This window comes from Carettochelys insculpta, chromosome 11 (genome assembly GCF_033958435.1).
Source record: "Carettochelys insculpta isolate YL-2023 chromosome 11, ASM3395843v1, whole genome shotgun sequence".
NCBI lineage: Eukaryota > Metazoa > Chordata > Testudines > Carettochelyidae > Carettochelys > Carettochelys insculpta.
This window is the reverse complement of record NC_134147.1, coordinates 42,768,975-42,841,063: the sequence shown is the minus strand read 5'-3', so window position 1 is coordinate 42,841,063 and position 72,089 is coordinate 42,768,975. Positions and strand designations below refer to the sequence as shown.

At 44.7% G+C, this 72,089-nt stretch overlaps 1 protein-coding gene across 1 annotated transcript; it reads left to right on the top strand.

Annotated features, from left to right (window-relative positions):
- The first annotated feature begins 21,832 nt into the window (after positions 1-21,832).
- Positions 21,833-62,326, top strand: LOC142018953 (monocarboxylate transporter 2-like). The gene is made up of 5 exons (XM_075005226.1): positions 21,833-21,849; positions 24,898-25,157; positions 44,873-45,016; positions 54,142-55,008; positions 60,477-62,326. The coding sequence occupies exons 2-5, from the start codon at positions 24,941-24,943 to the stop codon at positions 60,773-60,775; spliced, it is 1,527 nt and encodes a 508-aa protein (XP_074861327.1). The 5' UTR covers positions 21,833-21,849; positions 24,898-24,940; the 3' UTR covers positions 60,776-62,326.
- Positions 62,327-72,089: the final 9,763 nt, after the last annotated feature.

Below are 72,089 nucleotides of genomic sequence, written 5' to 3'. Positions count from 1 at the left end.
ACAGCTCCTAGAAACCAGCTCCCAAGGTAAGTCATCTCTGTAACCGTGGTACAGTGTGAGGTCCTGGGCTTCCCTTTTCCTCCAAGTCCACACTCATGCATCTCTGAGCAGCCAAGCTCACCTGGGCTGCGTCTACACGTGTACGCTACTTCGAAGTAGCGGCAGTAACTTCGAAATAGCGCCCGTCACGTCTACACGTGTTGGGCGCTATTTCGAAGTTGAAATCGACGTTAGGCGGCGAGACGTCGAAGTCGCTAACCCCATGAGCGGATGGGAATAGCGCCCTACTTCGACGTTCAACATCGAAGTAGGGACGTGTAGACGATCCGCGTCCCGCAACATCGAAATAGCGGGGTCCTCCATGGCGGCCATCAGCTGGGGGGTTGAGAGATACTCTCTCTCCAGCCCTTGCGGGGCTCTGTGGTCACCGTGGGCAGCAGCCCTTAGCCCAGGGCTTCTGGCTGCTGCTGCTGCAGCTGGGGGTCCGTGCTGCATATACAGGGTCTGCAACTAGTTGTTGGCTCTGTGTATCTTGCACTGTTTAATGAAAGTGTGTCTGGGAGGGGCCCTTTAAGGGAGCGACTTGCTGTTGAGTCCGCCCCGTGACCCTGTCTGCAGCTGTGCCTGGCTCCCTTATTTCGATGTGTGCTACTTTGGCGTGTAGACATTCCCTCGCTGTGCCTATTTCGATGTTGGGCTGAGCAACGTCGAAGTTGAACATCGACGTTGCCAGCCCTGGAGGACGTGTAGACGTTATTCATCGAAATAGCCTATTTCGATGTCGCAACATCGAAATAAGCTATTTCGAAGTTGGGTGCACGTGTAGACGTAGCCCTGGTGTGCTGAGCCACATTGGGTCCTGTTTTCAAGACCCAAAATCCCAGGGGTGCTCATTATTTACTCAGAGAGATCTTTTGAGGCGAGTCTTTAAAGCTATTGAATGAAAGCAGGGAAGGGTCTGGGGAAGGTTCTTGGGAGAATCTCTGGATTGGAGCGGGGGAGCTGTGTGAGAATAGGAGTACAGCATTCCCATTAAGGCCCCTTGTTCTGTAATTCCATGACATTGTCAGATGACAGCCCCCCCCCCAGTCTCTTTGCTGCCCAAACTTTACAGATGATCTGAGAACTTCAAACTTCGGGGTTCCGCCCCCCTGTCCCAGCCACCACAGGAAGTGATGCCCAAGTGCTACCCCTCCAAGTCTCAGTTGATCCATCTCCCCACTTCCAAATTGTACCATTCTGATCCCTGAGACCCTTAAACTCTGGGGCATTTATTTATAGCACTGTCAAACTTCAGGGAACCGCATCCCTTACTCCTCAGCCTGATGTCTGAGCCCCTTCCCTGTGGATGTGCTCCTGTAACCCATTCCCAGGTCATTTCCAAGCATTTCCTCTTATGCTTCCCATCCTAGAGTTTCTCTGTCCCCAAGAGCCAGCCGCCCCTCCCCTCTGAGTTGGCAGGTGCTGGGATAGTCCAGAGAACCTCCATGGGTAAGCATCACAACCCAGTCTTCTCAAGGACCTTCACCAGCACCTTCTTCTCTCCTGAATCCCTCTCCCTGAGTCGAGACCTGCCACAGAGCCCCTGGCTCTGTAAACAAAGCATGATATCAATCCCATCAGGGTCCTAGCATTCCACTCTTTCAGAGGCTGTCTTTCTACACTACCAGAGGCATGGCCTGCTGGTGAGTGAAAGACTATCTTTTTTGAGATACTCGCATGAATCTTCCCGATAAGCGTAGGAGAGCCACTTCACAGGAGACTGAAATGGAAGTGCAGCGTGTGACTAAGCAGTGGCATGCAACACTTGTGTCTAAAGCTGCGAGAGGGGAAGTGCTGTTGGGACACTGATTTGCGTTCTGGAACAGGGTCACAGAGTAGAAAGTCAGACAGGTGGTCCCACCTCTCATGGGAGCCAGGTCATGTGGTCTGACCTTCACAGGCCACCACCAGCACCCACACACTGAACCCAGCAATGAGAATCAGATTGAAGTACTAGGGACGGAGGTGCTCCAATATCAAACGGCCACCGTGGTGATGGCCCAACTGCTGCAGAGGAAGGTGGAAACACCCCCAACGTCAGGCCCATTGACCCTGACCCCGACGCCCATTAGGATTAGTTAGCACATGGTGAGGAAGAACTAGCGAGCCAAGCACTGGATAGAGGGACTGCTCATTGCAACCTCACAACACTGGGCCGTCCTTCTGTGATGGCCTCCTTAATAACCATGAGAAGTCCTGTGGCACCTTATAGACTAACAGATATTTTGGAGCATAAGCTTTCGTGGGCAAAGACCACAAAATCCATCTGACGAAGCGGGTCTTTGCCCACGAAAGCTTATGCTCCAAAATATCTGTTAGTGTATAAGGTGCCACAGGGCTTCTCGTTGTTTTTGTGGATACAGACTAACCCAGCTATTCCTCTGATCCTAAATAACCAGCTCTTGTTGGTTCAGTCACAGTCTGAAGTAAAGTCATCCATCGCACGCAGGAACAGCTGAGCCCTACCAGTAGTAGTGGTATTTATTGTCCAGTAACAGAGCCCTGCACAGATATAAACATCCACCGGCAGATGGGGATACGCGCTGGCATCTGTTGAGCTGCAGGGCTCTACTCCCGTGAGACACTGTGGCTAACAGAGAAGAGTGTGGTCTCACCTCTCATAGGAGCCAGCATGCTGCTCTGTCAGCCCTCACTGTAACTCAGCAGCAGGCCCAGTGATGGGGGGAGGCAAAGGGAGCAACTGGGAATTCTAAAGGGTCTGTGGCTCCTGGCTGCTGCCACTACAACTACAGCAGTGGTGGGAGCCTCAGGCCCTTTAAATTGCCATTGAAGTCCTGGGCAGCATGGTCTGGGTGGATCTGAGGGGAAGAAGGATTCTTTCGAAGATGGGGTTTACTTTCAAAAGAGCCACGTCTACACTGGTTTTCTGCTTTTGAAAGAAGCTCTTTCCAAATAAGGATATGCAAATGAGGTGCCAGATATGCAAATGTGCACCTCATTTGCATTTTCAATTTCTCTCTTGCATACCTCTTATGAAAGAGAAATGTAAGTGTAGACACAGCTGAAGAGTAAGCGAGATAGCTGTTTTGACTGATTCTCCAACCAGACCCAACTTCCCACAAACACAAAGTGGTCCTACAGCTCCAATCCTCCTTTCTTCTGATGATAGGCTGCCAGTCTCACATCAACAAACCTGCAGTCCTCCCTACCTTTTATCCTAAACCTCACGCCTCTCAAACAGAAGCCAACTTGCACATGCTAGATATCAGAAAGGCGACAGCCTTCTATATAGACAGGGCATTGTCATTTAGAAAATCTCAAAAGCTGTTCTTCTCTATTGCTGAAAGATCAAAGGGATTGCATCATTCAGCCCAACGTATATTGAGACTCATCTGCATGCATAGCACAACATTATTCTATCTGAAATAAACCTCTTCCGTTAACACTGAGAGCTCCCTCTATGAGATCAGTAGTGACGTCGACAGCCTTCCCAAAGGGAATGCCGTTACAGCACATATGTCATGCAGCCACGTGGTCCTCTAGCCACATGCTCATGACACACTATGCACCATAGTCTCACGGGCTATGTCTACATTTGCCCCCTTCTTTGAAGGAGGCATGTTAATCAGGGTGATGGGAGATTACTAATGAAGCGCTGCCATACATACTCTTTGGAGAGTAAAGGCACTTAAAAGTAGTGTGGGCACTTCAAACTGCCTGCAGCTACACGTCAAGCCGGCACTTGGAAGTCCGACACTTCGAAGTTGCCACGGGGGAGAATTTGCCTAATGAAGTGCTGCATATGCACTGCAGCACTTCTTTAGTAATTGCCCATCACTCTGATTACCATGCCCCCCTTTGAAGAAGGGGGTAAGTGTAGACACAGCCATGCAGACAAATATATGGCAGTAGGTTAAGCAGTATTGTCTTCAGTAGGTGCACTGAACTGAAACCCACCATCCAGTTGGGGGGCACTGCTTTACAGTCACATAATGTGGAGCACCCTCAGGGCCAGCACTCGAAGAAGAAAGAGAAGTTATTCACTTTGTGTAGTAATGATGGTTCCTCGGGATGTGTGGCCCCTTGGGCGCTTGTAGCCAGACAAAGGTCTCCCCCTTACAAGCCAGCTTGCTGCCCCTCCTGAGGTGCCTCACAAGCACACAGGGCACGGAACAGCTACTGACAGGACAGTCTTTGATGGCTGTCACTGAGGCCCAGATGTGCTGGCTCATCGTGACCCTGAGAAACAGAAAGTACAGATAAAAGTCTAACTGGCCAACTGTCAATAAGGGGGCCTCAGGAAATTACCCTGGCTGGCATTGATGGAGTGATGCACCCACACAAACCATCCCAGAAGAGAAATCTCCGCCCTTGTAAAAGAATATCCTGTACTCCCAAAATTGCTTATCTCCTGTCTTACAAGTGCAAATTAAGTAAGAATTGCCCTTGTAAAAAACTGGCGTCACAAAAGACAGACCAGTACGATCTGACACCATAGATAAGAAAGAGAATACGTGACCCAAGGGGTATAAAGATGGACCCAGCAGCACTCTGAGTGCATTCCCACCAACTACCTGCTGGTCAGGTCAAGTGATTGCCTCCCGAGGTCTGCAACTGGGGACACCCAACCTCGTATTTGTCCTTCCGTGGAATTGAGTGACCGATGCTGGCTTGGCTACGCTGGTATCGAGAGACGCAAGGAGGGTAAGATGTACCCACATTAAGGTCTCCTTTTGGTGTACACAGATAAAGAATTAGAGCTCTATAGATAGATGTTGTTGTATTAAGATATCGTTATATTAGAGTGAAACAGATATCTTTGTATTGGATTGTAACGTAACCTGTTAACACCTGTACTCTGCTAGCATATAACAAGTAGACAATAGCCTGTTGTAACTGCACACTCATAAACTGTAGCTTAATAAACTTGTAACTAGTTAAGATCTGAGCCTGACTGCTGTCACTCTTTGTCACTGCAACACAGCCGGCACAATAAAAGAACTTTAACCGTTTGGTTACCACAGCCTGGCCATAGGTGAAAGCGCTAGGAGCCTAGCGTAGAGTCGTGCCGCCTCCACGGGGCAGACGCCTGGGGCGCCCATCAGCCAATCCTGGTTGCCCGCTGCGACGGGACAGTGTGTCCTAGCAGTTGAAGTCTCAGGTGTGGAAAGGCTCTTAGTGCTACCATTGGGGCACCCATCAGCCAATTTTGGTTGCCCGCTGCAACGGAGCTCCCTGCTGTAGCAGTAAAAGGCTCGGGTGTTTAGGACCCTGGGGCATCCATCAGCCTGACCTAGGCTGCCCGCTGTGAAGGAGCCCTGCACTCTAGGAGTTAAAGACTCGGATGGTAACAAGGGCATAGTTGGTACCTCACCGCACATTACCTGGCCACCGGCTAACAGAATTGGCATAGTCGGCAGGATTGTGACACAGGCTGTGCTGCAGAAACAAAATGAAACCAGTCACGATAAACAACATGGATTTCCCCAACATAGAGAAGGAATTCACCTGGGAAGGATGGGGTGACCCTAAGTGGGACAAGGAAATGTTGGAAAAGAACTGGGGACAATCAGAGGAATTATGGTTGCAGTTCTATAAGCAGAGAACTGCTTGTAAACTAAAAGGGAAAAAAGAATATTGGAGCAGTTGCATCTCGCTGTGAGCAACAGCTTCTTGGACAAGAGCTGATTATAAGACCTTGAAGAAACTGCTCAACTCTGAAAGCTTTAGTTCAAGTTCTTAACTCTTTGTAGTACAAAGTGTAGTGGTGTATGTGTATATGTCATGGAGTCTTGTTTACATTAATTGTTTTGCTAATGTGTTTGTGTCACAATCTGATAACTTGCCCTTGCAGCAACAAAGAGCTGTTTTGGTTTTCTGCTACCAAATGTCTGGCAATTAGAATCTGTACTAATCTGTATTCCTTGTCTTTTATGTTTGAGGCTTCTTAGTTTTTGTGACTGGTCTGGGGTAATGTTGTTTGTTTGTCTGTCTGTTTGTCCTGCTGGTGCATCCATAAGGAGGGGACGCCTTCTGATAGGGACACCTTCCAATATAGGAAAAACAGTAAGTTTAAGTATAAAAGTTCTAAATCCCTTTAGTAATACTTAAAATGGTAATATCCAATAAAATGTCATTTTGGAAAATAAGCATGTGATTTGAGGGAAAGAGTAAGTGAGTAAGTCCTTAACTCTGAAGTGTCTGAAGAAAATTGAGTGAGTAGCTTGCAGAGTTTAGAAAGAACTGAGCATATTTGTAAATGGAGTATTCCAAGATGTAACCTGCCACCCCAAAAGGGGGCAGAAAAGTATTCTTTTGTCTTTCAGAAACACAGAAAAGCTGGTAGTTACTGAAGAACAACCTAAACATCATGAATCTCCTTTTAAAATGAAGAATGTGGTTTTGTAATTTATGTTTGTGCTTATCTTATTAATAGCATTATTAAATTGTCTATATTGGTAAGTTAAAATACACATGGGCTCACAAATTAAAACAAAAATGGTCTGTATATTGCTGCCTTATTAAATGCCTTGGCTAACACAGCAGCTAAAGCTGCAGACCTTTCCCCTCTTAGGCCACTTCACTGTTTCCCATTTTTACAGATTCCCAGTCTCCTATTGCAACCCTCATTGATACTGCACTATTCCAAGATCAGGCCCTAAATTCAGAAGAAACTATCTGGAGACTGGATGAATGCCTTTTGCATCCTGAACACCTTTGGCGCTCCCCGGACGGCCGCCTGATTGCGCCCAAGGTCCTTCTCCCTTATCTTGCTCGCATGCACCACAGTCTGACTCATGTAAGCGAAGCAGGGGGATGATTACTGCTGTTCAAACAGAATTGGTTTGCTTCCAAATTCTCCAAAGTGGCCCAAACAACTGTCTGGCTTGCCCTGTCTGCCAAGCCCACAATGTGGGCAAACCTGTAAAGACAGTTCTGGCAACCAGATCTCTGCCTTTAAGACTGTTCCTGCAGTTATAAATGAACTTCATTAGGCTACCCAAATGTAAATCTTTTAAAAATGTGCTGGTTATTGTTTGTTTGTTCTCGGGGTGGGTAGAGGAATGTCCATGCCAGAAAGCTGATACCACACAGAACTCCCCCTTAATTAAGGAATCCCTATGGAAGGTGGGAATGCCTCGTGAGTACCACCATGCCACCCAGCAACCCCTAAGTATAGGACTTGTGTCAGCCCACCAAAAGAATAACACCTCGGCTGCACAGCTAAATAAACTGGCAGACGCAGCAGCCCACATCTCTGAGACCCAAGTAGATTGGGAACGTTTGTACCTATGGCTACATGAGACTCTGGGGCACACAGGGAGTGATGAGCTGGTGCGGCAAGCACATATCGTGGGGGTGGCCTATCACCCACCAACAGGCCAGAGACCTGGTGCAAGCCTGTACTATCTGTGCTAAAACCCGAAAACACATAGCTGAAGGACAGCGGTTTGCGAGGCTAAGAGATGGGAAAACACTATGGGCAACCTGGCAGGTTGATTACATTGGCCCACTACCTACTACCAGGCAAAGGTGTAAGTACCTCCTGACTGGAATGGAAGTTGTTTCAGGAATTGGTTTTGCATACCCAACTTGATTGGCAACAGGACTGTCCCCAATTATGGGACTAAACCGCTTAACAGCAATTGTCCCAGCACCCCAAGAAATTCAATCTGAAAATGGCTCACATTTTAAAAACAAGCTTGTAAAAGAGTGGGCCCTCCATCACGGAGTTCAGTGGACCTTTCACCTCCCATATCGACCCCAGTCTAATGGCATGGTCGAACGCTGGAATGGGCTGTTAAAAAAAAAATCACCTAAAGCCCACCGATGGTACATGGGGAGACAAATTGGATACAGTGGTGCAACGGCTAAACAACTGGCAGACCCCTACGGGCAGCCCAATCAGCAAGGGATTCTTCTCTACAGGGAAAGTTCCCTCAACCTCAACTGCACCACTTAAGAATTCCAAATATGCTCCTGAAGATACTGTTGTAATCAAACATCCCAGCCTGGGAACACGTACATGTGCCCTACATGCCTATAAAGGGGGGGGAGGTGTGTGTGGACTACTTTAGACTCTGAAAGGGAACCAATAACCATTACTGAGGCTTGGATCACATCCAAGACTGGCTGACCTTGTGTTTCCTCTCCAGAAAAAGAAGGAACCACCTGGAATACCCACCTTCCCGGGAGGAAGCAAGGCAATGGCCACCTGTAACATCAGTGCACACCAAAGAACTTTAATGTACATAATACATGCATGCTGCTTGATGCCATATTAATACTAATAGACTCTTAGTAATTGCTATAGGCCTAGTTGTGTTGTAGCTACCTTCAACCCAGGTGACAGCATGGCACCTCAACTACTCGTCATCTTCCTGACTACCTCGCTGACCTCTGCCACACCTAAGCATCCCCTCAGGAATGCCATCCAGTCCATTGTCTACACCGCTGGTGCCACGGATTGCTGGATGTGTACCCTGCTGAACTCCTCTACCAAACTGGGAATTGATTTTGTCCCTCTGGACCTGAATGATTGGTGGAACAAGAGCGACATCTTCCGGTGGGGACCAATCTGGTTTGATGACAGTGACGTCCACTACCATAACCCTCGAAATGACTCTGGGGGGAGGTACTGGGGAAAACGTAAACAATGGCAACTCACGGTGTGGGGTCAACCAGTAGAATGTGTAACAGGAGTCTCTAGGGAAATGTACCCTATTTGCTTTAAAAGCAAGAAGGGCAGTGGGCCTCACTTAGGTCGTTTGGAAGATCACCAGTGCACCCATATTGTAGACTTTCATAAGAAATTAGGAACCTGGGACACCTATTCTGAACAGGATAGTAACACACACACGGGATCCTTGAATTGCTGGGGAAATATTATTGTTTCCCTCGGCCATAGGCTCCTATTTGGCTTTGGTAATGCTACCATTGTGCCCCTGGATCTGAGCCAGTACCCTGAAAGCAAGGCCTGGTAAATGTCTCTGGGCAGATAGAAATAGCCCTTAACCACACTGCCAATGCCTTAGGCCTGCTCAATGAGCAAGTGCAGTGAATAGCCCACTTTGCCCTGCAAAACCAAATAGCCTTGGATGCAGTCCTGGCCCAACAAGGAGGAGTTTGTGCTGTAATTAACCAATCTTGCTGCTTTTAGGTAAACACTCAGGACAGATTAAACAGGATGTATCTGCCACCAAAGATGCAGTTAACATCTTACATGCTGTAACTAAGAATGGAAAGATCTCATGGTTAAAATGGCTAGCTCAACAATTAGGATTTTCTCTCACTCCATTTCTGCACTCCATTGTAACCACTATTCTAATCATTCTTATTGTAGTAGTAGTTTTCTGCATGACGTTATGTATTGTTAAATGACTGATTAATGTGGCTATCTCCTCCACGCAAATCCAACACATGGAGCTGGAAAGTGATCCAAACCAGTTCCGCGATTCCCCATACACTAATCAGATCACTGGGTACTTTTAGATTTCTCCAAGGAGGGCAAGAGGTGCTGGCATCACCACCACCTTGCGTTCTGGGATGTAGTGTGATGCATCGGGGGGGGATGTAGCCAGACAAAAGTCTCCCCCTTACAAGCCAGCTTGCTGCCCCTCCTGAGGTGCCTCACAAGCACACAGGGCACGGAACAGCTGCTGACAGCACAGTCTTTGATGTCTCTCACTGAGGCCCAGATGTGCTGGCTCATCGTGACCCTGAGAAACAGAAAGTACAGATAAAAGGTTAACTGGCCAACTGTCAATAAGGGGGCCTCAGGAAATTACCCTTGGCTGGCATTGATGGAGTGATGCACCCACACAAACCATCCCAGAAGAGAAATCTTTGCCCTTGTAAAAGAATGTCCTGTACTCCCAAAATTGCTTATCTCCTGGTTTACAAGTGCAAATTAAGTAAGAATTGCCCTTGTAAAAACTGGCGTCATAAAAGATAGACCAGTACGATCTGACACCATAGATAAGAAAGAGAATATGTCACCCAAGGGGTATAAATATGGGCCCAGCAGCACTCTGACTCTGAGTGCATTCCCACCAACTACCTGCTGGTCCAGTCAGGTGATTGCTTCCCGAGGTCTGCAACTGGGGACACCCAACCTCGTACTCGTCTTTCCACAGAATTGAGTGACCGATCCTCGCTTGGCTATGCTGGTATCAAGAGATGCAAGGAGGGTAAGATGTACCCACATTAAGGTCTCCTTTTGGTGTACACAGATAAAGAATTAGAGCTCTATAGATAGATGTTGTTGTATTAAGATATCGTTATATTAGAGTGAAACAGATATCTTTGTATTGGATTGTAACGTAACCTGTTAACACCTGTACTCTGCTAGCATATAACAAGTAGACAATAGCCTTTTGTAACCGCACACTCATAAACTGTAGCTTAATAAACTTGTAACTAGTTAAGATCTGAGCCTGACTGCTGTCCCTCTTTGTCACTGCAACACAGCCGGCACAATAAAAGAACTTTAACCGTTTGGTTACCACAGCCTGGCCATAGGTGAAAGTGCTAAGAGCTTAGCGTAGAGTCATGCCACCTCCATGGGGCAGACTCCTGGGGTGCCCGTCAGCCAATCCTGGTTGCCCGCTGCGACGGGACAGTGTGTCCTAGCAGTTGAAGTCTCGGGTGTGGAAAGGCTCTTAGTGCTACCATTGGGGCACCCGTCAGCCAATTTTGGTTGCCCACTGCGATGGAGCTCCCTGCTGTAGCAGTAAAAGGCTCGGGTGTTTAGGACCCTGGGGCATCCGTCAGCCTGGACCAGGCTGCCCGCTGCGAAGGAGCCCTGCGCTCTAGCAGTTAAAGACTCGGATGGTAACAAGGGCACAGTTGGTACCTCACCGCACATTACCTGGCCACTGGCCAACAACGCTCCATGTTCTACTCTCCTCCCCCATTCTTGGTGCAATATGTTTAGTTAGGGCATCAATGAAGTGAGTGCAGTGGGGCTGTGCGCATTATCCCTAGTGGCTATCTCACTGGGTGCTGCTAAGAAAATCTCCGTGCTGTGGAGCTGGGTGACCCCAACACCTGGCATCCATGGGAACACGCATCCCAAACTACCATCGTTACTGCACAAAGTGAGTCACTTCTCTGTGTCATTAGTATACAAGCAGAGTGATGGCCTGGTTGATCAGAGAGGTGCTTTATATTTTAAAATGAAGTATGTTGCTCCAAGCCCACTATAATGCTGATATGGAATTTAAGACACTGATCTGTGAAACTCTGGGATTTATTACATATGAATTACCAGTTTTATATGCACTTCGATTGCACTGAGTACACAAGCCCATAAGGTGGGGGGGCTTAAATGTGAAGCTGCTAATTTTAGGTGTTGTACCTTCTTTTTCAGGACTTCCTGAGACGTGCTTTCTCATCTGAAATCTAAGCTAGCTATGCCTCCTCCTGCTAATACAGACCTCGGCTATATCCCTCCGGATGGTGGATGGGGATGGGCAGTGGTATTTGGAGCTTCAATCTCTGTTGGATTTGCGTATTCCTTCCCAAAAGCTTTCACAGTCTATTTCAAAGAACTCCGGATGATTTTTAACGTATCCTACAGTCAGATTGCATGGGTGACTTCCATCATGTGTGCCACCACCTATGGGGGAGGTGAGTGAAACTAAAGTGCTGGCTTTCCTGGGGTCAGGAAGGGAATATCTCTATTTCAAAACTGGGTGGAAAAATGGCATCTTCTAAAATGGTTTTGGTAGGCTTAAATGGAAACTCTGGTTTTCTAAAGGCTATCCATTATGTTGTTAAAGGGTAACCATGACACTTTAGAAAGTGTTCCTAAACTTTTACATTAGAAAATATTTTGGTGATGAAATCAACATACAAAGGACATTGCCAGTTCACCTGGCTTTGTTCCAAGTCTTGTTATATTTGGAATGAGAGCTTGGCCTCAATGAAGCCAATTAGCATTCAAAGCCAGAATGTCACCCATGGTGTTTATCCTTAAGGTCCTGGACTACCATGATTGTATGAAACTCTCAGCTTTCATTTTAGCAAAAAGTAAACTGCTAGCCCTCTGGGTTGCAGAGAAACTCTTGAAAACATGACCTCTCTACAACCTCAGGAACCAGAAGGCAAGTTGTTTTAATCTTGTCATTTTTTTTAAAGCCAATGTTATGATGTTGATGCTCTGATTCATGATTTTCGAGCACTTTGTGTTAATACTGCATATAAGAGGAACAAAAAATATTTGCATATGAAAGTGTTTGTAAGATTCTGTTTGAATCAGTGTAAAATGACAGCATTTAGGACTTCTGTTTTAGGGGGTTACTTCATTTCAGCGATTTTCTATCAATTTTTGTTTTACATTGATGTCAAAAAATTGATACTGGAAGCATTCTTTCTGTCTATGCTGAAATAAACATGTAGAAGGTACACTGCTCATTATAGTAGCATATAAGCTGAATAATTTCTTTGTAATGTTCCCTAGTACACTTTGATATAGTATTGTCATAAACAGCACTGTTAATGTGTACCACATTACCTCTAATGTGCACCATCAGGCTCTACATGGTCTAAGTAATAACGTATTAGTGCACATTAGAAAAACTCCACCATGAAGCCTCTAGGGGTTCCATGCCAGTCCCAAGCCTGGATGGAGGAGGGCTGGTCAGATGAGTGGTGATGCGGTGACCATGAAACAATAATGCGAATGAAATCTGATGCCGGTATGACTAAATGATAAAAGGTGCTCGCTAGGACGTCACCTGGGTAAACAAGGTCCGTGACACCAATCGAGTGATCGGGGTTGGGTTGGTAAGTTGGCTCAGGATAATGGATGGTTCGAATACGAGAGGCAGACCCCACAGATGGGTAGATGATATAGTAGATTGGTGCACAGCTAGTCTACAGAAACTAAGCCACTCTGCACTGGACATGGAAAGATGGAAGGAAATAGTGAGAGAGTCATCTGACACCGATGGGCGCTGAGCCCACGGTTATTTATGATGATGCACATCAGAAAACACACTTTCTTAGTCCTCCCTCACCTATTTGCCAGGTCCTGGGGATGGATGATATGGATGGGTTACTTGGTGATTACCTGATCTGTTCATTCCCCCTGAAGCCCCTGGCAATGGCCACTATCAGAAGACAGGCTACTGGTATAGATGGCCCACTGGTCTAATCCAGTATACCTGTTTTTATGTATGATTGCTTCTTGTAGACAAATACTTACATGGAAGTTAACCATTTCAGTGTTTTTCAGGTGTCCATTATATAAACCATGGATTTCATTAGTTTACATTTTGCATCAAGACTTACCAGGGTTTATTGGTTATAACCTAAAATCCAAAGGTTGACATATTTTTAATGACAGAAATTTGTCTTCCTCAAACATTTTGAAGGGACAAAATAGATAATATTCTTTAATACAAGATGTTAATTAAATAAAGTATCTCTGCAGCTTAGGAAATATTTTACAGGCACATCACATAAGTGATGATTATTGCAAACTAATGGGAAAGTAACCTTACTCCTCAGACTCAGATGATTTACTGATTGTTCTCAGTGGGGTATTTGCTTTCTGCACTGAAGGCTGATGTCCATCGACCACTTAGCTGTGACTATCTGTACACACCTTACCACTAATCACCTGTAGGAAGGTTTCAGAGAGGTACCTGTGTTCATCTCTTTCAGCAAAACTAAGGAGTCCGGTAGCACCTTACTCACACCTTACACACATGCCAGTGCTTCAAAGTTTGACACTTCAAAGTTTCCGTGGGGGACAATTAGCCTAATGAAGTGATGCATATTCACCGCAGCACTGCAGTAGTAATCTCCCATCACCCTGATTACCATGACCCCTTCGAAGTTAGGGGCAAGTGTAGACAAGGCCAAGGTGTGTTTAGCTAGGCATTGTCTTCACTGCTACAAACGGCATTGCTTTTCCCTTAGCGCAGCTGACCTGTAGAAGCTGTTTTGAGGTAAAAACACATGAGGACAAGGCACTTTATATTTCACTGTCAGGTAAACTAGGCAAGTTCAGTACTAGAATTCTGACTTAGTTTATCTCACAATAAAGCTAAAATGGCTAATCTCACCTCACGTATAGTGACACCACAGTGCTCTGAGTTCACTGTTTTTAATCTCAGAATAGTTCATGTGTGTTCACTACTATCAGGAGGTAAAAACATACAGTAGAAGTTGAGTTATCTGGAATTTGGATATCTGGCATGCTCAGTTACCTGGCACCTGCTCTACAGGTAGCCACCCAGACGGCGCCAGCTCTCTAGCCGGTAGCAACAGGCCCGGGAGCCAGCTGCTTGGCTGGGTGGGGCTGGGGCCAGTGTCCCTGCTCCAATATCCAGCATATTTGATTATCTGGCTCCCCCCATTCCCTGGAGGTGCAGATAATAAGCTTTTACTGTAGCTCTTCTTAGCAGTGGAAACAAGGCTTCAGTCTGGGAGTAGAAAACCATGGAATGGGAATGACGGATATCATAGATCACAGAATTTCAGCCAGACGGGACCATTAAGATTGTTCTAGTCTAACTTCTTCCACAGACACTCACCCATCCATTCCTGTCATAGACCTCTCTGGTCTGGCTGAGTTACGGATGCCCTCAAATCAAGATTTAAACACTTCATGTGACAGAGAATGTCTATGTCCAGTGGTCTCAATAAACAAGCCGCCTTACATTCGGTTCAAACAACTAAGCCCTGTTCCATCTCTGTCCACAGAAAGACTGCAACACCCACTAACTAACCTTCTGCACAAGCCAGACATCTGGCTGTATCAGAGGGGTAGCCATGTTAGTCTGTATCTGCAGAAAACAACAAGAAGTCCTGTGGCACCTTAGAGACTAATAGATTTGGCCTTGTGTCTGCATAATTTTGAATACGGCCAGATTTTCCCCCCAGTCAAGACAGAATTAAATACAGGGGGTGAGATTTTCTAAACTGCAAAGGGAATTTAGCTAAATGTCTTCTATGAAAACGAAGAGCTATGTGCCCTGAACTGCTTTGAAAACTTCAGTCATGTTACTTCCCTCTTCTAAGGTAACTGTTTTCTACGTGTCACAGAGTAGGATCCAAAGTAGGATTAAAAGACAAGCAACACTACTGCAATGCAGTAGGTAGGGAAAAATTCCCAACTGAAAACATTCTGGCTGTTAGATTTAAAGGACTCATATCTGTTGTTTTATCTGCCTAACCTGCTATTCATGTTATTAGAGAGACTAGATGGATAGGTAATATTACTTCAACCACCACGTGTCTCTAATATCCTGGGATCAACATAGCTATCATAATTATTCTGATTGAAATATATTCTATAAAATCTCACTGCCATGTCCAGTGTCTGGTTTACACGGAGGAATTCTCTCCAACCATGATGATGTAGGTACCAGTCTGTTGTTGCCACGCAGACCTGAGCCTAGAGCTCTTTCAGCATTTCCCTGGGTAGCAAATGAATTATCTCTTGTTGTGTAAATTCCTTCTGCAGCCTGGTCTCTTTTCTGCTATTAATACTGGAGCTTAGGTTCTGTTTTGGTTTCTTCTTGCGCCCTTGCTCAATGGACAGGGACACGAGCTGGAGAAGATTGTCGTAGTCCTATGCACTGGCTGTGACTTTATCACTTTATACCAATATGGTAGAACCCTCTTTCAGGGCCAGCTGTTGCCCCTGCCAATTCTGCATGAAGCATGTGAGGGTGGAAATGTACTGGTCTTGGTACCCTTGACCTGCACCAGCGGCCTAAGCAGCAGGGAGCCTGTGGCCCATCTCTATACTGAAATTAGACATCTCTGGCTCGACCTGCCAGCTGACTTGGGGTCAAGGGACTCACGTTGTGCAGCTATTTAGTTAAGATACAGTCATTCACACTTGGCCTAGAGCTAAGGGTCTGGGACTGTGAGATGGGAAGGTCCCAGGGCTTGGCCTGGAACTGGACTCCAAACTTCTGCATCACAATTAAACAGCCCCTTGCCCTGAGGCTCATTAGCCCGAGTCAGCTGGCAGAGACCAAACCGCAGGTATCTCAATGCAGCGTGGATATACACTTTGTGGATCTGTACCCCAGTGCCATGCAGCCTTGCTTTGTGTCAGCTAGTCCTATACACCTGAAGAGACAGCAAGGTGGATTTCAAGAGGGGGAGGTCTAGGATTTCCAGCAAAATACTAACTGTGCTCTCTAGGTTAGTTGTACCCCTCCCACGTCATCTATGCATCCTTAATTCCCAGGCAGCTTCAAGCCCATATGTCTAATATGGACAGCTGGTAGCTCTTTCTCACACTCTGCCTCTTCCTTGCTGTATTGATATATCTTGGTCCTCTCCACACCATGGAAGGGAGAGAAGGATCTGACCCTAAAGCATTTCCTACTAATGGGGCTTAAAACAAACCTACCTGTACCTTGATTCCCCTTCCCCTGTGCTGTCTCTGTCTTCCCCAGACATTAGCCTCCAAATGAGAAAGATTCATAAAATAACCAGCTGTGTACTTCACAGTTCCAAAGAGCACATTTTGGATTCCCAAGATCTGTTCTTAGGCCTTTATCAAAACACCCAACATGGGTTTTGGATTGCTTCTGATACTCTTATTTGCATAAACTCTCCATGCTTTTCCATCTCGGCAGCTCCCTCTTCCTGACTCAGACCCTAACTATCTTCTGAATTAGTTTACTTCAGTTAGGTCTGCACTAGACATTGAAGTCAATTGTGGATACACAATTCTAGCTACAGCAATTGTGTGGCTAGAGTCCACTTATCTACATTCGACTTAGCTCACTGTCCTCACAGAGGGAAGTTGACGGGAGAAACTCTCCCGTTGACCTCCCTTACTCTTTGCAATATCAAGGAATATAGGAGTTGACTGCCAACCCCACATAGTTTGATTTCACACATCCTTACTAGGCACACGAAATTGAACCCCAGAAGATCAACCCTGACTAGGTCAATCATCTTCTGTGTAGTGAAGACGTGCCCTTCGTGGATGGCAAAGGTAGCATTAAGGGGACGTCATGTCCCATATTGCCACATAGTTGGCTTTATTGGTTAGGTTTCTTTTTCTTGCCTATGTCAGTGAGTGTGGATGCCATTTCAGATTTGGGATCGTTGTTCTTTCCTTGTAGCTCTCGTGAATGTCCAGGACCTTGGTTTACACCTATCATTTCCATTTGCATTATTTAATTACTGCTCTGCTAATGAGAAGGGCCAAAAGTGATGACAGTGAGAATCAGCTGCCAAGCCCCTGAAGTATCTTCAGTGATAGTGTGTCTGATCCATGGGAAGGCTTCCCCCACCCACACATTGCTCACAGACTATTGCAAAGCAGTTGATAGAACCTGGTGTGTCTGGCCCAATTTCATTGGAAAATGTGAGTATTCCAGCGTATTGGGCCTGAATTTTGGAGTAAGAGAACTGTTTGTTTGCTGTTGGATTTCTCTATGAAATGTCTATTGAGTTTTGCTTTATGGTGAATCAGAGCAATTGAATATGTTACAGAACTTCACCCTGTCAGGTCTAATATCCAAGTGATGAGTTGACCCCTGTGAAACTGAAATTCAGCCCATCAAGGGAACAGCCGTAATGAGCTGTTGACCCTGATAGTTGAGAAATCTGGTGACAGTGGAAGTTTTTGCCCTTCCAAAAATCTCTGCTTGACCTAAAGGAGTAATACAGGTGTTGTGGTACAACCTGTGGTCAGATTCAGGGCACGTCTAATGGCGGCCTCTTCGTTTGCAGTCTGCTTCTCACAAGATCACATAATGAGGAACTGAATAAGCAAGGGTTTATTGAATTAAAATTCCTAACATGCAACTATTCATGCTAAAAAATCCCTAGCGGCTGGAGGTTTGTGGCTAAATGCTCTTGAAGACATTTTGTGTTAGCTTTGTTCAGTCATAGTGATGAGGAAGTTCAAAGTCCTGGTCCACAGAGGACAAAGCTAATACTGTCCTGAATCTTGCTGTGGGTATTGGGAGAAACTACTGATATGTCTTCAAGCTTGAATATCACGATGACTTCTGTTTAGATCTAGTGTAAAAGATGTTATGGAATTAAAAACTGTTGTTGGACAATAATTCATAGTAATATGTACTGATCCCTTGAGCAAATTTAAGAACATTGTAAGAACTCTAAACACATGTCCACTTTCAAATGTACCAGCTAATTTCTTTCCCCAAATGAGCTCTTGGGAAATTATTGGAATTGTTGTACATGGAAAAAGATCTGGATTCCATTTATGGAACATTTTATCTTACATGCCATCTGAACTAGAGTGTGTCAGCCTTGAACTGAAGTTGATATCTCAGATACAAGTTATTATCAGTACAGAGTTTCATTATGCTATCTTGTGTATTGGCTCCATGAAGCTAAACCAATTAAAATAAAAAAAAAACCTGAATAAAGTTATGAAAGGATAATAAATTGTTTCTATGGAGATCAGTGAGTAAAGAAGTTGGACTGCTTCAGGGGGTTTAAAATCTATCAATGGTAATCTTGTAATCATCAGATAGCATTCAACCCTCATAAGAATTCAGCTGCACATGAAAGTCCTGACTTAAATTCTGGTCTAAGGAAACATTGATTTTATTGATTCATATTAGTTCTTGCACCACTGATTGGTTGGGGTTTCCCTTTGGACTTTAATAACCATGCTTCCTATGAAACGCATGGATGGCTTTCCTCTCTGTGACTTTACCACTGTAATTAAAAGAAAACGAAAGTTTTTTTTGATCAGTTAGCGATATTATAAGTGTGCCATACTCAGGCCAAAAGAAGTCTTTGTAAATGGAATTTTTGTCTGTTTCAAAAAATTAAACAATTGTAAATCTGCTGGCATGCATCAACACAATGCACATTAGGTGGATTAATAATTAATGGAATATTAATCCAAGTCTAACCACCTCATGACAGGACATAACAAGCCTCTTTAGATGTCTCAAGTTGAGCACCTAAAATAGATACTCAGCTTCAGACACCTAAAGATATCTGATTTCCAAAGGTGACAATCGTACGTCTTTAAATCACATCCCTTTTGAAAATCATATTCCCCAGGCTCTCTTGAACAGGCGGGCTATAACCGAGATGGCTTTAGAGCTGGCCTGTGATAATTTATCAAGGTGGTGTGGTGGCCTGGTTATTGGCATAAAACAAAAATGCAGTCTTGTAGCACCTTAAAGACTAACAATGTAATTTATCAGGTGATGGGCTTTTGTGGGGCAGGCCCACTTCTTTAGATCAGCATGTTTACTATGTAAGCATATTGGGTTACCTCAGTATAAGGATGGCTGGGAACACCAGGAAGGAAAAGTTGAAGCCTCCCTTCAGCCAACCCAAGATCTATGAAGGGATGATGCCTGACCCATTGGCTCTGTGGACTCTGGCTTGATCTCCAGCTGTCAGGGCTGATTATGAACGGAAGAACCTAAGCCCCAGAACACAGGAAAACAGAGTAGAGCAGACTGCAAACGGAACTTTTTAGAGTGTTACTTGTTCATGGGAACCCACTAAGATCCCCAGCTAAGAAGTTAGGCCTATCTAGTTTACCGTCAGGATGTGGTGTAGTACCTGCACAATTGATGTAAGAAATTACTTAAGTGAACACCTTTCTTGCTGTAAAAAAAGTTTCTCTACTACTAAAAATTCCATAAACACTATGTACCTAGTGCGCTATGACTATGAGAACAAGTCACAGAGCAGGCATAGTTCTAGCCCTTAGAAAGGAGACCTTGCCTATATTATCTAAGAAACCACAATACTGTGATATGTGAGCATGTTCCCGCACAGCATAATCAACCATTACATTATGTCAAAAAAACCCCCACAACATGATGGCATTCCACAAGCCCTGCAGGTGATTTTGGGTTCTGGTTACCCTGATGAACATTATATGGTCCCAGAATTCCTGAGAGCAGAGATTGGTTTGAGTCACCAAGTTCAGACTGATAACTGTATTTGCAGGTCTCCAGATTCAAATTAAACCAAAACTCGTCTTCAAACCAGAGACATTTTAATCTGTTGCACAGAGGGACTAATGGCAAAATTCAGAGTTGCATGTGAATCTCCACAAAGTTTGGAGAGATTCAGAAACAGCTGATTTTTCTGAAAGGTTGTAGGTGAGGCCTGGAGGGCTCTTTATTGACCTCAAAGGGCTTTGAATTAGGCCCTTCTGTAAACCAGAACTCAGCAGGCCAAGTTGTACTAATTTCAGGTGTATGAATGCAACAGTAACTTATGGAAGCCTATGTTGCTGAACAATTACTTTCTTACTATTTCCCCAATAAGTTTCATTTTTATATGTGGGAATTCAAATGTAATTTTGTAGTGCACAGCAAACTACTATACATAGACATGGTGAGATATAACAACATATACATTATATGCTGTTACGGTACACATACGTGCATGTGTAATATGAAAATTTTAGATTACAGACAACACATATGTTTCCACATCTCATTTTTATCAGAAGGAAATTAGTGTTTAAGGAGCTACTACTTGCTTAACAGGACAATTTTCTTCTACGCAAAAAGAGTCTATTTACTAAAAGCTCCCAAACCATTTACAATCTACCAACCTTTTATGCATAAAACTATATTTAGGATTTTCTGATATAAAAACTTTAGAAAGTTTAAACTATCTCCCAAGGTCAGAGATTTTCCATTTAATCTCTGATGCCATTATCATTCCAAATAACCTTTATCTGTGTGCTTTAAAGACACCCAGTTAATCAGGGCAGAAAAATATTAAGCAAACAAACAACACAAAAGATGCAAATTCTCTTTGGTTCATGATTATTTTGCATTTACAGTTTTTATTAGGGCAATTCAGGATAAGTGAGGTGAAGGGAAATGTGGGCTGGTGTCATGGAAACCGGTCTGGGGCACGGATGCAGGAACAATTTGTAAAGTGAGGGTGCTGAAAACCACTGAACCAAATCGTAAAACTTGAATATAATGGAAACCACTGTGAACCTAAGAGTGCTGGATGGGCCCTAGGTTCAGCAACGCTAGTGGGTGGGTGGCTGGGGGTGTCTGTGTGAGAACCTTGAAAGAATATTATCAGCCAAGTTTTGGTGTAGAGAATTTAGGTATTTAGTTTGGTTTTATACATAAACCTAAGCTACATCTAATGAATAAAAGCTATTTTGCACTTGTTTTTCCACATAAAGATCTACTGTTTTGTGCTGCAACGCTTTGGCAACACCTTCGCAAAGTTCGCTGCAACTTTTATTTTAAAAAGTGCTGCGGCCCCACTCGCCACGTCACAGCCTTTACCTTTTCCAACGGAGCACGCAGCTTCGGAGTGGAACTGGAAAACACGTGGCCTTGTAGTCCCTGCAGAGCAACGTGCCCCAGCCGTGACACTGGCCCGTGGGAACGAAACCGACCAGGGCCACGTGGAACGGAAACAGGCAAGGAAGGAGCCCAAAGCACCGGCTGGTGGCGGCAAATTAGCGCGCTCCCGGCACAAGGGCAGGGGAACCTCAGCCGCCGCGGCCCTTTCCCTGGCGGTCCTGGCCTTGCAGAGCGCAGCGGCGCCCGCGCGGCGGGAGGGTGCCCGCTGGGATGCCCGGCCGGTGGAGGTGCACAGGCAGGCGCCCGGAGCCCCGCTGCCCAAGCGTGCCGCAGAACCCATGCAACGGGGCGCGCTGGCCAAGCCCGCTCCGCTCCCGCCCTTGCACCCTGCGCTGCGGAGCGCTTCGCCCTCGGGCTGGGGCGGCCCAGCTGCTGCCGCGCGGGCGGGGCCTTTCCCCCGGGGAGGGAGCCCAGCCCGCCCCGCCCCGCTGGCGCCGGGGGCTCGGAGATTTCCGCCCACTGGCGCGTTCCCGCCCGCGCCCTGCTGTGCCCAGCCGCGCTCCGCCCGCAGGTGAGTGGCGCCGGGCGCGTGAACCGGCCGCCGGGGGGTGGGTGGGGGGCGCCTGGGAACGTGTGAGGGAGGGGGCGGCCAGTGCCGTGTGCGCTGCCCGCACAGCCTGTGTGTTCCCCTGCGTGCGCCCTGCGCTGCTGTGTGCCACACGCGTGTGCTCCCTGTGCGGCTGTGTGTCGCACACCACCTGCCTGTGTGTTCTCCTTGTGCCGCATCTGTGGGCCCTGTGTCACCTGTGTGTCACACACGACCTGCTTGTGTGTTCTCCATGTGCCACACCCGTGGGTGCCGTGTCACCTGTGTTGCACACCACCTGTTTGTATGTTCTCTGTGTGCCACACGCATATGCTCCATGTGTGGCTGTGTGTTGCACACCACCTGCCTATGTGTTCTCCGTGTGCCACACCCTGGGGTGCCGTGTTGCCTGTGTGCCACACGAGTGTGCTCCCTGGGTGGCTGTGTGTGCACTGTGTCACCTGTGTGCCACACACCTGCCTGTGTTCCTTGTGTGCCACACACACCTGCCTGTGTACCACATGCATGTGTGCCCTGTGTTGTCTGTGTGCTGCACACCCCTGCCTGTGTGTTCTCCATGCGCCATACACGTATGCCTGTGTGTGCGCCCTGTGCCACCAGTGTGCTACATGTGTATCCCTGTATGTGCACCATGTCACTTGTGTGCCTGCAGCCATATGCCTACATGTCTGTGTTTGTGCCCTGTGCCACCTATGTGCTACATCAAAGCAAAAAGCAGTCCAATAGCACTTTAAAGACGAGCAAAATGGTTTATTAGGTGAGCTTTCGTGGGACAGACCCACTTCTTCAGGCCATAGCCAGACCAGAACAGACTCAGTATTTAAGGCACAGAGAACCATGGTCTGAAGAAGTGGGTCTGTCCCACGAAAGCTCACCTAATAAACCATTTTGCTAGTCTTTAAAGTGCTACTTGACTGCTTTTTGTTTTGATACTGTATAGACTAGCACGGCTTTCTCTCTGTTACTATGTGCTACATGCGTGTGCCCTGTGCTGCCTGTGCCAGGCACAGGTGGTTGTGTGTGCAGCTTATGTACAGTCTGTGCACTGTATACGTATGCCAGTTTATGTGCACCCTGTGCAGTTTCACATGCTCCTGTTTCTTGTGTACAGTCTGTGTGCCACATGCAGATCTGCTTCATGTGTTATCATCAGTCATATTCGTGTGTGTATGCTCAGTGTACAGCACCCAGGAAGCAATCCAGTGTGTTTGCCTCACACCTATGCAGGCTGTATACAGTCTGTGTTCTGTTCTCCCATGTGCTCCATGGATCTTTGCCAAATGAGATGCTTATGAGTCCTGTGAGTAAAGCCCTGCAAATTCATGGATATCTGCTGTATAGCTGGAGGATATCTGCTGTATAGCTGGAGGATATCTGCATCTGCAGTTCTGTGGGCAGATATTTGCGACTTATATTTGTGGATACAGATGTGGATAAACAGGATGTACCCAGAACCTTGAAAATTTGTGGGTATCCACTTTGTATCCACAGGCATCTTTATCCTCAGAGGTCCATGTGGTTATTGGTGGCTAATTTTTGCTGGTATAAATTTGTATCTGCATCTCTATCAGCAAAAGTGAGCCACAGAGATTCACCTGAACATCTGTGGGTGCGGACACCCATGGATATCGGATATCCAAAATGTGTAGGGTTCTAGATACAAAATTTGTTTCTTCATCTGTAGATAGCACCAGGCAAATTTGCAGATACCTGCTTTATATCCACAGGTATCTGCATCCAGAGATGTCCCTGTGGCTCAAATTTTGTATCCATGCAGGACTTTACCTACTAGTTCCATAAGCCAGTGTATCCAGTATACTCTGTGTTTTATGTGTCTATGTCATGTACAGTCTGCATCCTATATGTGCATATTTCTTGTATTTTTCTGTGCATCAGTGTGCATTCACAATGTCTGCATGTGTGCTGCATGTGTATGGGATTCCTATGTGCATGGTTTATGTGTACTCCATATGCAACGGCATGCTGTGTGTTTTATGTGCTATGTGGATGTGCTGTACTCTCTTTGGAGGCAGAGGTATTTTTTACCTATGTATGCATATTCTCTGTGGATTGTGGTGTTCTGGCATGTGCCTGGAATGTTGGAGAGTACTTCATTAAGAGTCCTTTGATCTTATGTGCCCCGGTGTATTCTGCATGCAGAAACATGTCCACCTCCATGACAAAATCTGAGTTTAATTCTTATGTAGAGCCTGCCCCCCCAAGAATAATTATGGAGATCACAGGAGCTCATTGTTCATAGATAGAAATGAGTAAGCCAGCCAGAGTGACTAGAGCGTGTTGTTCGTAGATTTAGAATTAGTAGCAGTGCATTGCACTGAAGCACAACCTACAATGAGATTTATCTAGGAACTGTGTTTTCTAAAACACTGTTTTCATTAGGGATGTTAATGCCCATTAAAAAGTTAACCAATTGAATTATATAATTGTAATTGTTTACTCGATTAACTAAGGACTGGTGCAGAGCAGCTAGGGTTCTGTGATGGTGTCTGTAGAGGCTCCTCCTGCCAGTCCTCTGTGGGCAGGGTTGTTCCAGCCTGGCTACTGGCTGGGGATGGGGGGGCCCACTTTTGCCAGGCCACCATACTATGCCTGTGGGAGGGGCTGCTCTAACTAGACATAGTCTTCTGTTTAACCTGTTAATGGGCAACCATGCTGGTAAGGCTAATGCTTACTGGGTAACTGGTTAACCTTTTACATCCCTAGTTTGAATTTCTGTTGGCTTGTGCTTCATGTAGTGCCAATCCTCCAGGACTGGCCTGGAGTTTGCCAGAATAAGCATCCAGCTACTGAAAGCCACCCAGGAGATTTAAATAGGATATTTTAAGATAATCACATTATGTCATGTTGGGAAAACAATCTTTTGCAATACCTACAGTTAGAGTTGGCCTCCACCAGTTGCAAATTTTCCAAATATTTACCACTGAGAGAGAGAGATTGCTGTGGACAACTTGCCCAAGGACTAACTTTGTGTGTGTGCACTTTGTTTTTCAGAGCTTCCAGAGGAAAACTTTCTGGGCTTTAATTTAGCCTGGCCATGTCACCGCCAGCTATCACAGCCCTAGCCTACACCCCTCCTGATGGGGGATGGGGATGGGCAGTAGTATTTGGAGCGTTCATTTCCATTGGATTTTCATATGCTTTCCCTAAAGCCATAGCAATCTTCTTCAAAGAAATCCAGGATTTCTTTGGCACATCCTACAGTGAGATTGCATGGGTGTCTTCAATTATGTTGGCCACTACCTATGGTGGAGGTGAGTACACCAGAAATACCCAGTTGTCGTTATTTTCTTCTCATAAGGCAGTGCAGGTAGAGCCTGATTTGGCTCTGTTACTGTGTGTGCTGGAGTACCATTCATCTTTTAGAAAGCTGTTCTTGGATGATGAAATCGTGTTTAATATGCTGTTTAGAGTAAAAATGTCAAAATGTGATTTGGGATCCTAAATGCCATTATGATAAGTGGTTTAGAGACACGTTTTGAAAGATATTGAGGAGCCTAAAGACGTAGATAGGTGCTTAGTAGATTTACGAAAGCACCTATATATGCACATAAGTCTGATTGATGGAAGTCAGGCACCTAATCTACGTAGTCAGCTTTGAAAATCTTGCTAGGTGCCTTTCTGCATATTTAGGTGCCCACGTAACCTTTGAAATTTTGGCCAGTCCCATTTGAAAATAGGACTTTGCTTCCAAAGTCAGCTAGGTGCTTTTGAAAATTTTACCCATAACTTTTTATAAAGCGCTGTGGTGCTTTGTGTCTTGCTTTAAGCCCTTTTAACGTTGTGGAATGTTTAAGAGCTAAAGCATCTTGATTATTGACCTTTCTCACCTTTAGTGATTATCTTTGTTGGTTTTGCAGGTGGGCAACTTTAACTCTTACCCAGCCAAGTGTTTTGTTTGGGGGAGAAATTCCCTTTTTTTGTTAAGTAGGTAGATCTCAGGGTGTCTTGGTAAGTCACATGGACAGTTATCAACAATAATGTACATTATGCTGCTATTACTCCCCCCACATGGTTTGCATTCAAAGGTCTCATCCTCAGTATGTTCCCCACCACGTCCTATTGCCTGCATGACCAAGGGCAATGTTTCGGACTCAGGGTGGCCGAGGGAGGAGAAAGCATGGGTGTAGCCGGGGTGTGTGTGTGTGTGTGTGTGTGTGTGTGTGTGTGTGTGTGTGTGTGTGTGTGAGAGAGAGGGAGTGGAGCATAGGCTAACTGGTACAGCGAGTGGGGAGTGTGGGCCACATGGGCAGGGGTAGGAAAATGTGGGGCCGTACTGCTAGAATTACAAAAAAGAGTGAAAGGAGCAGGCAAAGCCCGAGAGTGATGGTATCAGGTACTATCAGACTGATTCGGTGGACATGGGATGTGGAACTCAAAAGTGGCCCTAGAAAATATTAGCCCCACGTACTGTGTTCCTGCTGTGCCCAGCAGCCTCGTGTGCCTGCCGCTGCCTGGCCTGAGTGATCGTACGGCTGTGAGAGGGCGCAGAATGTGTGGGGTTTAGCAGGATTGTCTGGTGCACCCTGGAACCTGTGCTCTTCTCTTCTGCAGCAGTGGAGCCTGGTGCATTTTCTGCTCATTCGGCTGGAACGTGCAGGGCTTCCCTGGTGTATGTGATGTTTTGGATGTCCTCCTTTATCATCACACAGTTGTTCACCCTTGCCCTGATTTGCTGCCTAAATGCTATCGGGATGGTTTTCTGCTTGCTGTACGCTATCTGAACAACCCGTTTGATCTCGTGTTTTGTCTAGCTTCAGATACCCAGAACAAATTTTATATCAGATCTGGCCCATTATTGGCTGGAACTTAGACTTTTACCCGCTATGCTTCTGATAACATATCTATTGATTTCCCTCAGTTAGAATCAATGACAGTGTGCCCCACTTTGTTTCCCAAGCTACATCAGTGTGAAGGAGGCACAGGAGTCTGCTTTGATAGCATGCTGGAAATATTCTTCCTTGCTTTGGTTTCACCAGATAGCTTTTTCCAATCAAGATGGCAGCCATGAAGCCATTTGGCCTGTACAGCACAGGCATTAAATATCTTTGGGGGTAATACCACCCAATGTCTAAAGCCCTTGATCTAATGCCCACAGAAGCCAGTAGGATTCTTTCCATTGGCTTGCCTAGGTTTTGGACAAGACCCTGAAGAGGACCCAGCTGAGAACCAGGTAACTGGCTATTGTGTTTAGCCACAACCAAAAACTGAGCAGGGCAATAAATGAAGCAGTTCCCTGAATTGTAGTTTATTGTTTGTTGTAACAAGTTGTAAGTACTAAATAGCAAGAGCTACTCACCCTCATTTGCTCGCAAAACAGAGCCTGAACATTAAACTATTACTTTTTGCCACTTCCATTGTAACATGCTGTGAGCAACCTGTCACAACAAACAATAAGCTACAATTCAGGGAACTGCTTCATTTATTGCCCTGCTCAGTTTTTGGTTTTGGCTAAACACAATAGCCAGTTACCTGGTTCTCAGCTAACTCTTCTTTAGGGTCTTGTCCAACACCTAGGGAGCCAATGGAAAGAATCTTATTGACTTCTGTGGGCATTAGATCAAGGGCTTTAGACACTGGGTGGTATTACTCCCAAAGACTTTGGTCTTTGATCAAACCAGTGTAATGACACATCTCTATTGAACCCTAACTTGGAATTGTAGGAAATTACTCCCACTTTTTATAGTAGTAACCTAAATGAAATGAATAGAATTTTCCTCCTTTGTGCATTACTGCACTCTGGGAAGGGTAAAGGCATTCACATGCAGAATGCTCTATGGCTGGTATTGTTGATTTAGTACTTAATTCAAAAACTCAATGGGAGTCTTGCCATGGGCACCAGAGGATCGGTCCCATAGAGCGAAGCCCTGCAAAGACCTGGGCATCTTGTTCCATGGGTGTGTAAGGCTCTCTCCACCTCAGAGCAGTGCTCAGAAACATCAGCACCAAACCACAGGTGGGAGGTATAATCTTTGACCAGTCAGTGCTGGGAGTGATGGTTCTGCCATAGTCTGTCAACACAAGTTCTGTTCCACCGATCCCAGGCATAACTATCCTGCCCAACCTCCTTCTCCCTCATGATAGTAGTGTCCCCATACATGGACCTGTACACAGGAACTTCTGTGGGTTTTTTGTAAATGTGGGCCACAGTTGTGTTAAATTGGACTATAAAGATGACATAAAGGATTGGCCTTTATCGTGGAAGTACCTCTGGCAGGTTGTAGCTGCCAAAATCAGGTAGAAATGACACTCCAAGAAAACAGAAAAAGCTTAAAACTGGACTTGGATGTGATTGTCGTGGTAGTAGCAAATACAGTGCAGCCTTGGAAAGCTTGGAAACTCCAGCATTTGGGAGTGCAAAGAAAGTGTTTCTAATCTAGTAATTGGCAAGACAAGAGACCCTTAAATCTGTCCCTGGACCCTGCACCAGTAGTATGCTGGGTTATTATAGCAAGTTAAGGGCAGGTAATGGTCAATCACTTGTACAGTGAACCCCTGAGATACATACAACCGAGTCACGCGTGTCTCGGGTTACCACAGCTGCCACCCTTGACAAGAGCAGTTTCCCATCACCAGCAGAGGGGAGCCAGGAAACTGACCAGGACATCGCTGTTGCCTGGCTCCCGGCTCCCCACCACAGAAGGGTAACCTCCCGAGTTACCTGAAAATTCAGCTTACTCCAAAAATGCAACCTGCATGTAAGTTGAGGGTCTACGGTATTGAGTTGTAGGTAATAGCAGTCTGCTTTCTCAATTCAGGGCAGCTGCCTGGTTAGCTCAGTGAGTCCTGCACTTTCCTGGAGAGGGTTGTGTTCTGGACTTAACCAGCAGTTTAATGGGTGCACACGCACACTTAACCAGACGTTTCTCTCTCTCTCTCTCTCTCTCTCTCTCTCACACACACACACACACACACACACACACACACACACACACACACACACACACACACACACACACACACACACACACACACACACACACAGAGATAGGTGTCCTGGCCCCAGCATGTTGTGGGGAGGAAGATTATGTGTGTGTGAGGCACCAGCAGGGCTCCCCCTATAGGACACGGGGGCAGTTACCCATCTGGAGGCAGGCAAGGAGCCCTGGAACCCAGTCTCCAAGTGGCCGCTGTTTTCCTGCTGTCTGCCCCACGTGGTCCCTCTGCAGTGTGGCTGTTCCCTGTGGTTGCTGCCCCCCGTGGTGTGTCTGAAGTATGTCATCCCTCTTGTCAGTGTCCCTACCTTTCCGTGTTCTGGGAAATGTTGGGATTTCAGACATTTACCATTTTCCAGGCACAACCAAATCCTGACCTTGGTTTAAATTAGTCTGAGAGGAAGCTGCATACCACATTTCCTGGTCAGAGCTCTTATGGTTTCACAGGGGTTCTTGAACAAACATAGCACAGACAGATGTACTCTAAAATCTGTCTGCTTAAGTATATATAAATGTCATCACAATTTCTAATTTCAAAGTGTTTCAGCCAATAAAACAGAACAAACATCTTGTATATGTGCTGTAGTTACTGATGCTCAAGATGCAACCCAGCTCTAGATTCTCAAGCTGGCATGGTTTGCTTGTATGCCTCAAAAAGGCCATTCGAGCTCCAGACCCCAATGCCCTGAACTTTGGAAAAGTTTGTGTTTCTACTCTGTGATTCAGAGTCTTCTTTAAATAATACGAAATGATGGTATCAGTGCAAGTTATTCTTTTTTCTGACTAATAAGTGTGTCTTGTCCTCACTGGAGAACTTTAAATAATGCTATTTTCAAGTCAGGAGGAGAAAATGAAGCTATCCCAGGTGACAAAATATTGCACTGAAGGGCATAATAAAATGTGAACCTGAATGGAATCATAAATTCATCGATTCCAAAGCCAGAAGGGACCATTGTGATCATCTCATCTGACTCCAGAAAACTTCCCAAAAATAATTCCTAGAGCAGACCTTTTAGAAAAGCAGCCAATCATAATTTCAGAATTGTCAGTGAGGGAAAAACCACCACAACCCTTAGTCCGTTGTTCAGTTGTTTAATTCCTTTTGCATTAAAAATGTATGCCTTATTTCCAGTCTGAATTTGTCTATTTTTAGCTTTCAGACATTGGGTCACGTTATGCTATATAATGAAATCTGTCTTGCTGTAATTTCTGTAACAGAGCTTAGTGCTGTATTAATATACACTGTAGGAAGAGGTAACGAGCCTCCAAATCTTCATTGAACCTAAATGAAGATTAATGAAACTTTAATATATTTTTATGATGTGCGCCTCTCTCTTCATTAAGTCAGTGTGGTTGATGCAGACCCAGAAACAGAAGTGAAAGGTAATAACATTCTTTTGACAGAATTCCAACGTTCAAGGGCATTCCTTGCCATGGTCTTTACAGAATAGTATCCCTGGCCTTTCCAAGCCAAAGATCTACCAGTGGTTTCTACCTCCTGACAGGCATTGCTCAGCTGGCTGCTAGTACGACATCTGATCTTCTTTTCCTTCCCTCCCCATTCTTCCCATATATCTTCAATATACTGAGGGAAGGAAGCAATCACCCCCGCCAATCAGTCAGTCAGTCAGTCAATCAAAATGTATGTTTGGGCACCCAGGCTGAGGCTTTTTAAAAGAGGCTGTTTTTTCAGAGGGCAGGCACTTAGTGCTTTCTGAAAATCAGTCCCCTTTGACAGTGTCTTACTTCTGCAATCCACAGTCATATATTCATCCTGCTAGAAACATGGGGTGAATGTGGGTTTTCTGGGTCTGGTGGTGTAAAACAAAGCAGTCAGAAATAGATGGGGAGTAACACTGCCTGGATACCAGTGTAAATATGTTGTAACTGACTGGTGCGAAACTGAATTAAACTACAGTAGAACGCTGAGATATGCGCATTCAGCTGGTGCATATCTTGAGTTAACACTCGTTTGAGTGGCAGGGAGCTGACGCCTTGCTCCTTAGTGGGTTTTACTCAGAAAAGCTCAGGAAACAGAGTGTGTGTCCATAGTGTGCCTTGAAGGAAGTGAGAGAAGGGACTTGGTTTCACACCTCAGCAATCAGTCTTTTAGCAATGGAATGGAGGTACAATACCTACCCAACCTCCACCTGGAGCTGCATGGCTCTGTCCCACCCCCTGCACCAGTGCAGCCCCCTGTGCACGACAACCCAAAGTTGGCTACATTATACAGCAGCAAAAGGGTACAAATGCAATTATTTGGGATCCAGCCATGTAGGTTAAAAGCCTTGTTCAAAGTCAGCAGTCTGTGCCGTTTCTTCATCTCAGTTCATTGACAGGTCGTTCAGTCACCCTCCTCTTCTGGCACCTGGTCATGGGTGAGGTTCTTTTATGTGATGCCTCTCAGTCCTGCATAGCTGACAGGACAGAAGATCTCCATGATTATTGGCTGGAGTAGCGCTCTGCTCACCTGCTGGTGAAGATGGAAGTGGTAGCACTGCTTGAGAGAGACGTTTTTCAATGACATTTCAAAGTCTGACAGAGCCAAGACACTGGGCAGAGTTATAAAGCAGATTGAAAGACATTGCGGTTTTGTCGCTGTGCCAGACAGGGAACAAACCACTCCAAAACTGTTCTGTCCAGCTTGACACATGGCTTACATTCCACGGGGTCTTTCTCTCTCTCTGAGATTAAAGATGCTATCGAAGCCTGTGGAGAAGCAGTGGGATTTCCAAATGGGGTTGCCAGCTGTCTGGTTTTTGACGAGACTGTCTGGTCGAAAAGGAAGCCTGGTAGTTCTGCTCATCATTGCCAGCTGGGCTGCTGAAAGTCCAGTCGGCAGCACGGTGGAGCTTGCAGCCTCTCTACCTCCTGTTTGCACCACTGCCTGAAGCAGTGGCATGTCTCTTTCCAGCTTCTACAGGCAGTGAGTGGATTCTGCCTCAACTGCCAGCTCTGCAGCTCCCTTTGGCTGGGAACCGTGGCCAGTGGGAGTTGGGGGAATGGCACCTGTGGACAGGGTAGCACATGGAGCCCCCTAGCCCTCCTCCATGTAGGTGCAAGAGAGGGAACATGCTGCTGCTTCTGGGAGCAGCTTGGAACCTTCACTCTGATCCCCTTCTGCCCTCTGAACTGCTTGACCCCAGCCCTGAGCATCTTCCTGCACCCCTAACTTCTCCTCCTCAGCCTCACTTCAGAGTCTGCATCCCCAGCCAGAGCCCTCACCCCTCTGCACACCGGCCTGTGTCTTGAGCCCACTCCCGCACCCCCAGCCCAGAGACTGTGCCCTTTCCCATGCCCCAATCCCCTCCCTCAGCCTGGATCCCGCTCTACCTCCAAGCCCAGTGCCCCCTACTGCACTCTGAACTCGTCTGGCCCCACCCCAGAGACCACACCCTAAGACAGAGCCCACCCCCCTGCACCCCAACCCCCTGCGCCAGCCCAGTGAAAATGAACAAATGAATGAGGTTGTGGAGAGCAAGTTATGGGGGAGGGGTGGGGGGGTGGGAATGGAGTGAGCAAGGGGCATGGCCCCAGAGAAGGGGCGGGGCGGGGCGGGAGGTGAGGCAAAGGTTTTTGGTATTGTTGGAGTAGAAAGTTGGCAACTCTACTTCTAACCAACCTTACAGTCTTTGTGGGAGTGGTGCTCCATCCTCCCACGGCTACATTTGCAAGAGGTCACTGCTCTGCAATGCAGAGCTCTATCAGAGTAGCCATTCTCAGCCCAAAATCACACGCGATGGCTGGGTCCCACTGGCCAAATGGTCTGTTAATTCTCTCGCCCCAGGCAATGGGCACAGTTTGTCACTAAATGTGCTCATCACACCCATAGACAAAGTGTGCAGAAGGGGTAAAATGGTCAGCACGCCGCTGAAACATCACAGCTTGCGCTTGCCCTTGTCTTTGAAACAGCCTAACGCTTGAGAGCACTGAAGGGCATTTCAATTCCTGGCTCTGTCCCTGGCCTGCGAAGAGATCATGGGCAAGTCATGTCCCCCCTCGGTGCCTCAGTTTCCTCAGCTTTAAAAAGGAGGCAAGGTAGGTCAGTGTCTCTCTCAGATCTATGGATGAAAAGCAATGCATAACAGCTAGGTATTAATATATGCATGCAGAGTATTACTATGTGCATCCCTCACACCGGTTGGCACTCGCTGTTAGAATGCATTCGCGTTTGTGCAGGTGTTTGCACCTGCAAAGCACAGATATGAATGTGGTGGAAAATATGAGCCAGTGATAGGACAAGGGCAGCAAGCCCCCCGGCGCCCACACCAGGAGTGGTGCACAAGTTGCTTTTTAGTGGCATGCACAGGGAGCTCAGCCCTGCCCTCCTCCTCCCATGCAGTGTGGGAGCAGAGATTGGGATGGGTGAGCCCTGCATGCGAGCCAGCTGGCGGAGGGACATGCACCTGGGTGTGCACCTGCACTGCCCTGCACCCTCCCTGTGGAGCCATCTGGCTGTCCGGCCCTCACCAGTGCCCCACCTGACTCTGCAAGGCAACCTGCAGCCTGGTAAGTTTCCATACAGGCCAGGGGGCGCTGGGCAAAGAGGGACCCTGGCAGGCTCTGGCTCAGCCCCACCCTGCACCTTCCGGAGTCTGAGGGGTAGGTGTCTCATGTCCATCTTCCCCCCGCCCCCACACCCACAAGGACAGGTGGAGGTTGGGGTGTCTCACATCTCACCAGCACTTGGACCATACATAGAGGTCGAAAGGTTGCTGACCACTGTGGTGGGATGTGACTTTTATTGTCACCAGTGTCTTCATGGAGATCATGACAAGATTGATTGTGTGTGAAGGCACAGGCCAGCCACTTGGGAGACTTGATTGCTAGCTATCCTTGGAAGGCTGTTAAATCTGTGTGCCATAGTTCTCCCATCTGTAAAATGGGAATATTATTCATTCCCTTCTCCCTTTGGATTGTAAACTGCGTGTGCTGATAGTACCTAGGAACTGGATAATATCACTTTAAATAGTTAGGGGTTCCTTTTGTCTTCTATTGCAAAAGCCAGAGTGGCGGGGTATATATATAGGCAGGCCTTGTGCGTTTGTAAGCAGAATTATTTGGACCTTAGCTGTGTCCATGTGGTTTCCCCATATTCCTAATGTTAAATAGTGAGCAAAGATGCAACAGGGCTTTTCTATGTGTTTGTACAGACCCTTGCACAAGGAGATCATGGTTCTCTTAGAGCCCTTAGTTGCTACTGTATATGGTTAATAACTAAACCAAAGGACAATCATAGGAATGTCTACCTACTACAGGAATGCCCCCTGCTGTCCTTTTAAGAATTACCATCTAAATGTTTTGAAATGCACAAACATACAAGCCAGCAGCTGAAAACTGCAAAGAAATTGTGATTTATTTTTGAATAAATCTGTGATCCCTCAGGATTGTTTATGACTATCATTATAGTATTTATTATTTATCAGTTTGAAATTGGATAAAAAAGACAGAGAATCTAATTCTGGAGAGCCTCTCGACTGATTTCTCTCTCTCCCCCCACCACAAAACTTGTAAACTCTTAACACAGTGTCTGCTAAAATGGCAAGGCTGGGCTTGTACTGGACTTGAGAAGTTGAAAGTCAATCATTGACCTTGCATATTTTAATCCAGAATTTTACACCTCTATTGTATTATGCTGCTAGTACTATTAGTGGCAGCAACGGATAAAAAAATATTTGCAAGTACATGAGACATGATGGTAATGGTCCTGATTCTCCAAACTTAGGTAAAACTCCTAATGAAATAAGTAGTCTGGAATCAGACCCAATTGTAACTTATTGTATTGAGGTTTACAACACAAGGGCTGGGGAGTGGATGAGAGATGAAAGGACGTTATTTATAAGAATATGATCACCTGGCAACTCACTGTAGCCCTGCAAGGTCATCACATGTGTGCTTTAGTTTTTAATTTTTTTTTTTTTAAATAGCTTCAGGTCTCCTTCAGAGCAATCATAGCACCATGGATTCCAGTGAAATATTTCAGTGTTCTTGGTTTTCTGTGGTTACAAAGCTTTATCATTTTGTCCTTCATTGCACCTAGCAAGGTCACCAGATGAGAGTCAAAGAGTTCTGACAGACTTAACAACACCAGAGAATATTATGTGCTCTTTAAAAAAAAAAAGTGTGGGGGGGAAAGGTTATATTGTTAGCCCTTTGGTGTCAAGTACAGAAACTAAGCCACTCTGCACTGGACAGGGAAAGATGGAAGGAAATAGTGAGAGAGGCATGAGACACCAACAGGCACTGAGCCCTCTGTTATTGATGATGATGATGATGATGATGGTGATGAACAGGCAATGTGGAACACAAGCCTTTCAAAAAAGGTAAATTTTAAATCCAGTATATTAAAGCTTATTGTACAGGTTGAACCTCTCTAATTTGGAACTCTCATCTGGCAACATGTGTACTCCAGCATGATTTTAGTTAGCCAGACAACCACTTATCGTGGGTGTGGCCAAGTTTCCCATGGTCCCATAAAGTGTTTACAACCCCCAGTCCTGGCTCTCAGTGTTCCGTGCTGTTATTTAGCTGTAATTTACCCCCTGAATGCCTTCTAAGAGCCCAGTAAGCAGTGGAAGCGTTGGTAATGTGCTAGACAATGTTGACCTCCCTTCGTCTGGCTAATTCTCTCATCTGGCACCTGGCAGGTCCCAGAGTGCCAGATGAGAGAGGTTCAACCTGTGTCAAACTGCACAGTATGAATTTCGTCCTGGTGATACAATAGCAGCCGCATGTGTTGCCACTAGACTGATGGTGCCAAATGTGTACAAGAAAGATCCGCTACAGCTTTCCACAGAGCTTTAGTGTAACACGATTTCTGCTCTTTTTAGTGTACGTGCAGCATGCCCCAGGTGGCACGTGACCCGGATTCATTACCAACCTTGTTCCACTGGTTGCATCACTAGCTTTTCTTGCTTGGGCCAGGTACTGGCCAGGGTGTGCAACATGTGTACTGATCCTTGCCCCCAGTTAGTGGTGATGAGTCATATTTTACAGCTCTTTTAGCCCTAGATGTGGCTTGAAGAGGACCTACCAGCCTGGCTTGTCTATGCCAGATTACATCGTGCTGTGGGTGTCAATGAGGAACCATTATAAACATGCATGAAGAAAACTGGCTTCCTCATAGACTCAAAGGGGGTATAAGCTAACTTCTTCCATGGGCAGGAAATAGGTGTCACAGTAGTTTAGCAAACTTGTCATCTGCATTTCGATCTTGGATGGAGACTGTAGCAAAGGTTGGGCGGATGACAGCAATGTAAAGCCAAGATTTTTTAAAATGGAGAGGCTAAAGTTAAGGCTGTCATGTCAATGTGCGAGCATCCTCATCAGCACTCCGATTTTTCAAAATTGCTAAGAAGTACCTACTGAAGTCAATTAAAACTGTCGCAGTTTCGGTGCTCCAGAGACAACTGAGGCACACTGATTGTGGGGTGTAAACATGAATCTCAGAGCCAATTTTAGACATTTAAAAAACAATGTTGGCCGAAAGCTTTTCAACGTGTCATCTGAACCCATGCACGTAAGAAATGTACCCTGGAAATTAAAATGTAAAGCCAATAAATCCAATGGATCAAAACTAGGGTCTGTTGTCTCTTCACAACTGTCTCTTTTTACATTGAGTGATATGAGGTGAGAGACCCCAGCCTTCTGCATCTCAGAAGTATGGCACACAAATTAGCATCACAACACTTGATAATGTTAATGTCATTAACATTTACCAGCTCCATAACATTTGCTTCAGCTTTTAAAATAAATGATTTTATTGTCTCAATCCAGGTTTATCACTCAAACACCTTTCTTATATATAGTGAATGGTAGCTGACACCAGTGTCTTATTAATTGTCAGAGCTGCCACTATGTGTGTCATTCTTATGCTCATTTAACAATAAATATTCATACATGCTTATTAATCCAGTGTTGACGAGAGACAGATCTTGAATAAGCCCTTTGCACAGTGGCAAATAACACCAAAAAAGTATTTGTTAGTGCCGCTGTAATTTGGGACTTCTTTCTTCTCAGGAGTTGCCTGGGTTCTGAAAGGGAGCTTCCAGGTCACTTAGTTCTTTTTTGTGGATTTTTACAGGCTCCTTTTAAAGAGCCAATTTTGTTATTTGAAAATGCAAAGCTCAAAGTGAATAGTAATTGGACAACATAAATGAGAAAGTGCCTGAGTTTACTTCCCATAGGTGAGTTACTGGATTTTACTGCTACCAAAATCTGATTCTTTGACATGGCTTTTCATGTGGAAGCAAGCAATGTCTGGAAACCTGCCACAGGTATGAGAAAATATATCTTGGTGGAATTTATAGGGGCTTTACAGTCTGGCAGTCTTCCAGGGGTGTTGGCTGGTCATTATTCCCATAGCCCTGTAGGGAATGTGTAGTATAGACCTCTGGTCCCTAGTCCATAAGGTTTTTGGGGGAACAGGATATCTTGCTAGTACACCTCTCTCCCCAGCATTGCATAAAGACTCTGGAATGGAAAACAGCTAATGCAGATTTCTGTTTCTGACCTTTCACATTGGTTTTTATGGTAAATCTGGCCTATCTCTTAATCACCTCTACTGGTTCCTTTTCCCTTTGGTTTCCCAGGAGGAAACTAGCAGAGCCCAGACAACTGTCCAGTATCTTCCAACAACACTGAATGCTTTGACCCTGGAAATTAATGTGGGAGCTACCATAAGGAATGTCCTGAATGGTGTAACATAGGGAATACTGTCCAGTATCCAGGCTCAATTCTCCTCTCCCTTCCATGGGGATAAATCAATAGAAGCCCTTCTGAATGTAATGGACAAATACTGGGATCATTCCAGTGGAAGAGTGTAGGCCCATCTCTGATTGTCACCTGCTGGCTCACTTCTTTTCCAAAGTGATGGACAATTAACGAAATTCACAGAGACTGAAAGTTCATCAAGAAGGCAGTGCATTCCTGGGTCATGCAATTGGCTGTCTCACGAAGCAAAGGGGATGAAATGTGCATTCATTTTTATCTGTAAAATATCCATTGCAAAATCTTTTATGTCTGTTCCCCTGGCAGGCAATCAACCACTTATAATATATTTTGTTGTAATAAGAAGCGACAGTATTCAGCCTTGTCTCCTGTTTCCTCATTAGAAGATAACAGGTGATCACCCTTTCTTTGTGAGGCACTGGGCAAACAATGATAGTTCTCAGGTGTTTTTGGTTTTGAAAGCTGTGCACTTTATTGGTGACACACTCAACAGCTGCTGAATAGATCTCAAAGGCTTTTTCCTCATTTTGAAGACTTTTCAGGGGATCTGTCAGTGCTTCTGTTGTTTCTTATGCAAGGTCGAGACTAGTAAGTGGCAGCTTTATGAGTGTATGATAGAGATATAACAGCTGTTCCCATTGCCCTGTCGTCCCTTAGCTCTATTAATTAAGAGACAAAAATCACACAGGCTTATTTCAGTTCCATATTCTTTCATACTTACAAGAAATTGGGAAGATTTAGCAGAGATTGCAGGACAGGGAACCTACAGTTTCTGCACATTGGGCCATGCTGGTACCGGCAAGTAATATAGGCTCGGAACCTAAACTACACGTACTGCTGTTGTTGTAATTGGTTTCTGCATAGTAATATTCAATACCTTTATTCCAGTCATGCACTCCAAATAGCTTATAAATGACAGGTCCTGCCTTTCAACTCCAGCAGGTCCCAGAGATGTTGTCACAGATTTAATTCTTGCAGTAGCCCCAAGCAAAGGAATAATTGTGTTTCCTTTTTCTGTAGCTATGGTACCAGCTCCTTGGGTGGCTGCTTCTAATTCCATTCTACTGTATTTAGCTGTTTGATGTTTTGTAAAGCTCCCCGGAATACATTATTTTGGATGGCCAGCATATAAGTGACCCCATCTGGAAGGTGGTGACAGGAAACTCAGATATATTGGGACTGGTGCGGTGCATTCGGAAGAGTGAGTGCATGAGTGCAGAACTGATCATGAAAATGCATTCAATAGGTTAGGTTGTATTTTCCTGATCTTTTCATAGTTGCAAAAATCAGCTGGGCTACGTGATACACGTCATATGGCAGAGAAAAGTGCTAGCCATGCAGCATGCATGTTTCTGAAGAGTGTTTCTCCATTAAAGTTGATGGCAGATCTCTGCCTGACCTCTGTGAATGCAAGATGAAGCCCTAACTAAGCAGAAATAAATTGCATGGGGTTTTCAAGTTGCTTAGACAATGAGGAATCCTGTGTCACCTTAAAGATTAAGGAACTTATTAGAGATTAAGCTTTCATGGGCTGTGGCTCACTTTGTCCGATTCACGAAGTGGAAGCTTCAGTTGGCAGGGATTTGAACATACATACATACACACAGAAAAGGGAGTGTTAACGTCAGTGCTAATGAAGCTAATCTAATTGGTCTGGATGTGACCCACTTTTAACTGTTGATAAGAAGGCGAGACTACCCGAAGGGGAAAATTACGTTTTTGTAATGAGCTAGCCATTCCTAGTCTCTGTTCAGACCTGTTCTGATGGTGTCAGATTTTCATACGCGTTCCAGTTCAGCAGTTTCAGGCTGCAGTCTGTTTCTGAAGTTTTTCGGCTCAAGTATGGCAACGTTCAAGTCAGTTATTGTGTGTCCAGGCAGGCTGAAGTGCTCTCCTACTGATTTTTGTATACTACCATTCTTAATGTCTTTTGCATAGAGACCATCCATTGGTTCAGTCTATATGGCAGATGGGCCCTGCTGGCACATGATGGCACATAACACATTAGTAAATGAGCAGGTGAACAAGCCCGTGGTACGGCAGTTATGGTTAGGTCCTATGATGGTGTCACTAGTGTACATATGTGGACAGAGTTGGCAATGGGGTTTGCTGCAGGGATTGCTTCCTGGGATAGTGTTGGTGTTGTGGTGTATGTTGGTGGTGAGCATTTGATTCAGGTTGTGGAGGCAGTCCCTAAGCAAGGACTGGCCTGCCTTCCCAGGTCTGTGAGAGCAAGGGGCTATCACCTAAGATAGGCTGTAGATCCTTGACAATGTGTTGCAGAGATTATAGCTGTATGCTGCTGCTCAGATGTTTTTGGAAATCACATCCATGACTGCTACACAAATAGTAATTAATGCTAAAATGCCAGAATCTCAAGGATATACATTTATGTTGCCTCTTCCATAAAGTTATCAGTACTGTGCAATCCATCCAGATAACACCACAGAGACTGGGGCTTATATCTCAGTACAAACACACAAATTAGTCTGATTTGTCATGCAGTGCAAATGACAACACTTAACATAAAGGTAAAGCTGGGTCATTAAAGATCACATGGGCCAGCTATAAAGCAATTCATAGAAAATTGATTCGTGTTGCGTGTTGAGACAGAAATAAGACTGAAAACAAGTCTCTTACTAGTAATTCGTATTTTCCTTGGGCAGGAGACAGCTTTCTTGGGAGCTGGAATGGAACCACCACAACCCTCTCTCCTCCCATTCGAGTGGAAGGTACACATTGACCAACCTTCACTGAAAAAACTCACAGTGCAGCACACAGAAATATGCTATTTTGAAAAAAAAAATAGGCACAGTGTTTCCATTGGTGGGAGAGACAGAGAGACAAAGGAAAGACCACAGTTAAAGATGCTAATGTCAGGGCATGTCTTCACTACCCACCAGATGGATGGGCGACAGTTCATCCAGTGGGGGTTGATTTATCCCATCTATACTAGACATGATAAATTGACTGCTGAGTGCTCTCCCATCTACTCCAGGACTCCTCCAGAACAAAATGTGTAGGTGGAGTCAAAGGGAGAGCATCTGCCGTCGACTCACCGCAGTGAAGTTACCATGGTAAGTAGGTCTATGTACGTCGACTTCAGCTTCATTATTCGTGTAGCTGAAATTGTACAACTTAGACCAACGGCCCGTGATGGTGTAGACTAGGCCTCATTTAACATTCTGGAAGGTGCGCAGGTATAACATTGCTACATGCAGTACAGAAACCAAAATAGAATAGAAGATACAGGATGGCATTCTTGCATATAACATAATCATGTCTTACCTTCCCATGACTCTAGTTATTTTTCAATTAGCTGAGGACAGAGTTAACAAATTGACGTAGGGCAGAAGAGAAGCCATAAAGGCCTTTATGTGACTCAATACTCTTTAGAATGTTCCACTGTTTTACAAAGCCCTAAGGTATGCTTGCAGGAGAATGTAATTTCAGCCACATTTCCCCAATTGCCTAATTAGGTTTGCATGAGGAGACATGGACATTTTGTAAAATTGAAAAATCTAAGGCGTGTGGCCTCTTTGGCTGCGTACCAGTTTCAGAGGGTGAGTGTATTTATCAGTATCTTTGACTGTGGCCCTCTCTCTCTACTGAATTGCAGGACACTGAGACAAATTCAACACTGATGTAAGGAAAATAGCTCCTAGTTAATGGTGCTTCAGTAAGAATCGTGCCTGCTTACACTGTATGTCTTCCAGCCCTGTGTCCTCTCTTTAACCTCAATAGAGTTGAAGGCACAAAGGGCCACCTGGACCATCTTGCAGGATTTGGACATTAAACTAGAAACCTTAAATATCTACACACTGTTTCTTTAATTGAATAAATACAGTATGAATCCTCCATAAAATGTATCATCCAAACAAAGGGACAGTAACATAAGGGTAATAATAATACAGGGATAATATCTTCAAACTAGTTTGGGAATGCTGGGGGATCTGTAATCTGTTGTGGAGGACATACAGGTTTGATCCTCCTAACCCTCCATGCAGCTGCTGTGACACTCCCTGCGAAAAGTGGCATAAAGGAGCAAGAAGAATTATAACATGTATATATTACATACAATGTACTGATTTTAGCTTTTAATACACCAACACCACACCCTCATTGCAAAATAAATGAAATCCAAGTTTATCCGATAAACACTAGAAAAACTTTGGAAATGGTTACTTGTATCTAACTTTAGTTTGCATACCCCCTAAATTTTTTGCACATAGAAGTGCAGCTCCCTTTGGAAATCTTAGGCATATACATCTAGCTAAAAAGAGAATGGATGCAGACTTTTTAAGGTGTGACCTGAACAAAGGTGCTGAGAGTTGTATGGGCTGGAAATCAGTCCTGCATTAGTCTGTTTTTCCCTTTTACCCACAAGAATGAAATCTGCTTTGGCAAGAACCAATGTAGGAATATTGAGGTCAAAGGCTGTACAAAGGGATTTCCTAGATGTTTTCGCTGTTTGCATCTTACAGTCAGACTTGGTTAACCTTTGTCAGGGTTGTGAGTTCATTGGCATTTTGAAGCAATGTTTCCTGCAAGCTGGGAGGTAGTCCAGCTGCTCAGAAGAGATTCAAATGCCACCCAGCTGATTAGCAGCACACCACAGCCAGCAGCACAGTTTCTAATGGTGGTGCACGTTCGGACATGACTCTGCATATATAAAATTTATTGCACAGCTAGATGAAAAAGATTGTAGGGAACATTGCTAGTAGTCTGACTTGCATCTTTGCAACAGTGAAATTCTTAATAGTATGTTTTAAAGGTTGTAATATATATTTAATAACATGTACCTACTAATCTCACTGGGCATATTATACTATAAAGCTATTCATCTTATCTCCATTCCGATTGCGAAGGGAAGATTGCACAACAGAATTATGAGTCATTATGTTTTGCTGGGACTCTTGATGTGACCTTCTGGGAGATGGTTTATGTTGTTGTTTGAAGTTCTCGCTCCTCTGAAGTCATTTTAAACAAGTGGATTTGTTTCTATGAAGATGCTGCAAAGCATTGAAGCAAATGGGGGTGCGAAGGAGGGAAATGTAACTCAGTGTGGATTTTGTTGGAGTAGGAAGGGCAGAATGAAATGCTTCTTTCTGATGCAGATGACCTGGCTTGAGGAGCTCCAGTACGAGTCTGTGTTAGAAATAAGTGCAGACCTGCCCTCAACTCTGATCCGCAAGCTCCAGTTGTACACCTAGGGCTTGATCCAAAACCTGATTGTCCACGACTGTCTTTCCAATGTCTTCAATAGGCATTGCAGCAAGGCCAACAACGTTTTCCCTGTGTTTCCATTCTCCCCTTTGTGGACCATTTCTGCACACTAAGCACATCTTTTTGGTAGACAGCAGCATAATTGAGTATCACCTCATGCCACACACACTCACCGGCAGTGTCACACACAGGGCAGCATCGGAGGCTGTGTCTGTACTGCATCTGGGAGCAAGCAACTGAGTCTGCTAAAAGCTACGTGGACACTGCTTGGGTGTTGAAACTTGGACTGGAGCTTGGACTCATGCTGAGGGAATGCGGGAGGACTTAATGGGCCTAGGGGCACTTGGGGAGGTTGGGTAAAGCAGTCGATGTAGGAGAAATATCACAATAATCTTCCTGAAGCGGGTGTAGTTACGGTCAAGCAAAGGATGGGCAGCGGCAAGTCAGCTGGGGGGGTCCTACACTGGGTAGGCAAACAGCTTAGTGTGACCTTGAACAGCCTTTCTGTGCCTGTGTTCCCTCCTGCTCTGGGGGTAAGAGCTGACTGCATCCCTTCAGCCCTGTCAGACATGAAACTGAATGTGCAGGGCCACTGAGGTCTGCCAACTCTGTCACAGGACTAGGGCATGGAAGGAGCTATAAAACAAAGATACAGTCAACACTGTTGCCCCTTTGTCCCTTGTGAGACAGAAATACAGACCTTTCGTAGAGCTGTTTGCTGCTTTTACAACTGTCATGAGCAGAGCTGTCCTGATCATAGGGTTCAGGATGGCTGGGGGTTGGGGGCACCACAACAGCTGCCTTAGCAAACCTGTTGATGGGATGATGCCCCATATTGAGGTTATCTGCAGGGACCCAGGTGGCCTTGGGGGGTTACCTGCGGAGGCTGGCGTTAGGCATCTTGGGTTGGGTCCCCCTCACACTCACCCTTGTGGCGGGAGTCATGGGAATTGGAGCAACCCAGCAGCCTGCACTGATCCGCTGTCCATCTTGAAGCCAGGTCTCTCTGCTTCACCACAGCAGCAGGAAGCGGAGTACGCCAGCCCTGGCTCTAGCGTGGATGCAGTTATACTAGCAAAATATACCAGCATGTCAATATAGTTTGTTCGCCTCCCCGTGTGGGAATAGCTATGCCACCAAATGCATATTATGCCAGTATAACTGTGTCCACACTAGGGCGGTTGCACTGCTTTAACTATACTGGTATAACTAATACCACACCAAGTGTGTCTGACTAAAAGATGCATGAAGGTCAAGGGTGTGGGGAGGGGAATTTCCTTTGCCCAAATGGACCAATGTTTTTGATAGCCCTTTATTTCCTAATCCCATAACACTGACTTTTGGGAACACTACACCACAAATGCTGGATAGGCAGTGTGGTGCAATGAATTGAACATTAATCTGATACCCAGCCAACGTGGATTCTGTTCCCACCTCGGTGCCCAACCTGCTGTCTGATCTCGACCAATCAGTCTGGGGCTGTTTCCCATCCCACGCTTCGGCTGCTTTTATTGTCAGCTCCTTGGAGCAGCTGTTCCTACAGACTCTTAGAAATGTTAGGATGAAAGGAACCTTGAGAGGTTACCAAACACAGCCCCCTGTGCTGACATAAGCCCAAACAAACCTAGACCATGTCTGGCAGGTGTTTGTCCAACCTGATGTTACAGACTTCCAATGTCAGAGATTCTGCAGCCGCCCTGGGAAGCCATTATAGTTATAAAGTTTTCTCTAATATCTAACGTAAATCTTCCAGGCTTCGTACAAAGCCCATTATTTCTTGTCCTACTGTCAGTGGCTGTGGAGGACAATTGATGCCCATCCTTGCTCTACGGCCCCATGCATTTTACGTGCATCTAGAGCGCCATGTGCTGCCTCAGTTGGGGCCTCTACATGCCACCATGATACAAATCATCTTCCATTCTTCTTCACTTCCTAGTGTGAGGAAATTCAAGCAGCTGTTACCAGCATCTGAAGTATTAATGAAACAACACAGTGAGGTTTAAGCACTTTATTTGGAAACGGCTGTGTGTTTGGAACCTATTTAACACTAGGATTCTTCTTCTCCCTGTTTGTTTCAGGTCCTATTAGCAGCATTTTAGTGAATCGTTTTGGCAGCCGACCAGTGGTTATATTTGGAGGCCTGCTGTGTGGAATAGGGATGATTTCGGCAGCATTCTGCACTAGCATTTTACAGCTCTACATCTGCGTTGGAGTCATTTCAGGTAACAGATAAGCTTTCCTTTTCCCCTTATGCTTGAGATGTTTTTTCTAAGGCAAGATCCTGTAATCTGGCCAATACTTAAGCATGTGTGTAACTTTACGCACTGGAGTTGTCTCACTGCTGGGGCTACTCATCCACATACTCTTACAAATGCATAAATGTTTGCAGGAGTGGGGCCTATGGTTCTGAATTATGGTGTCTAATATTCAGCATGCTCTGTGCTGATGAGTGCTCTCCTCCTAAGACAGTAGTGGAGATGGTGATTAATGACCTCAACTCCTGCTGAAGTCAGTGGATCACACAGTGCCTTGCACGACCAAATGGCCCTACTTGCTAATCTTGCTCTCTTTCTCGGAAGAGGGCCATTAGTACCAAAATAGTGGAGCTACGAGAGTTCAGGTTTTGTTGGCACTCATTTTGATGGGCAGGGGGAGAAGGGTTCGTTATGTAAAAATAATCAAAACCTAGAGTGGTTGGGGGGAAAAAAAGACAGTTGTTCCTTTAAAACAGTTTCTAACTTGCATTTACAGTGAAAATTCAAAATTCTATCAACTCTTTAAACCAAAATTTTTCTTTCCTGGAATTCACCAGTAGGCTCACTGCTCATAGCTAAAATCAGCGGAGATTTTGCTGCTGACATCAATGAGAGTTGGGGAGAGCCTCGATCTGCTCGCCCATGTGTGGAGACAGCAGTGTCCACCTCTAGGTGGGTCGTTACATCACAGCTTGAAGCACCAGTGGCAGAGCTCAGCAGGAGGAAGGTGTGAGGTTGTGTGGGCTAAGGAAAGACTCTGTGGAGGCAGGAAGAGTCCAGAATCCCAGGAAAGATGAACAGAGAGGCTGTCCCAATTCCCCCTTTTCATTGGCTGGTTCTGTTTGTGCTTCCTTTGCATTCTGGTTCTGTGGTTTCAGCTGCTGGGAAGAGCTGCAGAGCAATAGCCCTGGCTGGGTTCTCCATCTGCTTCTGGGAAGAAGTAGGTGTGGAAGAGAGGAACTGAGTGACTCCAGCTTACAGGCATCCTCCGTTTTCTGAACATTCCTCCCCTCATGAATCTTTCCCCCTTGCCACACCCACATGCAGCAAAAAGAATCCATCACCAGCTGGTGAAATCTCTTCCCTCTCCAGTTTATACAGCTTGCTTCTGCTAAGCCCTCAGACTGAGCCAAACCCAGCATTTTGGAGTCCGGAAGAGCTTCTTTTGGACTCTCAATCATGTGGCCATATGCTAATGGAAAATAAGCATCCATGCCTCATTAGCATCTTCCGGGCTGGCCATTACCATGCCACTTCTGGAAGAAGCAGCGTGTTGAGACGCAGCCACAGTGTTTTGAAATGTTAAGTTCATCAGTAACTTTACAATTGAGGGAGCCTCAGAAATAATAATCAAATGCAGATTTACAAATATGTGGATATTAGAATAAGTTAGGATAAGGCTGGCTATGCACTACAGCCAGCAGCCTTTCCTAGCTTGACTGCCTAAAATTAGACTCTGAATTTCATAAAAGGGTACTGATGGTTTCCGGGGGGGCTGGGGCTCTGTAAACCAGGCCACTTATCTAGGTGCCTAATTTTCAGCAGCCATTTTCTCCTTTTAGAATAGATGTTTATAATGATGCCTCCAGTGCAACTAGGATGTCTGTTTGAAAGCATGACACAGGAAGCTAAAATATTGACTTCATGGCATCTGTGAGATATGGAATGAATATATTCTGTCTCACTGTGGCTGCACCTGCTATCTCTGACTTCTGGTAATGAACTCCAGAGGTTAAATGTGTAAGATTAATAACTCATCTTACTGGTAAAAGGAAAAAAATATTAATTGGGACAGAAAACTTTGTCGTGGTTCTCCCCTAAACCCAGCCTGTCTCATTAAATCTGGTTGTGAAAAGTCACTTCATGTTCCTGACAAGCTTGTTTTTGATTTCTTACACGGTTCTGATTAGGCCACCACTTATCACTGGGTGAGCAGCGATTCACAGAGCTTCATGGAAGGAGATTCCAGAAATAGAAATAACCTGCAATTCTTAATCTCATGTGCCAGTTGAAGGGCCAATGACTCTCGGGATGAGCCATTGCTGAGCATGCGATTGCAGCATTCCCTTACAAACCAATGCCTGCTCAGAGATCATCCTAGTTCATGTCAAACACAAAGCTTTTACTGTATGAGCATTTCACACTCTCAGCAGTGAATTGAAGTGCACCTGTATGGAACATTGCATGCCTTGCAGTAAATTTTGAGCTACAGTAAATTACCGTGGTAGATCAGACGAGAAGACTGTCCCATGATAGCCTGTCTCTGACAGTGGCCTGTACCAGCTGCTGCACATTACTAGATTCCTCCCCAGAATGTGGACAGTTATGAAATAAGCTGCCCATAGGGCAGGGGCAGGCAAAAATCCTGTGGCAGGCTGCTAGGGCGGCAGAGGGGTGGAGCTTCAAGTGCTGCTCCCACCCACTCAGGAAATTCTCTCAACTCCTATTGGCTGGAAGCCAGCCAAAGGGAGCTGAGAATTGGGCTGTGCTACTGCCATCACCAGAAAAATTTCTCAGATCCTATTGGCCAGACGCACAAAACTGACCAATGGGAACTGAGAGATTTTGCTGAAGTTATGGACAGGCATCACATCCCAACTCTCCCCCGACCCTGCACCCTCTCTTACACCACTTGCGCAGGCCAGAATCCTCTCCTGCACCCCAATACCGTGCCCCAGGTCACAACCCTCACGTTCATCCAAACTCCCTCTCAGACGTCTTACTGTCTCCTGCATCCCAGTCCCCTACCTCATGCTCCTTTCTGCACCTAGCCTCTATCCCAAACCCCCTTGCACTATAAAAAAATACAGCCCTTGACCACATTCTAAAATCTCGGTAGGCCTCCCCATCAAAAATTATTGCCTTCCCCTCACTAGGGGAAGCTTCTCCCACAAATTACAGTTACTTATAATTTGTATTAAGCTGCCACACAAAGGCCCCAGTCAGAGGTTATGTCTACACTAGAGAGTTTTTTTTTTTTTTTTTTTTTTTTGTCGAAAAAACATGTAGAGTGTCCACATTCCCAAAGCGTTCTGTCATGAGTAAATCGACTGAACACGGCTGAACGTTGTGAGGGTGAGGGGGCACTCCTCTGTTGACAGGGCTTCTGGGACACTGGGCAGCCCTGTCTGCTGTGCTTCCAGTTGGCTGTTTTGTCAAGAGAGCGTCTGGCAGTAACTTCTGTCAACAGATCACTCTAGTGTAGACAGCCAGAATCATATCTCTGCTGTTCTAGGGGGCTGTACAACCACACAAGAAGCTGTAGACCCAGATTTTGGCACTTAATGGTGTGTCTAAGTAGCTCATAGATAAACTGCCTGACTTCCATTGGACCTACATGCTTAAAATCCTCCCACTATGTCCTGCACCCCAAAGAATTTGCCATAGGAATTGGGTATCTCTGAAGAAATTTAGGTAACTGTCCTGGTAAGGCAAAATGACAGAGCTGCAAGTTGCCTCACAAGATCTTGCCAGAGAGGTGGCCATGTTAGCCTGTATTCTAACAAAATAAACCAGCAGTCATTTACCACTTTAAAGACTAATGAGGTAATTTATTAGGTGATGAGCTTTCATGGGGCAGACCCGGAGGAAGTGGGGTTAGTAGTGAAAATGCTACGTGACTGCTGGTTTGTTTGGTTGAGATCTTGGCAGCAAGAGTAAAACCAAGGGAGTAATATTATCTAATAGTGCAATGGCAGACTTCATTCCCTACATATTTCTTGTATAACTGCACTGGTATAACTGGTAAAACGCTCCCCAAATGCGCAAGGCCTTAGGCACACAATAATTTCCTGGGTCTGCTGCTAATGTGTTCAGGAGAGAATGAGAATCCTCTCAGGAGGTTTTATCCAGAGATAGAAGAAAACGCTCGTGATGCTCCATATTTGCTTGAGGTGCCTGCTGATATTTGAAGTGATTTTTTTTTAACTTAGTTTGGTCAGATTTAACACAGGAGCATTTAAGGGCAATTATACAGCCAGCCCACTGATCACATGACCATGGGACAGTAATTACCGGAGGAATACATACCCAGCAATTTACAGTGAACTACATTTTGACTAGACTGCTGCTTAGCCTGACAAGGAGACACATTTTGATTTGGAAGAGCATGCCCCGTGTCTTCCCAAGGGGCAGAGTTAAAATGAGAAACCCACCAGCAAAAGATCTCTGCTAGCCTGTCTTGCCTTTGGTATGTTAATGGCATCTCATTGGAGGCTGGAAACACAAAAATATCAATTTATCCTGACTAAATTAGACACACTGCTTTCAATTGCACTCTCAATTAAGATACCACACACACACGCACGCACGCACACGCATGCATTATATGTAGGTCAGATGCAAATAGATGTAGTTATTGAGGTAAAGGAGCTCTGCACCAGGGGAGCTGCCACCTTTTGGATGATGCATGCATTGTTGTTGCAGCGTTGTCTGTCCCAATATATTAGTGAGACAATAAAAGCTCACTCACCTTATGGTGTGAATGTGACCTAAAACCAAAAATTTGACCAACAGTGGTCATTAAAAAGCCCCTCACACTTACAGTAAGATGAGTGGTGATTGTTCTGGCCGAATGCTGATTCAGATCTATGCACTCTGTCTAGCTCTAATTCTCCTTGCAGTTTCAGTTGTGTAGGATTGTAATCTTCACTATTGTTCCAAAATAGTTTTGCCGTTGTGTACCGTTTAACAACTGCAATATTCCACCCCAGAGGCTGCAGCTTTTCCTGTTGGGTGATGTCATCCCAGTATCTCTACTGTCTGATTCGCTCAAGGGTTCAGGAGCTGGCAGAAGAACAGAAACCATCCACAAACATTGACAAAAGTGTTGTATTTTGTCCAAAAGTTGTTTTTGTGGAAATGTTAGATATTAGGAGAAACTACTTCACCAGGCGGGTGGTGAAGCATTGGAATGCGTCGCCTAGAGAGGTGGTGGATTCTCCATCCCTTGAGGTTTTTAAGTCCCCACTGGACAAGGTCCTGGCTGGGATGACTTAGTAGGGGTTGATCCTGCTTGAAGCAGGGGGCTGGACTAGATGACCTCCTGAGGTCCGTTCCAGCCCTATGATTCTGTGATTCTGTTATGACCAGTCTGCATTTACACAGCACTTTGAGATTCTCTGAGGCAAGACCCACCGCATAGAAACACAAATATTATTTTATTATTTATTTATTTGTTAATTATTGGCATTGAGGGAGAGATCTGGCCCTTGGTCTTGTTGACTTCAGTGGAAGTTTTACATAAGTAAAGACTACGGACCAAGGTACTAAAGTTCCCGATTCCTATTGATTTCAGCAGGAGGGTTTGAGTTTTTTGGACTAAGGGCCCCATCCAAAATCCATTGAAATCAGTGGAAAGACTTGTTAACTTTTTGTGGACTTTGAGTCAGACGCAACAGACCATTGCATACTGCAACCTGTTTTTTTGAAATGTAACAAATAACAGTTACTGTTGAGCACAGCTCCTTATAAAAATTTATAAACAAATTCTCCTCATAATTAGAATAGATTTAATAGGGTGAAAGGATGGTTTTGGTCATGCTTAAATTTCTTTCTCTTCATCGCTAACCTCCTCATGTAGGCCCCATGATACTCTCTTTCTGATTTATTGGGAACAAAATGTCATCTGTTGGGAGCAATTTAGTATCTGGGATCCCTCTTGCTGTGATAGCAAATGAGAGGAAAATGGATATAAATATTTCAGAATAAAATTAGAAAAAAGATTAAGGTAATTAGAATTTCTAGTCAGTAAGCTGGAAATGATCAGATCCTAATTAGCAGGAATAGAATGAGGTGTAAACCATGGGTTAGTTAATAAAGGATTCTAACTGATTTAGTGACTCTTTTGGCCAATGCATATTGTAGATGAAAGAGGGAAGCATTAAAATTAATGGTAAGTTTCTGGACTCATCTGAGAGAGGCTGGAAAATTTTGAGTTAAAACTGAAATGACTTCTTTAACCCACCATTTGTTCACGTCTCTGAGATCACAGGGTTATTCAAGGGCTTGTCTCCTCTATGCATAGAACAATGCTGCAGTGATTGATCTATCGGCTATCAATTTATCGCATCTGCTTAGCCATGATAAATCGATCTCTGTGTGCTCTCCTGTCAACTCTGGTACTTCACCAGGACAAGGAGAGTAGTCAAGTTGACGGGAGAGCAGCCCTTGCTGATCTTACCACATGGAGCTTGTCAACTTCAGCTGTGCTAGATGCACAGCTGAAGTTGTATAAGGTAAATCAAGTGTGTGTGTGTGTGTGTGTGCGCGCGCGCGCACGCAGAAATTCTGGTGAGAGCCAGCAGAAGAGCTTGATACCCTGTAATCTTAACTTATGCTTGTTTCTTGAGGTTTTTGACTAGATACTGAATGGATCTGGACGTTTAACTCTCATTGAATTCAGTGAAAGTTGGATGCCAATATACTTTGAAAAATCTGGCCTTGAGCTAGCCCTCTGCAGAGGCGGGAATTTTACCCTTTGTGCATACTGTGCAGTCTACACCAGCTCAGGATCTGCCCCAGGACATTTGAGGACTATTGAGAGACCCAACAGGTCAAGTTATGAACTGGGGTTCATACCGATGTCTTAATTTCCTACCATGCACAGAACCCTAAGATCGTTTTAACATATATTTGTGGGACAATTTCTTTTGAAAATGTCAAAACGTTAGATTATTTTTTTAAAATGGAAGCATGACTGTCAGGAAACAATTGTTTACCCACCATCTTGATTAGCATAGCATATGTGGAATTTGAGCTATGCAGAAACAGTGGAATTGTAAGTAGTTAATATTACTAAGTAATACTAGCTTTTCTTAATTAATCGGAAGGGCTTGGATATTGCTGTACTTTATTCTGTAAAGTCATATTGGTTAATCAGGTTCTGCACAATTAAATTTAATTAGTAAACTGGAAAATTTAGCATGGCCTGTTTTCAGGATTCACATTTTCAGTATTCTCAACTCAAGGGTTAAATTTCAGTGTTGTTTTATAAGGCTCACTTATTAGCTAAGCACTAGGCAGGAAAATAAGTGTTTATATTTTTATACTGGTTGCTTTAAGACCAATCTGCATTATTGACATAATTTTATTTTGTATGGGAAAGCAGCATACAGAGTCTTAAAAAAAGATCTTTTAAGTAGAACAGATACCTTACTGTTATCCTATAAAAGCTAAGAACACTCTGACATCTGTTGTGGTAGAAAAACGTATTTCAGCTCATGCAATAGAAGAGCTAATGATCAGTTAGGTGGTTGAATTACTTGTGGAGATTGATAATGCTATATTTTGTTTAAATGCAATAAAAAGGGTATTTTAATTTAAGCATCTCATAGCTCTAAGGGCTTTCAAAAGTAGCCCCAGCTGTAGTGGCTGCCACTTTTGCTATCACAATATCATTGTGCTCTCAACCTCTCAGGCCTGTTAATCTCTTGCCTCTTTCCTGAACTGCTCACATCAGGCCTTAATGAACAGTGGAAGGTATGGGAGCTATTGTGCTTAATTCCCAGACCTGCTTGCCTTTCTGCAGTGCCCCAGCCCTCAAATGGACGGGGTGTGAGTTCTAATCAAGCATGGAAGCATGTAGCCCTCTAGTGGTTAAATGTCCAATGCCATGTATGTCATAATGCTGATATCACCGTATTTATTTATTTATTTATTGGGCATTGTCTAGACACTGATCTAACCCCAACTACGAACATATGATTGCATGGCCTGGGCATAGCAAAAACATGGATGACTAGGGGGAGGTCTGCCTGTGAGTGCAATGAGTTGATTCATCTGTTTAAGATTTTATAGGGTTGCTAATCACTTTGATATCTGAGCATACATAAATCAACCATGAGAAGAAAGCAGCCTTGGCCAGCACTGTAATGGGGCCCTCCATTCTGGCCAAGAAGTGAAAGTTCAAGTTAGTTTGGCTCCCCAGGTTCGACACTTGTCTCCCCTCACACAGCTGAGCAGCAGCGGCAACAAATTGAAATCCTCCAGTTCCCCAGAGGCCTCTCAGTGGAAAAGGCAAGTGCCAGTATGCCTCCCCAGTAGTTCTTCTATGCAGAAATTATCATGTCCTCCTGAAAGCAGTTCTGCAGATCTGTGCCAGAGACTTTCTTCACCATACCTGATGGTCAGTGGTCCCCAGGATCTCTGGTTAATAAATACCATTCTCTGTTGCTCATTGCCAGAGTATGTGTAGCAGCATCTATATTAACCAGGACAACTTCAGCACCAGGAGATGGTCAAAACCTGATTTAAAATCAACGGAGCCTGTCATGTCCACGTATGCCTAGGACAGTCACTAGAGTGTGTGTGATTATGTTACAGAGAACAGGCCATGATATTATTATGCAATCATGGAAGTTTGCAGCGACAAAGCACAAAAACTACAGGTAATAGATTGGTATTGTTGTCATACCAAGCTGTTCTATCTGGACAAAAGCACATGGGAACAGTTAGCTTGTATTTGGTCTTTCAGGGATACAGATTTCCATATTCTGTGAACCATAACAATAAGGGTGAGACTTGCAGCCTGTGGTAAGGAGCTGGAAAGTAGCTTTAAGATACCTTTTGCGCCAGCCTGATCACAGGCATCTCTGGAGGTGGAAGAGGTGTAAACTGGACAGCACCAAGGACCTTGAAAATTACAGCAACATCTCCAGGTTACCTTATGGACCAGAGCTGCCTGCAGTCTCAGCACTGCATTCTGCATCCCAGCCTGACGTCTTAATTATTTCACTGTAAGCACCAAGGAGGCTATTCGTGGTCTTGCTGTGTTAGGCACTCTACAAACACAGAACAAAAACACAGTCCCTGCCTCAGTCGAATCTCCCCTCCCTGCCCCAGTATTCCCCCCCTTTGTCCAGGGTCACAGCAGGGTCCTTGGAGGCAGTTTTATAGTGGTGTTTCTCAGTTTCTGTGTTGGAAGAACCCTTCCTCTGGCCAGAGCTGGGACTCTCAGGGACACCTAGTGAAAAGGGGCTGGTGTGACAGTGAAGCACTCACCCTTGGTTTACACAAAGCCAGAGTCTGAATGGTGGAGGAATTGGCAATATGCTTCGTCCCTTTTGTCACTGTTTTTTCCCCCTCCGTTACAGGATTTGGCCTGGCTCTGAACCTGCAGCCTTCAGTGATAATCATCGGGAAGTACTTTCTGAAAAGGAGACCAATCGCGAACGGCCTTGCCATGGCAGGAAGCCCCGTTATGCTTTGCACCCTTGCTCCTTTGAACCAGTTCCTTTTTGACAATTTTGGATGGAGGGGCAGTTTCTTTATTCTTGGGGCGATTTTACTGCACTGCTGTGTGGCTGGTGCTCTCTTTCGGCCCATCGGAATCACAGCTGGCCCTGTGCAGAAACAAACCATCAAGCCAGCTGAGAGAGAGCAACCCAATAAAAGTTTGGTTGAAATGGTCCAGCCCAAAACGGTCGGTTTGTTGACTGGAACGGATGAGAAAGAGGACAAAGACTTTTGTGAGAAGTTTAACAAGTATCTTGATTTATCCCTCTTTAAGCACAGAGGTTTTCTGATTTACTTGATCGGAAATGTGCTCATGTTTCTGGGATTTTTTGCCCCTATTGTTTTTTTGGCCCCTTATGCAAAGCACCTTGGCATAGATGAATACTCAGCAGCCTTCCTTCTTTCTATTCTTGCAATAGTTGATATGATCGCCCGGCCCGCCACTGGAATCATTGCCAACAGTAAATGGGTGAGACCAAAGATCCAGTATTTTTTCAGCTTTTCAATTGCTTTTAATGGCGCCTGCCATCTCCTGTGCCCCTTTGCCACAGGCTACACGGGTCTCGTCATATACTCCATCTTTTTTGGCTTGGCCTTTGGGATGGTTTGTGCCATGCTCTTTGAAACCCTCATGGACCTCGTGGGAGCTGCGCGATTCACAAGTGCTGTTGGCCTGGTCACCATAGCAGAATGTTGCACTATACTTCTTGGACCACCTATTGGAGGTAAACAAGTTTCTATAGTATAACGCTAGTGCCAGATCAGCTTTTGCTCTGATTCCTTTATTGCTGTGGAGATGAATAACAGGTTCTAGAGGCTGGTTTGCATGTGGTCTGAAGAAGTGGGTCTGTCCCACGAAAGCTCACCACCTACTACATTATTTTGTTAGTCTTTAAAGTGCTACTGGACTGCTTTTTTGTTTTGATAGGTTCTTGAGGGGTGCGTCTAATGTCGTCATCTCCCATTTCAATCCCACTGGGTTTAGTTTTGTTTTTAGCAGTAATTAGGTGCAGCATAATGAAGGGAATGGGTTTGTCCTCTGTGATTTCGCTTTGTGAGATTTTAGCAACATTAAATATAAAAAGATCAGTTCTTATGGGCTTGTGCCTTGGCTGTTGAACCTGCATATGTTGCATATGTAAAAATTCCCATTGAAAATAATGGTTTTGTGTATAACTTGGATGCAGGATGAGGCCTTTAGGCCTTATCTATGAAACATTTTGGTGTCTGAGTTGCTTTATGGTTACACATATATGTAAACTTTTCTCGTGCACAAGTGTTAATAGTCCAGGATCTCTGTCCGATAGAACGCTGACTGCTTAAGGCCACCATCCAGCCTATGGCTAATTTTAAACATGATAAATGTCCCATTGAAAACCCTTTGTTGAAATGAGCCATCTTAGCTGATGGCTCTTTTTTTCTGTATTGGTCTGATAGATCCAAGCAACCTCAGGCATAGATGTCTTTAATTTCTATGCAACTATACATTCTGGCCATAAAGAAACTCATCACATTTCCGTTTATAGATTACCAACCTCTTGGTTTGGCCTATAACACTCAAGCTGTAAAGATTGTCATGAGGAAAATGGCTGTTTTTTAAAAGGAAAAATAATTTGAAAATTTTTGCTTCTCCTTCTTACAGTTTATTAATAATATGTAACCTATTCCTAAAATGTTTGACAAAAGAGAAAATCAATATGTCAGGGATCAGGATGCCTTTATTCTTTTTGCATAGGTCAGTGCTTCACGTATGAAAACCTCTGATTTGTGCGTTATCATAGGCCAGGTCTACACTGAGTCAAAGCTAAACTAAGTTACCTATCTCCTGCAATGTGAATAGCTTAATTCATAGCTTAGTTAGACTTCCCAGGATGTTCCCTTAGTTCAATTTCCCTTACTCTTTGCAACTCCATGACAGGAGTGCAATCAGCTGTTGATTTAGCTCATCTCCACTAGATGCGCTAAATCAACACCCAGGAAATCAATCTACTGGTGAGCGTAGACAAGCCCTTAGACTGAAAGCAGCTTAGAGCAGGGATCTGTGTCATTGTGAGGCACCTATCATGCTGCTGGGAGCAAGACATATGGGGCAAAATTGCCAGCCAGGCCCAGCACCGTTACAGGGTCCCCTCAGACACTGCTTTCCCTCTGTTACGAAGCACTACGTTACCGTTTCTTGCGCTACACGCAGGCAATACAAAACCAGCCCCTAACAAACCCCGATCAGTACTGCAGGAAAGTTATGTAGTGTCTCTGTGAACTCGACAGCCCTCTTGGAAAGGCAGCGAAGCACCTAAATACCTTTGAGGAGCTTGGCCCTACTTCCCACTGAAATGAATGGTAATTAAGCACCTAAATATTGCTGAGGATGCAGGCCCCAGACATTCTCGAGTATTCAACGTAAGAGTCCTAAATTGTTCCGTGCTGTAAGTGCCAGTCTGGTAAAGGATTAAACATTTGAGATTATGTCAAACAAAAATGAGGCCATTAGCTGTCCACAGACAGGCGTCTGGCAATATTTTTTTATGATAACCCTCCCTCACACCTACTCCCCGAGAGCCCAGTCCTCTCCTTGCATCTGTGGTTCCTTTTGGCTTTGAAAGAACAAAAAAGTCCCACATATGCGCAGCCTCCAGTTTCTTGCAGTCACTGCGCGTGCTCCATCGGGTAACGCAAGCAGGGCCACAGCCACCTTCATGCACTCTCACCAGCCCCAGGCCAGCCAGCCACAAAACACACCTGTAACTAAACGTGTGTGGCACTATCGAATGCAGCTGATAATGATGCGTACCGGCTCACTTTGACATCTCACTTTATGTTCATTCTCCTCAAGGGAACACACTAACAATACGTGTTCAAACCTGCCACAGTGCCCAAAGCTGTTTGGCAGGAGGTGGAAAGAGTCTCCCAAGAATAAAATTATCTCATATTGTTTCATTACGTAGCATCTGCTGTAAATTCCTTTACCATCAAGGACCAAACAATAGCTGCATAATATAATTATTGAACAACTTTTCACTCTCAGAGCCTTTCCTCAAACCGCATGAGGCTATGAGTTAATGAGTTTGTATGTGAAAACACAGCTGCCATTTATTCTCCATATATTACTGGGGACAAGGAACCAGTGATTGGAATAGAATAGAAAAGGATGGCAGGTAAGGAGGAAGGGCTTGCAGAGCACCTGCATGCTAAACAGGGTAACTGTCTGCTGCTGGTGGTATTAATTGGTCAACTTTACATGCTGTGAATGGCTGAGGGTTTTTAACTAAGCTAGGTGTTCTGCAGGTATTTGCATATCAAATTGTTAAGCTTTGGGAGCGCCTTTCAACACACCTGTACATGGTAGTAAATTCAAGGAATTCACAGAGCAAGGTAGAGTAAACATGGTCTTGAATTTCATAGGATAAAAAAGCTAAGAGCAGATTAAGCTTCATTCTTTCACATTTTATAGAGCAATTTAATTCCTCCTTTAGCTCTGTGGCTTATACTGTGGCAGAAGAAGCTGCAGCTGCTTCTTTTTCAGGCGGTCATTATATAATTCAGAGCAAACACAAAAATACAGTTTCATGGTGACTGTTTACTATGTAATATAATTTTTATGCAAGAAATTAGGCTAATTACCAAAAGCAGCTAATGAGGCCCAAACAGTTCTGTGTAATATTACTATTCGTTTTGGAGTATTTTTTTGTTATTCTCATAAGCAATAAATTTAGTGGTTCTTTGGCATTTAATAACCCACTGCAGGGTTCTTCTTTAATGAACAAAGCAAATTGTTCCTAGTGTGTTTTATGACTTCTCTTATTCTCATAGGAAAAGAGACTAAACTGTTTTACTGTTGAAAATTCCAATACTCTCCTCATTAAGACCCTCATTGAAACGTACTTAACAGACTTCCCAATCTTTCTGATTACCAAAAGGAAGAATGGCAGTAATTAGCTTTTGGTTGATGTTTAATGAGCAGTGACCTAAGACAATGTACTGAAAGCTTTGTACCAAGATGTTTATAAAACAAAGAAAGCAGTGCTGTAGCCCTTTAAAGAGTAACAAAATAACTTATTAGGTGATGAGCTTCATGGGACAGGCCCACTTCTTCAGATCTGGAAAATTCCGGTACATGAAAACCGAGATGAAGAGAATTTAACAACTAGATACAGACTAACAGAGCTGCTTCTCTGTGACTATTCAGAGTATTTATAGAAAGAGAAGGCAGATTGTTGGCCAAAACCAATTGAAATAATAACTTCTGCAATTATTGTATAGGTTTATTGGCCATAAAGTACCTAGTTAGTGTCATTAGGGATAGTAGTTTGGGATAATTACTCACCAGACTTTCAACAGATTAGTTGTCATTCAGGAGATAATTGGAGGTTCCTCTTCTCAAACAAAAAGTTGTTTCAAAAAGTTAGAGTTTATAAAGTTAATTGCAAGAAGGCACTAAAAAAGTATGTGCTTGAGGTCAGTCTTATTTTAATTAGGATTTGGGATGTTAAATTCAGTCCCTATTGTTTCAGTGAATGAGCATTAAGACTCAGCGTCACAGTCTCAACAAAGTTTGCATTATGTTACATTTGGCATAATGGAGAACACTGACATTTCAATCAGACCATCTCTTCACCAATTCCATAACTAAATTGCTAAAGCATGCCATGAAACTGTCACATTTGTTCCTACCATTGAAATAGCGGTAAGCAGTGTTGTAGCTGTGCTGAGCCCATGGTATTAGAGATACAAAGAAGGCAAGATAATATCTCTAACTGGATCAGTGTCTGTTGATGAGAAAGACAAGTTTTCATATTTATACAGGTGACTTGAAGAAGAGCGCTCTGAAAGTCTCTTTTTCACTAATAGGAGTTGGTCCAATAAAGAGAGATTATCTCACCCACCTTCTCTCTCTCATTAAAAGTATCTAACACTGTCAGCCCCCACTTTGCTTTCCCTGCAACTAAGGTTCCATGTTCAATGGAAGGATCCTTCACTTCTCATTGCCACCTGATGGCTGTTTAGCAGCTTGTGAAGAATTGGTCTCAATAGCCAGGTGTCGTATCAGACAGGCCACTGTCGCAATTATCACTTTGGTCTACAGCCCCAGCAGAGAGGCTGAGGGCTGACTCACCTATTACTTGATCTGAAGCCCATTGAAATCAATGGAGAGACTCGGTGATTCTTACAGGTGAAGGCACAGGCTTGAAGGCAAGGCGATAGAGAGAAGATGTTGCTGTCAAAAGGACACCAGTAATTTGGTAGTTTGCATAAGTCCTATATTCACTTAATAGTGCAAACCATCAGTTAAAAAAATTATAATAGGACAGGACAGGGACAAAAATAGGATAGGACAAGAAGCAATGGGCAGCAAGGGAGGTTTAGGCTGGACATTAGGAAAAACTTCCTAACTGTCAGGGTGGTTAAACTCTGGAATAAATTGCCTCAGGAGGTTGTGGAATCTCCATCTCTGGAGATACTGAAGAGCAGGTTAGATAGACATTATTCAGGGATGGTCTAGGTGATGCTTGGTCCTGCCATGAGGAAGCAGACTGGACTCAACAATATCTTGTGATCCCTTCCAGTTCTAGTGTTCTACGCTTTTTTATTATTATTATATAGTTCTATTTTTCATCCACTGACATGTGTAAGGCATCTGGTAAGTACAGTACAAGGCCTCCATCCCTGAAAGATTTGAGGACCCAATTAACTTTACACATTAGCTATGTCTACACTACAGCGATCTGTTGACAGAAGTTACTGTTGGAAGATATCTTCCAACACAACCTCTGTTGACAGATTGCAGTCACACATGAAAGCGAATCATTTTGTTGATCTGCCCTGTCAACAGAGAGCAGCCAGACTGCCCATCCGTTCTCTCAACGGAACCAACAACTGGGAACACAGTCAACAGGACTGCCTGGTGACCCGGAAGACCTGTCTGTTGACAGAGGGCCCCCCGGAGTGTCCACATGGCTTTTGTGTTGACATAGCCATCGTGAATAGTTTCATTGACTTCAGTATAATACTCACAAGGCCGGAAGTTAAGCATGTACTAAGTCCTTGCTGGGTCAGAACCTAAGTAATTAGAAAGTATTTGAAAATATCTGATTCTTCTCCACAATCACATTGGTTGCCATTCCACTCAGAAATGGAAGCCATCATAGTTTTTTACCTTCAGGTCTAATGTATGATTTTGGTTTGTAATTCACAGGAACTCTTATAGATACTTTTGGAGATTACAAATACATGTTCATTAAATGTGGAGCTGTGATGGTCTTGGCGGGAACATTCCTGTTCATCATGAATTACTACAATTATCGTATGCTGGCAAAAGAGGAGAAAGAAAGAAAAGAGACGGAAGAGAATATGAAGGACAGCAAACATATAAGGACAGAACTAGAGGATGGAAATATCTGGGACAAAGAAAAGATGCAGGATGGGCCTGAGGTGGAACCTCTGAGAGAAGAACAGGGACTAAAGACAGAAGTGAATTGCAAAAGTGAAGTTTAGACTTGTTTTATTGGGTTGAGGGGGAAACTGCTGTTTGTGTTTCTTAAACTGACTGTAACAATGATGTGATTTTAGATTTCTAATTCTGCATTTATATTATACTATTTCTTTGCTGTTTGTGGGAAAAACGAGAAGAAAAACGAGAAGTCTTGCTTTGTACAAACTACTGGAAAGTACAGTGCAGTACCTGTTGGTGTATTGCTGAAGGTCTGCATTACTTGTCTATTGCTGTGTTCAGTTAACCAGTGGGGATCTTAAAAGCATCCAGCCCAGGTGGCTAAGTTAAACTGAATACACACCCACGGGTTTCAGGCAGGTTCGTACTCAATGTATCTCTGCCGTATTTCCATTGCCGCATTCATGCTATCATAGCTGTGCTGCTGTTAATGCTCATGCTAGCTCAGTGACAGCTAGCAGACGTGTGTGTACACAAGCAGAGGAATCACACCATTAGCCCATAGTGTGGATGTAGCCAAAATGAGTGCAAAGCCTTTCCATGGCTTCGGTGAGCTTTGTATTTGAGAGGAATTTTCCACTGCTATAGGAACCAGTTAAGAATTACTGTCATGATGGGCCTGATCAGTGTACACAGAAGCCAACAGAAAGGCTCCCATTCACATCAGTGTGTATATGATCTAGGCTTAAGGACTTATCACAAAAGCTTAAATGTCCCCCTCAATTAACAGCTACACTGGTGCTGATGTGCTGTCATTCTAGGGAAGACTAACCTAGGTCAATACCAATCATCTTCCAGCTGAAGCCATGTTCAGTTTACAGACTCTTAGAGGATTACCAGCCTTCCAGGATTAGCCCAGAGTCTCCTGGAATCAGTCTTCATCTTCTATTGAAAGCCATCCAAGATATTTTAATAGGGTATTTTAAGACAATGACAGTATGTCATGTTGGGAAAAAAAAATCTCCTGGAATAGCTTCAGTTAGAGTTGGCAACCCTAGACTCATCTTGAATTAAGCTCTGGCTTCTGACAAGAGAGTGTCCCCTTGTATGTGATTGTGGCTGTACTGTAGGTCTGTCATCTGAGACCAGTATTTAATGAACCCTTACGTATAGACGGAGTACCACTTAGCTGTGAAAGATGGCTTTTTACAAATGAATCTTTTCTATACACTGTGCTGCTCTTTAAACAGGTCAGAGCAACAGTTTCCTCCACAACACTCAGCAGTGTGCACTGGTGGTTGAAATGTTCTTTCTGTTGAAGGCAGCAGTGGGGCTAGGATTTCATCCTTAGGCACCATCTTGTATGTGTGGTGGGAAACACATCCTAGAAACCAGTGCTTGTTTGTTAGAGACAAAACAAAACGCAAAAACCAGGAGCTGGTACTCAGCCAGGTCCCCACCCTTCTCCCAGCCAGCAAGGTGCCAGTACCCAGTACCAGCAAGTACCAGTACCAAAAAAGCACCACCAGTAGCATTGACTTTTTTTTTTAAAAATACCCTTATCACAATCAAGTAAAGATGACCAATACTGTTCAGGACTGATGGCAGTGCCAGAGCATGTCATTCCTGATGGCACATGTCATTTGGAAGCTTTAAGCTTATCAATAAAGCTCTTTAAAAATTGTAACTGATTTGGTGTCAGATTGTGAGGAAAACATTGTGCTTTCCCTTTGTTAAGAGTCTGATGATACCCTCACAGGCCTGCTGACAGGGAGGCAAGGGAGACAATTGCACAGGGGCCCAGTGTTCCAAAGAGGCTCAGAGCTCCCAGCCCCTCTGAAATGCCGTGGAAGTACTGCTGTGTGACATTCTGAGGGGCAGTGGGGAGGGCCCACCACCACGCTCCAGGCAGCGCTAAGGGCTGACTGCCCTCAACCATGCTCCTTCCTCCCTAGGCTCCGCCCCTTTCTGGTGGCACAGAGCTCCCCTTCTCCTCTTGCCCCCCAGGCTCGTGTTGGCTGTTGGCCCCGCTAGCCTCATATTGGGCATCATCCAGTCCTGCTACATCTAAGTGGCAGCAGAGCCTGCTGCCAGCGGGTGAAGCAGGAGACTAAGCCTTATGCTCTTCCACTTCACAAGCCGGTGGAACTAAAGAGGAACTGGATATTTAACTGGCTAACCAGAATATACAGCATGATGGCAATGGATATTAAAAGCATTTGGGCAGAGAAGTAAAACATCCTGCCCCTGGGCATAAACTAGTTACTAGGTACTGAGACCTGCATCTTCTGCCTATTCAAACAGAGGGAGCGGCACCATAATATTGCTGCCCTGCTCAGCTCTGCAGCAACACTCAGTGCTAATGCACCAGGCTCCAACACTCATCTCAGTTTGCACAGTGCCGCCGCCATACCCTCAGCACAACACCACAGTCCCACTCCACACCAGAACACATGACACGGTTTGGTTCTGCTCAACAACAATTTCTCAGCCCGGCTGACCTCGCCATCCCTCACGCTCCAGGATCTCCTCTCTGGGAGGGAGCTTTGTCACCAGAGCAATGAGCACAGCATCGCTCGTCCCCCATGATGCCTTCCCACCTTTCCAACGGAGAGGGGGAGAACTTGGAAAACAACCTTTTCTCCATGCTATTACCCACCACAGTATGGAGATCCATTCAGGCAAAACACGCCTGCCAAGCAGTACCTGTGGTATGTCCCCTCATAGATGACACTACCCATGCCATACACATGAGCCAACTACAGAGCAGAACACGCTACCCATCCAACTCCATGGTGGCAAGTTCACAAACCTCCCCTGCCAACCCCTCAAACAGTGGCAGATCTTAATACTGACCCTATGCAGGACATACAAACAGATATATCAAGGGATACCTCACCCACAGCCACTGGGGCACCTCCTTCACCACAGCACGCCAACCTGCCCCCCACATCTCAGTTACAGCTGAACTTATCCGCTTCCAGGACCTCTTTAAGAGAGTGGTGGACAACTTGGATTAGCCCATTCACCTACCAGTGGTCTTCCTGAAACGGCACACCAATGATTTTTGAGTCTGCTATGAACACGTTAAACATGCGCAGAGCCCTATCATTCTATCTAAATAGAACCAAAACAGTCCAAAGAACACTGAAAGTCTTCATCTCAATTGCTCCACGATCCCAGGGCAATGCCATTTCAAAGCAGAGACTCTCCAAATACACTGCTGAATGTGTATGCCTCTGCCATCAAGTCCAGCCTCCTGACTCTGCCAGACAGTGCTCTACTCACACGTCCGCTGCCTTCTTATGTACTATTCTCCTCCTTAACATATGCAAGCAGCCACTTGGGAATCTAATCAAACCTTTGTTCAACACTATGCCCTGCTACAGGACATGGCAGCTGACACTAGGAGGGGTAGAGCTCTTTTGTACACAGTAGTGATGCCTGATCTGTAGCCCCTGCTGGTCTAAGGTACTATTTACAGTCACCACAAGGGCCATCTCTTCAAGGAGGAGAGGAGGTCCCCCCATTTGCAGTAACTGGCGTTCTTTGAGATGTGTTTCCCTGTGGGTACGCCACTACCCGCCCTCCTCCTCTCTACTTTGGTTCTTACGTTCATGCGTGGTAGAGAAGGAACCAAAGAGCCTGGACTGTGCCCATGCTTTTAACACTGTCACAGCTCACAAGGCTAGCAGAGCACGTACACATGCCCTACAGGTACTGCTGTGGAAGTCTCCAGTCAAAGGCACTGGGACGTACCTTGACTTGTGCGGAGCGTCCACGGGGGCATCTCTCGAAGAACATCAGTTACTTCTCAGGTGAGTAACCTCCTCTTTTTAAAATGAAAGTTCTTTTAATGTAGCTGGATGGGAGGAAGCGAGGTTGAGGCGAGAGTTCCATTGTATATTTTGCTAACATCTGATGGACTTGCCTTTGCCCTGCAGAGGCACAGGATTGTGAAGCTGTCCTAGCCCACTGACCTGAATGGAAAGCTCTCCCATGACTTCAAATCAGGGCCTGTACCAGGCACAGTTAGGAGCCAACATGGTCTTTTACTGTGGCTTGTTTGAACTGGAAACATTTTGCTCTTTCACTTAAGTGGTGCAGTGGCTCCCTATTATACATCTCTTCCATTTGTTTCTTCAAGCATCGCCAGGTCTAACACATGCTGATTTGACAAAACACAACTGCAGTCCCATAGCAAATTAAAGACTAAGAAAACAATATATTTGTTTTCTTATATATTTGGTGATGAGCTTTCGTGATGAGCTTTCGTGGGCCAGACCCATTTCTTCAGAATTTTACCTGGGATCCCTGCTGTAGCTAGAAACCTTCAGGCCTAATCTCCTTTTTGATGCATGCGCATAGCTCCTATTACCATTAATGGCAGTTAAACAAACAGGACAAAAGACTTCCTTGTCACTGTGACTGCTGCTCCGCTCCTGGTGGAATGTTAATTAAACCAAATCCATGTGTAATTCAGGCAATGTCCTAACAAGATTATTATGAACAGGCTTGCCATGTACCTGCCAATCATGATACAAACACTGCAACTGACGCAGGTAGGCCAGCAACCTGCGTCAGTTGTACAGCATCTGTACCATGATTTCTTAAGAAGCAGGACATAAACCTTAATTTACTACATAAGGACTAAGTATTTATTAGTAACAGTTTGACTGTGCAGGACTCCACTCCGAGCACAGGGGATCACAGAGTTTTGCCTGAGCCTTAAAAGTGCACCCAGTCTGGAATATTACAAGTGTCCTTTGCTCCTGCTTTTTAACTCTGATGTCAATCATACTCCAGGTGGACTAAACAAAGGTGGTTATTGGAACACATTCAGTAGACATGTCAAAGCCTCCCCCCGCACACATATTTTTACACATCAATTGATCTATAGATATGTGGGCCAGGGTTCCTGAATCTAAGTCAAATTTTCACTACCATCCTTTTGGACTCTCATGTGTTATTTTCCATTAATAGCAAATTTGGGGAGCTTTCATAAAGCTACCACCTGACAGGTTAAATAATGTCTCAGCCTCTTCCTCAAGAGACACCCAGAGAAACATTATGACATATTGGAAATGTCATTTACAGATGGGCCTAATAAAATCAAATTAATATGTAAGTATGGGGGAAAAGCAGTACCATAATCTCTCACACCAAGGCCTAGAACGCTCTACTGGACTTCACAGAAATAGCCAAAGTCTAATACCCTCTGTATTTTTCTATCAATGCTGTTTACCTTGATCAAGGTCAGCTCTTTATCTTCATTTTATATCACTTGTTTTTACATTGCATTATTCTGCTGTATCTATTTTAAAAGTTAAAAGATTCAGCACACTTCAGTAACAGATATTCTATGGTATATAAAGCTGACATACTGAATACATATCAGTTACCAAGAGGAGAAATTGCTCTCTTTCCTCTTTAGCTGGCTCAGTACACATGACCTTGCAAACCTATGACATAAGAGAATTCTAATTACGGCACAATTTATTGGCATAATTTTCAGCTGTGCTGTACTGATTCCTCTCTCTCCCACCTCTTTGTATATGCAGCAGGTGGCAGGGGAAAGAACGGACACATCTCCATATTCAAAACAGACACTCCCAGTTTTAGGATCTGAAGTGGCACTGTCTCACTTTCAGCTGACCCAGTAGGCGTGTTGAAGAGTAAAGCTCCTGGAATAGAATTCTTTGTGAGATATTAGGTGGAATCCTGGCAGCTGTGCCTTCTCTTCCTCTAAATGCTTCTGCACTGAAGAAAAACCCTCCTAGGCCAGCAGATCATGGATGTCTCCTGCTTTTCCCCCTCACTTGTCAGCCTGACCCATCACCAACCCTTCAGGCACTTACTCCCACTATTACACCACATATTTTCAGCTCCTGTAGTGAAGGTGTCAAAATTCTCCTTGATGAAGAATTGAGGAATCCTCCTTTTCACTAATTGACTTCTTCTGGGACAGAACTCAAAGTCTGCTGAAGCCAGTGTGAGTCTTTCTGTTTACTTTGCTAGCCTTGCACTCCAACTGCATGCTGTCTCCTTGATGTCACTGAAAGCAGCTGAGAATGATGCCCTGTGGGTCTGATAATGAGGCTCCTCCGCAAGAGCCTTGCTTTCATCTCCCTGGCTCCCTCCAGCTCCCATCCATCAGTTAACTCTAGGAAAAACTGGTTAGCTCCTCAGCTGTCAGAATGCAGCCTGGCTCCACCTCAGTCAAAGGATGTAATGCTGATTTACACGAGCTGAGGAGCTGTGCCATGATTTAATGGGAGGCCTAAAGAAGCTTAATAAATGTGTTATAAATAAAAATAACACTACCACAGACAGTAACCTTTCTAATGCAGAGAAATAAAAGCACCCATATGCGTGAAGTATAAATAAACGTATAAATCTTAATGTTAGCACGGTACAGGTGGCAGAACAGGCTGTCAGTATGTTTAATAACAAGTTTCTTATGTCTTCATAACTCTCCTTGGGTTAAACAACCAGTTCTTTCATCATTTCCTTCAAGCTATAGTCTTTCTTTATCATTTGAGCTGCTCCTTGGTCCATATTTATGTTGTTTCTGAAAGATTACGCCACCATTTCTGTCACACAAGAGGCCAGCATGTTTTAACTCCTTCATTAGGTCTGAAGTAACTTTCTGAATGATTGTTCTCTGGCTGTAGGAGGATTTGAGGCTACAAAGTGCTGAATGCTTTGACTTTAATCCAGCAAAGCTTTTAAGCACAGGAGGAGCTCCAGTGGTATCTACTCATGTGTTAAAAGTTAACCATATGCTCTAGGGCTTTGCTAAACTGGGGCTAGAGTGTTCAGCACTTGGCAGGATCAATCCTTAAATAAGACATCATCACAAGTAAACTGTCATCCGCTCATTTGTGCAGTCATTGAAAATGAAAGTGATGTCATGAGAACCATCCTTTACAGTGGCCCCCGAGAAGTGATGCACTCTGTATGTGCATCTCATTTGGTGATTTACATGGCAACGCGGACACATTAATCATATTTACATGCTCAAGTCTAGCAAGCATCTGTGGATGTGAATCAAGAGCAATGAATATTGGTTAAGGAAGACACACTACAGACATATGGGAGCACGCTTAAGATTTTAAATGGGCAGAGATGGTTTTCAAACTATTTCCCTTGAGTTGAAGAACTAGATACTCTTTTTACATTAAATTATCTTGTAACCTTGCAGAAAGTGTGTTGCTCAGACACTCATGGGTTGGGGCTTAAAAGCATCCTTATTTTGTTGTTTAGCCAATAAGTCCTTTCAACGTAGCAAAAATCCAAGACAGATGGCAAAACTATACCCATGAAATAGTTCTTGAAGAAACAGAAAGAAAGAAAGGACTGTGAAAGATTGCTCCTGCTCTTCTGTTCCTGCAATGGCCCTGTCACTGAGTCTCCTGGGGTGCATGGCCATTTGTTTTAAGCAACAGAAGTTGTGCAAGCTGAAACCATGAGGCATCACTAGCTCTACTGCGCCACTTGCTCTGTTGTTTAAAAAAGATGGCTGATGTCTCCAGGAAGGGCTGATTAGCGCCACCTGTGGGTCTGTAATAGAGCTGGCAAAGCAATTGCTTTCAGATTTGCGTCAGTTGGCTCGTATCTGAAGAAGCTCTGGGTAAGCTTGAAAGCTTGTCTCACTCATCAACACATTGGTCAACACAAGACACTAGCTCACCAACCTTGCTTCTCCATTTGTTTCAAATAGATGTTTCAAAATTTCAGTATCTCAAAAATTTCCTCTCCCAGCAGCTGCACCACCTTAGGTGCAAGAAAATGCCTGGTCTATCTTTTTTCCTCCACTAGTGAGTTTTTTTTAAATCACAGTTTAGGAGAGATCCAAAAATACAAGGAAGTGGGTAATGTGGCATAAAGTTAACACTTCAGAGATTCACTTAGCTGCAGAGTCATCCCACATAGAAACTTGTAATTTACAATTTTCCTTTCCATTTCCTTATACATTTTTGCCTCTGAATTTGACCACTGAATCAAAGCAACAGAGGGGATCCCAGCAGCCTGAATTCTACACTGATGGGCCAGAAGAAAGGCGTGTAACAAGATAGGCAACTACCAGGAGAAAAATAAAATGGCATTAGTGAGGCTAAGCTAATCTCTACTTTTACACTTGATTGTACTTTTCTCCTGGTCTTTAAACTATCAGCTACACTGACTGGGGTTCCTTCCTTTTCACAGCAGAGTATAGAGCTGTAAGAATGTATACATCTGCTGGCATGAAAGAATGTAAATTACTGAGACGGAGTCTAATTTACTCGTGCAGACACACCACGTCTGAACCTGGCCCTGCTTCACTCAGGTTTTTACACTGTAATCAAAGGTGTGATTGCAGCTCACATAAACTTTATCCAGGCTGGCTGTAATCTAGCTCATTTGTTCAAAATAGCAGCCATGACATGGCAGTTGATTTTTTCACACCTCCAAGTGCCAGTAATGGCAACCGACCATTTAAGTGTAGAGCACGCCTCTATCTACTAATGATGTGGGCTGGTGAGCACCAGAGAGATGGGACCTAGCCTTGCAGCTTTAGCTCACATGGGAAGCTAAAGAGGCAGGATTTCATAGAATCATAGACTCCTATGGCTGGAAGGGACCTTAGGTTGTCATCCAGTTCAGCCGCCTGCCTTAAGCAGGATCAGCCTAACTAAATCATCCCATCCAGCCTGGTTTAAAAGCCAGGATTTAGAAACCTCTAGGGATGCCGGTTCCACCGCTGCTCTATGTAATGCATTCCAGTGCTTCACCACTCTCCTGGCGAAACAGTTTTTCCTAATACCCAACCTACACCTCCTGCTCTGTAACTTCAGCCCCTTGCTCTAGAGTTTACAGCAAAAAGAGCCCACTAAATCATCTAGTCTGACCTGCATGGCACAGGGCCTCATGTTGTAGCCAGCGATACATGCACCGAGGCCATTATGCCAGCTAACACATACCTTCCAGAAAGGCAGCCTGTGTTTATGAGTGTTTCATGGCTTAGCTGTTTTGTGATTTTATTGCTAAGGAAATCTGTCGAGACCAAAATGCCAGCCAAGATGACACCCAAGGTCAATAGTTGAGAAACAAACAGGTGAAGCAAGAGTTTCTTATTGAAAACACACAAGAGGCTGCAGTTTCTGATTCTCCTTCAAGAGAGCACCTATGGGTGCTGCACTGGTGTGTTTGTGTCCTGTGTTCCCTGTAAGCTGAGTGCTTGGGTGGGTGCCAAGGAGAGAGTCAACTGCCACCCAGCTGATTAGCAGAGCACCCACAGCTACCCACACTGGGCAGCCTGTGTTTCTAGTGTGGTGCACATCCCAAGTGCCTCAGTGCACACAACAAAATTTATTTGGCACATGGATGGAAAACATTAGTGGGACCATTGCTTGTGTCTCTGCACTGCTGATTGGAGAACATGAGTAGCAGTGTCCAATCAGCTCACTTCTCATTTTGTAAGTAAAATGGGTGTGGTTTTACCAGTGTTTGGGCATGCCTGTGGGTATGACAAAGATGATTTAAAGACTAGGAAGGGGAAGACGCTCAGATCCAACAGTCCCACCACAAAGATGAATGGAATAAGTATGAGCTTGATGGAAGAAAATAGTGAGTGAGGCATCAAATACTAACAGGCTCTGAGGCCATAGCTGTTGATGATGATGGTGATGTGGAAGCAGCTGCAGGCCAAGATTCCCCTATGTAGCTCCCTAGCCCAATCACTTGTGTATTGGAAATATATAATAATTTTGTGTTGTGCTATGGAGCAGTTGTATGAGAGAGAGAGCGCCTGCCCAGCAAGGACATTTTTCCCATGACCGTTGACATCAGACTTCTTGGCCACAGAAAGTGCAGGTTTATAAAAATTAGCTAAGGTAGGACTGTCATGCCATGCAGCAGTGACATTAACACTGATTACAAAATATGAGCAGGCAGAGTTAGGCACACCAGACACCAGTGTGGAGTATTTAAATGGCTCGTATTCGTCAACAGCACAGCCTTCCATAAGGGCAATATATCTCAGGAATAAAGGCTGTGTTCGCTGTACGCTGCTAGCTATCTACCTTGGCATTTATAATGGGTATAATTTAATTATCGTTTACAGTGGATGACACCAAAGTGGATACAAATAACACCGAAATCATACTTGGCATGTAATGCATTATCACATTACTGGCAGGTGTTTATGTTTTATTATACATTCATGAGCAATGAGATGACATATTTTCCACATGCTCTTTTAAATGTAGTTCAAAGCAGTGCTTCTATGAGCCAGTCCTGGTTGTGAGTCTCTCCTGGCTTACCTTTATGTAGGCTAGTCTATACAGAATCTTATATCATACTCATCACCAAAGTTCCCGCTCATATTTTCCATCCATGTGCAGAATAAATTTTATGCGAACAGAGGCATATGCGAATATGCACCAACAGAATAAACAAAAAAAATCCTAGCTGTGGGTGCTTTGCTAATCAGCCAGCTGGCATTTGACTCTCTTGTGAGTGGCTGCACAAGGGCGCACCTTGCAGGAGGGGGGAGGAAACATTTTTGGGCCAGGGATCACTGACCTACAGAAAAATCAGTTGGTAAAAATCAGTAAAAGCTAACGTCTTGGAACTGTGGATCCTGGGGTAGTTTGTGCCTTGGGCCTATCGCTAATTTTAATTTACATATTCTTTGCCAACTTACAGGGTGGGAAACAATCTTCCTCGTGCTCATTTGGGAGCTTGTGCAAGGTAATTGCATGAGTCTGAATGCCACCTCAGTCAGCCAGTGGGTTTTGCAGGCAATGGTGTGGTCTGTGAGTGCTGCGAGGCACCTGCTGGCAGGTTGGGATGTAATTAAAAGAACCTGATGGGTGAATATTTTGTTATTTCTCACATAGTGCTGAAACATGACATTGTTTTGCAAGCCCGCATACAAAAATCGGCGCACGCACGCACGTGCACACACACACACACACACACACACACACACACATCTCTCTCTCTTTTAGCCACAGTGGGCTGAGTATTTTCAAATGTTTGGTCTTAAATTTACATCGGCTGTACTTTAAAGGTGATGGCTTAACTAAACTCAGGAGACGGTGTAATTTCTCTCAAGCAAATTGGTACAGTTTACTAATTGGCACAATGAACCAAAGCACACACAGGCTGGCCCCTGGCAATCCAGCCCTGCCCTCTGCAGCACTGGAGGGAGAGTTTTGTGTATGTCACGCCCAGTTCACTGTCTGCTCCCATCTCTTGCATCGTTTCTAGGAAAGTGAATCTGCACATGCAGGAGCACCGTGGAACATGGGGTAGCTATTGCAAACGTAGCTCAATTTCCCCTTGACATGAAGCAGATTAGATGACTCCAATCAACATGAAAGGTATAATCAAACTTTGCCTTTGCACCTACACACTATTGACTGAGAGCCC

Bases quoted from the DNA above. Each gene is read 5' to 3' on its own strand.
- LOC142018953 (XM_075005226.1), top strand. From the start codon at position 24,941: ATGTCACCGCCAGCTATCACAGCCCTAGCCTACACCCCTCCTGATGGG. The intron at 45,017-54,141 runs GTAACAGATAAG...CCTCCGTTACAG, and splicing joins CTGCGTTGGAGTCATTTCAG to GATTTGGCCTGGCTCTGAAC. The intron at 55,009-60,476 runs GTAAACAAGTTT...TGTAATTCACAG, and splicing joins TCTTGGACCACCTATTGGAG to GAACTCTTATAGATACTTTT.